The sequence below is a fragment of the Cupressus sempervirens genome, chromosome 5, assembly GCF_028749045.1.
Source record: "Cupressus sempervirens isolate cs-2001-9-10 chromosome 5, ASM2874904v1, whole genome shotgun sequence".
NCBI lineage: Eukaryota > Viridiplantae > Streptophyta > Pinopsida > Cupressales > Cupressaceae > Cupressus > Cupressus sempervirens.
In genome coordinates, this window is record NC_143122.1 from 900,108,850 (window position 1) to 900,180,938 (window position 72,089).

General features: G+C 32.4%; 1 pseudogene; it reads right to left on the bottom strand.

Moving 5' to 3' along the window:
* Positions 1-45,501: 45,501 nt before the first annotated feature.
* On the bottom strand, positions 45,502-59,192 carry LOC149558831 (alpha-dioxygenase PIOX-like; annotated as a pseudogene).
* Between the last annotated feature and the right edge of the window lie 12,897 nt (positions 59,193-72,089).

The window sequence follows — 72,089 nt, forward strand, 5'->3', positions numbered from 1 at the left end:
AAAAGACTTCTTCTTAAAATAAGTTCCTCATCACCTCCCTTATTACATAAGGTTCTTCTCACTATCAAATTTTCTCTAGCGTCAGGTCCAGTTGGTGAACCCTCATCATCTTCTTGAATCACAACATTTTGTTACCTTGCCTAATTTTAGAGGATCTACATTCAAAAGAGCTATGTCCCTCTTTACCACATCTAAAACAATTACCATGAAATCCACCTATAGAATAGGAATTACCTCTTCCTTGATAAGAACTAGTGCTTCCTCAGTAAGAATTACCACTTTTCCATTTAGTCTTGCCTTTGTCATCATTCTTCCATTCAGATTCGCCTTTATCTTGCACAAAACTTTCAGATCGGCCACCTCCACCATAAGCTCTACCTTGACCTCTTTGGAATCTACCACCTCTACCTCTTTGTCTTTGTTCATGCTTCTTTATCAAGATCTCCTTAGACTTCAAGGCATACTGGTATGCTTCTTCCATAATTTCCAACTTCCCAAAACTTATCTCATCTTGTGTTCCAGATCTCAATCCATTAATGTACCTTTCAATTTTCTCAACATCATCATCCACATGTCTAGATTTGATGTCCAATCTATAGAATTCCTCGGTATACTCTTTCATAGTCATGTCTTTTTGCTTCAAATTTTGCATCTTTCTCAACAAGCTAACTTGGTAATCAGTGGGAAGGAATTTGTTCTTTACCTTGTTCACCATCTTTTGCCAAGTTCTGATCTTCTCCTTTCCTCTCCTTTGTCTATTAGTTTGCAAGTGCTCATACTGAAAGAACTTCTCCATATCAGAGATCTAATCCAACATAGCATTGGTGTCCAATTTTCCATCATAAGGAACAACTTCTACAAAAAGCTTTGAATATCTTTGGACAATATTTACAAAAATCTTTCCTCATCTTGATCTTCTTCAGGTTTCGGATTATGGTTTGGTGCTACTACTTCATCATCACTTACATCATCAAGATGTGGTCCTCTCCTTTGGGCTATCTCCAAAACATCTCATCTAGCTACAATTTGTCTCAACTAATCCAATATAACATTATCAATATTATTTCCTCTACCATGAACCTTCTTTACAAATTAGGTTCCTGCAAGGTCATAACCCTCTGCAAGTTATAGGTCAAATTCACAAATTTGGCACCCTAAAACCAAATCAAAATTAGGGTTCTACATGATCCAATATCCACAATGACAAACTTCAAGCTCTAATACCAAATGACATAGGCATAGGTGTGAATAGCTAGGGCCAAAGGCTCAACCAACTATCCAAACCACCCTACAAGAGTTAACACAATAGAAGCAAACACAAAGAACAACAACCAAGGAAGGAAGAAGAGTGAAACACTTTTTTTAATTCATCAAAATATCCTCAATTACATATACATTCACATTCAAAGATCCAACTACAAATCCCCACTTTCAATTCTGCTCTCTGATCTCCTTCTCAAAAAAACATACCTAACTCTGAGCCTAAACACTCGACATATACTTGCCAAAATGGCTCATAGATTATTCTAAAACATTACATAAGAAGAAGGCCAACCCAAAAATGGTCTGGACACATCCCAATAAAATATCTTAACATAAATGTCGTGAACAAAGTAAATCCCGTCAGTTAGCTCATAGAAATCATCTCCAAATGTTGACGCTCTGTGAACACTAAGTAACTCAATGAATGAAGAGTCACTTGGCATACATTGGGTAACTTGATTAATGAAGAGTCACTTGGCATACATTGGGTAACTCAGTTAATGAAGACTCACATGACATACACTGGGTAGCTTGGTTAACGAAGAGTCACTTGGCGAACACTGGATAACTAGGTTAATGAAGAGTCACTTGGCATACACTAGGTAACTCGGCTAATGAAGAGTCACTTGGTGAACATTGGGTAACTAGCTTAATGAAGAGACACTTGGCATACACTGGGTAACTCAGTTAATGAAGAGTCACTTGGCATACATTGGGTAACTTGGTTAATGAAGAGTCACTCGGTGAACACTAGGTAACTAGGTTAATGAAGAGTCACTTGGCACACACTGGGTAACTCAATTAATGAAGAGTCACTTGGCTTACACAGGGTAACTTGGTTAATGAAGAGTCACTTGGCAAACACTGGGTAACTAGGTTAATGAAGAGTCACTTGGCATACACTGGGTAACTCGATTAATGAAGAGTCACTTGGCGAACACTGGGTAACTAGGTTAATGAAGAGTCACTTGGCAAACATTGGGTAACTAGGTTAATGAAGAGTGAATAAAATGAGCAAAATAACAAGGCAACCTAGGATGCTCCTACATCATTTCAATCCATCTTTCATTATCCAAAGCATCTTTAATATTTCTAGGTTCAAATTAGGCAAGTAAACATGTACATTTAAATTTGTTTCTTGTCATTGGTCCATCTGATTTGTCTCTAATGATCTCCTTAGGTGCTTGATGCCTTCTAAAATATCTTTCCAGCACATGTACTTTGGATTGAAAGTTTGTTTCATTGATTTCTTCATCATCTTCTATGATAGGTTTGGGTCCCACTCTCTATGACTCGGGTCCATCAGACTCGGTTTGCTCTAGTAGTGGCTTGGTAGCTTTTGATTGTGACTTGGCTCCTACAGACTATGACTTGGGTTGCATTGATTGCAACTCTATAGTTTTTAAAGATTTTGGGGACTCGGGATGTAAGGCCTCCTTTCTTCTAGATAGATTTGGCAAGGTATTAGTTTCATAGTAAACAAATCTTTTGTAATCCTTAGGCTCTTTGTTGCATTCATCTTCACTATTTTCTATGAACTCATCAATTATAACATGTGCACTTTCTATGATTTTAAGAGTAGATAGATTCAAACATTTGTATGCTTTACTTCTATAGGAGTATCATAGGAATATGCCTTCATCACCTTTAACATCAAATTAAGCTTTCCTAGATTCTTTCAAGATATAACGTTTGCTACCAAATACTTTCAACTAACTTACATTAGGTTTGTAGCCATACCATAGTTTATAAGGAGCTTGATTCGAGTCTTTCTTCAAATGTACTTTGTTCAAAGTATGCACTACAATATGGATTGCTTCCTTCTAGTATTTGATTGCAACATTCTTTTTTATCATCAATGCTCTTGAACAATCCATGATGGATCTGTTCTTTTCTCAGTTATACCATTCTGTTGAGGTGTACCATGAGATGATACCTATCTCTTAATTCCTTTTTCAATGAATAATTCATTGAATGAATTCACCATCTCTGTCTAATCTCAAACATTTCAGATTCTTTCTAGTTTCTTTTTCTACTCTTGGTAGATACCACTTGAATTTTTTAAAAGCTTCAAATTTTTCTTTTAGATACATTATAGTCACCATTCTAGAATAGTCATCAATAACAAGAATGAAAAAATTATCTCCACTATAACTTTCTATTCCAATAGGTCCACATAAGTCTGTATGAACAAGCTTTAAGACTTCTTCAGAATGATAGTTCTTTTGTTTTAAACTAGTTATCCCACCTTACCAATTTGACAATTTTTTCATTGACCCATATTAGGTTTCCTAAAGCTAGGAATACTTCTTACTCTTCTATTTTTTCTTATGTTAACTAGGTTATCAAAGTTCACATGACATAATTTTTTGTACCATAACCAACTTTTCTCTACTTGAGCAATAAAACATGAACTTTCATTGAGCTCTAGATAGAATAGATTTCCTTTTGTTTGCTTGCAAAATTTAACCATATTTCCCTTTCCATCCAGCAGTTCAGCCTTCCCATTCATAAGTTCTACCTTGAATCTATTGTTATTTAATCGTGCCACATTCAATAGATTATGTTTTTTTCCTTCAACCCAATAAGAATTGTCACACATAAGTTTATTGGTTAATGAGATACATCCCTATCCCTTTATTCAACAAGGTTTATTGTTTCCAAATCTCACACTAGCACCATCATAATGTTCCATGTGCTCAAACTTTGTTTTTTCTCTAGTCATATAATGTGTGCAACCACTATCAATAATCCATGTGTGCTTTTTTCTAATATGAGAGATAAGTTTCATTTTATCTCCTTCGTCATCAGATTCATTTTTTATAGCTATATATACCATTTCATCTTCACTGTTATCAAAATTATTAGCCATAAAACAAGATTTCTTACCTCTTCCTTTATAGTGTTTGTATTTTTTCAATTCTTTTTTTCCTTTGTACTTATTTCTTTTGTTTTCATCCTTTTCTTCTTTGTTTGGGTATTGTGTATCAATGTGAGCAACCTCTTCAAAAGAAAAATAGATTAGAGGAATCTTACCTTTATAACTTCCCCTACCTTTGGAATATTTAATTGCAAGCAGGGCTTCAACAACTTCAAGATCACTTCTAAACTTTTTTCTTCATCATCATTTTTATATTGACTAGCCTTTGATTTCTTAACCCTTTTCTTTAGTGAAATCTTAGCTTGAAATGCATACTCAATACCTTTAGAACTAGGGACATACTTATCATAGTCATCCAAGTCAAAAGCTATTAATCTTCTAAATAGAGCATCCAAAGCTATTTTTCTATTTGGATCATGTCATCTCTTGAATAGTAGACACTCTAAGTTCATAGATAGGAAGAAAGGTTCTTATTACCTTGCTTACAACCATTTTATCACCAATTTCTCCTCTAGATGCTCTAATTGTGCTCACACTTACTTTAATTCTCTCAATATATTTTGCAAGATTTTCATCTTCTCTCATCTTTGTCTAATCAAATTTCCCTTTCAGACTTTTATCTTAAGCTCTTCTTACATTATCATCTCCTTTGTAGATATCTTTTAGTTTGATCCACATATCATAAGCTATAGTACAAATTTTTACTTCATCAAATTTAGCATAATTAAGAGTAGAAGCAATGCCAATCATCATGATGTTATGATTTTTCTTTTCATCAATGTCTTCAACTATTTAATGTACTAGTAGAAGTCTTGTATTCATTATCAACATACTTACAGCTTGAACCATTGATAATTTCTAGATGTAACCTCATAAGTCGTTGCCATGATGCAAAATTTTCTTGTTTCAATTTGGAAATATCTCTTTTGTATGATATCTTGATCTCTAGCTTTGGTCTTTAATAGCTTCTCTTCAAGCACCAAACGTTGTAATGCCAATTGTTGGAAATATAAGAGGAGTAACTAAGAGGGGAGGGGTGAATTAGTTACCACTAAAATAAATCCTAGATCACTTAGATGTGAGTACAAAACAAACTCTATGAAAACTCAACTCTGGTGAAGCTTGGTAAATAGAAAAAATGTTGTAACTGTGTAAATACTATTCTATAGCTCGGTACATGCTTAACATGAATATTTTAAGATAGTACCTATGATTAATATTACTTTAACTTATTTGCATACACATAAGAGGAATAGCACAAACACAGTTGACACCAAGATTTAATTTGGAAACCCAATTTGGGAAAAACCACCAATTGCAACTAGTTACTAATTTTCACTCTTTGAAAGTGAGCCCTATCAGGAGCTAACCCTATTAAAGGATACAAAACACATTGTTAGGTTTGAATCTATTAGAGGATTTAATCAACCTGATAGGAGTGGCCTTGTTAAAGGTCTTAAGACAATTCAATAGAAATGCCACCTTGTTAGATGATTTACAAATAGTTTTTAAGCCAACTCTGTTAGAGAGATTTAGATCATTGTTGTAATGGCTAGAGAGTAACAATGAGATGACCTAATTCCTGATGCAACTAAATTGATGATTATAGATCTCAATTCTGGCTTGTATACTTGATCCTTCTTGATCGAATGTATCTTTTCATCTCAATAAGGATATTCTTCTTATCCTTCTAATTCACTTCCTCTTAGTAACATCATATCTTCATTTTATGTTTCACAGTTACACACTTTCTATTCCTCAACTTGAGCTTATATTTATATCTTTCATATTGTTAAGTCAGCTTGAATATAAATTAGAATAATTAATATTCATCTTCTCAGTTGACTAGAACCAACAAAAAACAAGAAAATCCTTCATTATCCAACCCTACTTGGTAGACACTAAATTAGAAATGATTTTCCTATATTAATCAAGTGAACTTGGTTAATAGTGCATGTTCATAAATTTCCTTTGGTAACTGAGTGAGCTTGGTTAACACTAGTTCCATCCAACATTTCTTTCATTAACCAAGTGAGATCTCTCAATTAACACTCAACTTTCACAAAATTTTCTTTAACACCTGAGTGAACTCGATAGACACTATCTTCTAAACTTGACAAACTCTGGAATGCTCAACAAACACAAGAAACTGCTTTTAATTCCTGAGTGAGCTTGACATACTAACTGGAAATGATATGACATTTTGCATAACATTAAAGACAATACATAATTAATCAATTGTATTTAACATTATTTGTATCATAGAATGCACATATTGAGTTTCATTGTCTTCATTCCCTTCTAGAACACTAGCTGCAACTATAGTTGTTTTATCCGAGTTAGCATAGGATGCTTCTTCTTCTACAAACCTATTACCACGAATTATTATTAGCTAATTTGTGATGGGATTGTATACCATAGATTCGTTAGTTTTTTTATTATATCCCACAAATATACATTTCTCTCTTCTATCATCTAGTTTTTGTCTCAATTCTTGAGGTACTAATGAATATGTCACACAACCAAATATTCTTAAGTGTCTCTATTATCCTTTTTTTTCTCCAAGATTCTTCTAGTGTTTTACTTATTATATCTTTTATTGGACGTCTATTTAGTATGTGTGCTAAACATGAAACCACTTCAGCCCAATATTCATTTGGTAAATATTTATCCTTTAACATAGTTCTTATCCTTTCCATAATTGTTTCATATACTTCATTTTTTTGTGGAGTGTATCTTTCTATAAATTATTTTATTATGTCATTTTCTTTTCAAAAATTTAGAAAAAAACATTTGATATGTATTCTCTACCTTGATGGATTCTTAATGTTTTCATGTAGTATCTGCTTTCTTTCTCAACATTTTCCTTGAATTATTTGAAAACAACAAATAATTTTGATTTATATTTCATGGCATAGACCTCAACTTTTCTACTAAAACCATCAATACCCGCCAAGAAATAAATTTTTTCCACTTAATGATGGTGTTTTCATTTGCCCACAAAGATTTGAATACACTATCTCAAGTGGATGTTTTGATCTATAAGACTTTCTAAATGGAAGTTTTTCCTACATTACTTTTCCAAAATGCAACCCTCACATGTTTTCTTAAGTGGGTCTATTGATGGAAACCTATTAACCATTCCTTTATTATATAAAATTGCCTTCGTTTAAAGCTTAAATGCCCAAATGATAAATTCTATACTGAAGATTCATTTTTGTATGAATATTTGAAAGATGATTTTGTTGGATACAATTGTTCAATTGTGTGTTGTCGTTGATGTTACACAAATGTCATATCAGTTATTAGTCAAAGTCTACCAAGCTTAGTTGGTCAACAACAAAAAGGATAGAGTCTACTGAGCTTAGAAGGTTAGCAAAGTGAATTAAAGAGTCTACTGAGCATTTCTAGAGGTTACACTGTGAAGACAATTTCTACCAAGCTAACTCGGGTGCTGAAGGCTTCTATAGTAGATATCTATTTCTACCAAGCTAGCAAGGTCAGAAAAGGAAAGTTAGTTCTTACCGAGTTCACTTGGTCTCCAAAGGATTTTGCAAAGTTTGTAGTGTTTACCAAGCTTCTCTTGGTTAACATTGGAAATCATTTTTTTGAGTAGTGTTTATTGAGCAGGGTTGGCCAATGAAGGATTTCATTGTTTTGAGATATTTTTAGTCGAATGATGTATGGTTTATTGGTAAATGTGACTTGTAAATGAGCCAACTTGATAGTTTGTAATGTATAAATAAAATGTCAAGTTTTTTTTTTAAATTATGGATGGATGTACGAATGAACGAGTATGCAAGTGAGTGGATTGTGAAGAAGAAGTGTGAGAAAATTATGAAGAAAGATCAGATATCCTTGAGGAGCAGCATAGTTGTATTCGATCAGTGATGATCTATTGAAGTAGAGAAGAGATCTATATCAGCAAAGTTCAGTTGCATCTCATACAAGTCACTAATTGTTACTTTCTCACCATTGTAGTAGTAATTTCTAAATCTCTTAACGAAGTTGGTCTAATAGCCATTTTGTAAATCCTCTAACAAAGTGGACAGTTCTACTAAATTCTTGTAAAGGCCTCAAACAAGGCCACTCCTAACAAGGTGATTAAATCCTCTAGCCAGGTCACACCTAACAGTGTGTTTTGTAACTTTTAATAGGGTTGGCTCCTAACAGGGCTCACTTGAGAAGAGTGAAAATTTGTAGCTAGTTACTTGGTGGTTTGTTCCATATTGGATTTCCACATTAAATCTAGTGTCTCTTGTGTTCATGTTATTTAATTTTGCATGCATATTAATAATTGTGAATGCTTAGAGTTTAGTAACAAGTTAGTCTACCAAGTTACAAAATTTCTCTATGCGGCTACTGAGTGACATCAATAACTAGTTATTTAAGACATCTAAGGGATCTATAAATTATTTTTGTGGTAATTGATTCACCCCCACCCCCCCATGCCCCCTCAGTTACTCGATCTATAATTCCAACAATTGGTATCATAGCTTTTGGTGCTTTTGGGAAGGATTTCAAGGATCTAATCTAAAGATCAAGATATCTTACAAGAGCAAAATTCCAAGGCTTAACAAGGATAAATTTTTAGCATGGCAAGGTCTCATGAGACTCCATCTAGCTTCCATTGGAGATACAGGACTAAAATATCTAGATGAAGCATATGTAACTCCTATTGGTACATTATCTACAAATGGCATTACTGAGAAGAAGACTCATAACATCATGATGATAGACATTGTATCTACCTTAAACAATGAAGAATTGGATGATGTCAAAGACTGTGAAACTGCCTTTGAAATGTGGAAAAATCTGAAGGAAATCTATGGAGGTGATGATAATGTGAGAAGAGCAAAGAAGAAAGTTTGAGAGGTCAATTTGAAGAGATGAGGATGAGAGAAGATGAAAATATTGAAAAATATATTGAAAGAGTCAAAGCAAGTGTTAGTGCAATCAAAGCTTCTGGAGGAGATATCAAGGAGGAAAAAGTTATAAGTAAAGTTAGTAGCACATCACTTCCCATTGATGTGATCATAGTTTCTACAGTTCAAGAAAGAAGATGTGAAGCAAATCATAAGATAAATCTAGAGGCCATAGGTGGAAGATTGACTACATTTCAGCTAGATGACTATGATAACTATGTTCCAGCTACCAAAACCATTGAATCAGCATTTGAAGCCAAGCTTTCACTCAAAGAGTAAGGTAAGAAGATAAAAGATTCTCAATAAAAAAGTGAAGAAGGATCAAAATAGAGTTCTAACGTTGATCTTTGGGTAGTTGAAGCTCTACTAGCAAGGAAATACTCAAGAGGCAAAGGAAAATACAAAGGTAAGGTTCCTCTAATTTTTTTTTCTTGTGAAGAAATTGGACATATTGCTGCTCGGTGCCCAAATAAGCAAAACAAGGATGAGAAGAAAGGTCACAAGTGCAATGGCAAGAAAGACTTCAAATAATTCAAGGAAAAAGGTAAGAAAACATGTTTTATGGGTATGAATTCTAATGATTCTGATGATGAACAAGACGATGAAATTGTTTAGATTACTGTAAAAGATGAGTCTGATAATGATGAGAAAATGGTAGTTATTTCTCATGTGAGAAAAAATGATACATGGATTATAGATAGTGGTTGCTCTCATCATATGACTAGAGATAAAACTAAATTTGAACATTTTGAAGACTATAATGGTGGTAGTGTCTGGTTTGGTAATAATGAACCTTGTTGTATAAAAGGAAGAGGAAGAATCTCACTAACCAAAGAGCTTGTATGCGACAAAGCATATTGGGTACAAGGACTAAAACATAATCTATTGAGTGTGGCATAACTACTTCATAATGGATTCAAAGTGGAATTCATGCATTGAAAAGGAAGACTGCTAGATAACAAAGGAAAGCTGATTGGATCAGGCACCCAAACAAAAGGTAACTTTTTTTATCTTGAACTTGGTGAATGTTCATGCTTTATTGCTCAAGTTGAAGAAAGTTGGTTATGGCATAGAAGCTTGTTTCATGTGAACTTTGATAACTTGGTGAAAATAAGTAAATTTAGGAAAGTAAGAAGAATTCCTAACATAAAGAAACCTGAGGTTGGTCTATGCAAGAATTGTCAAATTGGCAAGATGGGAAAGACTAGCTTTAAAAGTAAGAACTATTAGTCTAAAGAAGTTTTAGAAATTGTGCATACTAAATTGTGTGGACCTATTGGAATTGAAAGTTATACTGGTGAAATTTTTTTCATTCTTTTTGTTCATGATTACTCAAGAATGATGACTGTCATGTACTTGAGAGAGAAATTAGAAGCATTTGAGAAGTTCAAATGCTTTTTGGCCAGAGTTGAGAAGGAAATAGGAAAAATACTGAAATTTTTGAGATCAAATAGAGGTGGTGAATTCATCTCCCATGAATTCAATAAATTTTGCATTGAAAAGGAATCAAAAGAAAAGTATCAGCCCCTAGAACTTCCCAAAAAAATGGAATAGCTGAAAGAAGAAGAAGATCTATCATGGACTGTGCAAGAACCCTAATGATTGAAAAGAGCATTGCTATCAAATACTGGAAGGAAGCTATCAACATTGCAGTTCATACCTTAAAAAAAGTACAACTAAAGAAAGACTCATTCAAAATCTCCTATGAGTTATGGTATGGCTAAAAACCCAATGTAAGTTACCTAAAAGTATTTGGAAGAAAATGTTACATTTTGAAAGAATTTAGAAAAGGTAAATTTGATGTGAAGGGTGATGAAGGAATATTTTTGGATTATTCTTGCAAAAGTAAAGCATATAGATGTTTGAACTTGTCTACTCACAAAGTCATAGAAAGTACACATGTGAAAGTTGATGAGTTTGCAGAAAGAACTCAAGAAGAAAGAAAAAGGGAACCAGAAGATTATAGGAGATTTATTTTCATTGAACCTGATACAATGCCAGATACACATGTCAATCATAAATCTTCTACTCCCGAGTCTTCAGTAACCAAGTTGCAAGAAGTTCAAAACAAGTTGCAAGAACCTAAGTCACATTCTGATGCTACAAAGCCAATGCTTACTAAGTCTAAAGGACCCAAGTAGCAAAAAGATCAATCAGAACCTAAAGTTGATATACAAGAGGATGAGAATGCAAAGCATTCAAAAGGCAAGGAACCTATATTAGCTAAGTATGTCAAGAGACATCATGCACTAGATCAGATCATTGGAGACAAATTTGAATGTACTACGAGAAGAAGTAAGTTGAAAGGTACTTGTTTCCTTGCTAATTTTGAACCTAGAAGTGTCAAAGATGCATTAGAAAATGAAATTTGGATTGAGGCTATGAATGAAAAGATAGAGCAGATAGAGAAAAACAAAACATGGACTATTGTGCCTAGGCCTATAGATAAAAATTTGATTGGAACTAAGTGGGTATTCATAAATAATTTTAATGATGATGGTAAGTTATCAAGGAACAAAGCTAGACTAGTATGCAAAGGATACTGTCAAGAAGAAGGAATCGACTATGCAGAGACTTTTGCTCCTATTGCAAGATTGGAAGGTGTTAGGACCCTACTTGCATATATTTCATATAAATGATTTAAGGTTTATCAGATGGATGTCAAGTCAGCATTTCTAAATGGTATACTGGATGAAGAAGTTTACATTGGGTAGCCTAAAGTTTTTTTTGCTCCAAACAAGAAGGAAATGGTCTGCAAATTACATAAAGCATTGTATGGTCTGAAATAAGCCCCTAGAGCATGGTATGAAAGATTGCATAGCTATCTTTTACAAATTAGTTTTCAAAGAACTAATAATAACAATATCTTGTATATCAAGGAAGGACTAGATAGTAAGATTATTTTGGCATAAATATTTGTGGATGATACTTTTTTCACAAGAAATGATGATCTTTGCAAAGAACTTTTAGAGAAAATGAACAAGAAATTTGAAATGTCAATGTTTGGTGAGATCAAATTCTTTGTTGGTTTTCAAATTTAATAGAATAAAAATGACATCTACATCACTCAATCTATATACATCAAGGACATACTAAAAAAGTTTGTTATGGAAGAGTGCAAACTAGTTGGGACTCTTATGTATACTAGATTAAAACTTAACAAGGATGATGAATCAAAGGAGGTAGATTAGACATTGTATAGATCTATTATTGGAATTTTAAAATATGTAGTCCATACAAGACTAGATATTGCCCTTGTAGTTGGTATTGTAGCAAGATTTTCAGCAAAAGCAAGAGAAAATTACATGATGGCAATCAAAAGAATCATGAGATATTTGAAAGGCACTGAAGATTATGGATTATGGTATAAATTTGGAGGTAATTTAGATTTGAAAGTGTTTACTAATGCAAATTGGGTAGGAAACATTGATGACCAAAAAAGTATAAGGAGGAGCTTTCTTTCTTGGAAAGAGGTTGGTTTCTTGGACAAGTAAAAAGAAAAATTGCACATCCCAATCCATAGTAGAAGCAGAGTATGTTGTAGTAGTAGTAAACTATTCTAATATTGTTTGGTTTAAATAGTTATTAGAAGGTATGAAGGAAGAAATCAAAGAACTTGTTGTTATGTTTTGTGACAATACAAGTGTAATTAACATATCCAAAAATCTAGTGATGCATTCAAAAGCCAAACACATTGCAATAAAGTATCACTTTGTTAGAGAATTGGTGTAGGACAAGGAGATCAGATTGGAATATGTCCATAAAAAGGAATAAATTGCTGACATATTCACAAATCCTTTACCTAAGGATGCATTTTTGTATCTAAGAGATAAGTTAAGGGTCATTCCCCTATCTGAAGCACACTAAGATGAAGTCCTAGTGATGCGTCAATAGGTATCAAGTTGAAGATCTTTTTAGTTGATGCAGAATAGACATGAAAATACTACATATGAATCAGTACATAGGGTACATTGCTATTCATTTGGTTTGTGTTGTCTTTGGCATGTTTTGTTAAAGAGGGAGAGTATATTGTCATATCTTTCTGAAATTTGAATCTATTTGTGAAGAGTTTGATGTTTGTATTGAAGCCATGTAATTCCTTCAAAGAGTGAGATTATTGTATGTAAGAAATTTTTGGAATGAAATGTAAGAGGAAGAAGCATTCTATTAGAGAAAGACTTGTTTTCAAATTTTATTATGCTATGACATGTTGTGTTGCCATCAATGCCAATGAGGGAGATTTTTGGATACAATTGTTCAATTGTGTGTTGTCTTTGATGTTACATAAATGTCATATCAATTATTAGTCAGATTCTACTGATCTCAATTCATCAAAAATGCAAAAGATAGAGTCTATCGAGCTTTTTTGGAGGTTACACTATGAAGATAGTTTCTACCAAGCTAACTTGGGCTCTAAAGGCTTCTATAGTAGAAATCTATTTCTATTGAGCTAGCAAGGTCAGCAAAGGAAAGTTAGTTCTTACTGAGTTCACTCAGTCTCCAAAGGACTTTTTAGAGTTTACAGTGTTTACCAAGCTTTACTTGGTTAACACTAGAAATCATTTTCTAGAGAAGTGTTTATCGAGCAGGGTTAGCCAATGAAGTATTTCATTGTTTTGAGATATTTGTAATTGACTGATGTATGGTTTATTGGTAAATGTAACTTGTAAATGAGCCAATCTGACAATCTATAATGTATAAATAAAAGGTCAAGTTGTGTTTTCAAATGTATGGATGGATGTATGAATGAATGAGTATGCAAGTGAGTGGATTGTGAAGAAGTGTGAGGAAATTTTGAAGAAGGATAAGATATCCTTTAGGAGCACTAGATTTGTATTCAATCAGTGAGGATCTATTGAAGTAGAGAAGAGATTTGTATCAGCAAAGTTTAGTTGCATCTCATATAGGTCACTTATTGTTACTTTCTCACCATTGTAGTAGTAATTCTTAAATCTCTTAATAGAGTTGGTCTAACAGCCATTTTGTAAATCCTCTAACAAGGTGGACATTTCTAGTGAATTGTTCTAAAGACCTCTAGCAAGGCCACTCCTAATAGTGTGATTAAATCCTCTTACTAGGTCACACCTAATAGTGTGTTTTGTAACCTTTAATAGGGTTGGCTCCTAATAGGGCTCAGTTCAGAAGAGTGAAAATTGGTAGCTAGTTACTTGGTGATTTTTCCCATATTGGGTTTCAAGGTTAAATTTGGTGTCTCTTGTGTTCATGTTATTTAATTTTGCATGCATATTAATAATTGTGAATACTTAAAGTTTAGTAAAAAATTAGTCTACTGAGTTACAACATTTCTCTGTGTGGCTACTAAGTGACAACAATAACTAGTTATTTAAGACATCTAAGGGATCTGTAAATTATTTTTGTGGTAATTGATTCACCCCCCCCCCCCTCTCTCAGTTACTCCATCTATAATTCCAATAGATTTAGCTACCCTTTGTGATTCTTTTGGCTCTAACAATATTTCACTTTGAATTTTAAGTGGAAACATTCCATTTTGGGTCATTTCAACTTTTTCAATCAGCCTCTTGCTTAGGTTCTTATCTAGAATTACTAATTCACTATTTAAAAAAAATATCCTATATCCCTTTTTTACTAGGTTCCCAATGCCTGTGAGATTGTCTTACAATCCAAAATCATAACATACATCAAGAATATGATTTTCTTCTCCTTTCTTAGTTCTTATGCTAATTGACCTTTTTCCAATGGTTAATATTTTGTGATAATTCCTCAACTTAACCTCTGATTTTATCGATTCATCTATTGTTGAAAATACAACCTTGATACCACTCATATAGTTACTACAACCATTATATTTAAGAAAAAAACTTCTTTAGAACTCTCTTGTGCAACATTAGATGTTATCAAGATGGTATGTTTCTCACTAGTATCAAGCTTGTTTTCATTTGTAAAATGTGCCTTTTTTAATTCATGTCATATTGTTTTTTTTTCTACATTTAAATGAAAAATACCCAAATTTATTATAATAATTGAATTGGATGTTATATTTATCATACCTTTATCCTTGATGATGACTGTGAAGATGGTTGCTTCCCCTTCCTCTTATTAATGTGAAACAGGTTTGTGAGCTTGATGTCCATTTTCTACTCTCAAATTATGGATTTCAGCTTCCTCATCTTGGTGTAAAATATCCTCTGTGTGTGTGTGTGTGTGTGTGTGTGTGTGTGTGTGTGTATTATAATCTTCTTTTTCTCTTGTTCTTACAAATAAAAGTTGACTCTTGAATGCATTCTCCAATGGTGATGATCCTAAATGATCAACAAATTTTCATGCAATTAGAGTGATCCCATTAACTCATCTATTGATAACCGAGAGAGATCCTTGGATTTCTTTGCTGCAACTCTTGAATCAAACTTCTAAGTTTTTTCTCTACAAATTTTTCATCCCCAAGGGTTTCTCCATCAGATCTAATTTAATTTACTATTCTCATTTCTTGAGTGAAAAATGATTCGATTAAATCTAAATCTTTCATTTGTAATTTTTCAAAATCTCTTCTCAGATTTTATAATTTTGAAGTTTTTACTTTGCAAGTACCTTAGTATGTTGACTTCAAATCATCCCATGCATGCTTTGATCTTGTGACAACAACTAACTTTGGAATTATTGATTATTCCATTTCTTGTTGAATAAAAAATAATGCCTTAGCATCCATTTTCTTATTTTCCCTCAAAAAATCCTTTTTATCTTGTGAAAGAGCTTGGCACTTAGGGAACCAATTTTAAACTAAATCTCAAACATGGTAAGAATAAAAAAGGGTTTTCATTTTGATACTTCAATAATCATAGGATTTCCATTAAAAGTGTGAATTTGAGGTGGTGAAATACTTCCACTAGTTCTTGCTATGATTTTAACACTAAATATATCTCTTTTCTCACACAATAGCTATGATCTCCTCCTCAGATCTTCAACCTTTATCTCATTTTCCTTTCACCAAAATGATATCGAGTCTTTAAAAAAATTATAATGCCCAGATCTATCTACTCTTACACTAGTTTGTTGGAGCAAAGAGTAGAAATTATAAAGAAACATAAAGATTTGAGAAGAAAACACACAGACAATAATAGATAATATATATCAACAAAGTGTAGATTCATAATTTTATTTTTAAAATTAGGGCTATGAGCATCACTTAGAAACATTCTTTCTTTCAAAGATGCTTCATTTTTCTATTTCTTCTTATAAAAATAGGGCATTTTTATTTTAAAATGACAAGAAATCAAATTAGTTTTGGTAGGTAGAGTACATAAACAAGAGGTAGAGGAGATTAAATAGCACCTAGCTGGAGGCTATGTCATCAACCAAAACTCTTAGACACTAAACTAACATAATAAATAAATAAATTTTGAAACCTATTTAATCTTTGATCTTTCTTGCAAAATTAATTCTTAAATGATGAGGGTATAAATTTGGGTCAAATGCATTGCATGTGGGTGGAATAGGGTTAAGTAATCATAAAAAACCCAAGGCTTCTAGAATGGAGAACTGAAATTAAAAAAATGGTTGGAAAAAATTATAGCTTATTTCTTCTATTCATTTCTCCATACTTTTGAAGGTTTTGAGTAGAACATATTTGTTTCTAGGCTAAGAAAGTTAGCAATGGAGTAAATTTGAATTTCTATGCACTCTTAATGAAAATTTTCACTTTCTAAAATTGTCTTTAGGTTGAAATTGTCATGATAATGATGCAATGATTAGTTCAACCACAAATCCAATGCTTAAGAGGTTTCAAACTTCTCTAGCTTCATTAAACTATAATATCGCTAATTTTCTAATAATTATAAATCATAATCTTGCAAATGATAATTTTTTTTGTCCTAGATAATGACATTTTGTGGCGACAATTATAGCATATGATTATAACATATTTTGGCTTCTTTTGGATATTTCTTAAACTGTTACTTAGTTTAATATAACTTATTGTCCTTTTAAGGACCATTAATAATTTTTCTAAGCTTTTTAACCCCTATTTGCATGCTTCACCATACATCTTCCTATTAATTTTAGGATCTCTAATGGACTGTAAACTATTATATTAGAATAAAACAATTGCAAATTTACTTGATATCTTATATTTTAGAAGGGATGAAGCAAACTTGTGAATTTGTATATCAGATAATGTAATCTTTAGATTTGATTCTTGTCCAGTAGTCTTTAGAATTGATCAGCAATGGAGTATATACAATGTTAGTTCAATATACTACAGAGAGAAGAAGTAGATTGCGGACACTTGTATGCCTTGTATTGATATTCAACCTAAGAATCTTTTCTATTGTATATATATTAGATAAAATAATCATGTATCTCCATAGAGACATGACTTTGCGTGACCTTGTAATCATCAGCATGTATGGAGGTTATTAGATAATTGGTGGCGAATACAAAGCCCCAACAACCTTCAAAATATAAAGCCAATACACATGTGATATACCTTGTGAATAATTAAAGACATATATATATATATATATATATATATATATATATATATATATATACATACATACATACATACATACATTCATACATACACACACACATATAAACACATATGTACATGTATAGGTGTATATATATATATATATATATATACATACATACATACATACATACATACATACATACATACATTCATACATATACACACACATATAAACACATATGTACATGTATAGGTGTATATATATATATATATATATATATATATATATATATATATATATATATATATATATATATATATATATATATATATATATATATATATATATATATATATATATATATAAACTCATATGTATATGTATAATTATATATACATGTATATATTTTCTCACAACTCATTACATCATAATTTCAAGTATGCAATATTTTTTCACCTAATGTTGTACATGAACACTTCCCTCCCGCACTCTAGATTTAAATAAAACGAAATTTCTTGAAGTGTCTAGGGATCCCTCACCCTACTTAGTCTTGAAAAAAGAGGATAGTACTATATATTTGGATTGACTTACCCTACATTCAATAGAGATGACCTCTTGTTACAATAGGTTAAAATTGGTGGCTCTTTTTCTAGATGAAAGATCAATAGGCTAGAAGCCATTTTAGAGGCTAAGAAAATATAGGTGTACTAAACACTGCAAGGATGAAGAGTGGTGTAATGTTGACATGAAGCAGGATAACAAGCTTTAGAGATGAGAGAACGTGGAGGAGTAAGTGGAGGACATCAAGAAGAAAGTTCTTTTGGATTAAGAGATAGATGAAATGCTATTGGCTCTATTGTCCAAAATGAAAACTCAAGACCAGGCTTTGGGAAAAAATTAATAATTTGGCATCCTAGAATAATCTGGCTAAGGCTAAATTGGAGAAGGAAATTAGAAGTTTGAATGCCTAGCTAGAGGAAAATTTTATGAGCAGGAAGTACAAGAGGAAACTCCAAAAAAGGTGGAAGATGTTCCTGAGGCCTCTTAAGGGCTCGATAGCACACCTTTTCCATTCCCAAAAGTTCTCCTTACTAGATTATCTCAAGAAGCTAAAAAGGTTATGGGTTGGGCCATCCTTTATTGCCTCCCAGTGGTGTGTTTTAGTTGTTGGTTTAGTTTCATGCAGTCATTTTGATTTTGGTTACTAGTTGGCTACAACAAGTGTATACTATATTTTAGTTTTTAGTTTTTTCGTGCAGAGGCTTGGTCCAATTGTTGGACCTTTTTGGTTGGTGGCCAGTTTTTTATTTGATCCCATTAGTCCCATCTGTTTAGTTTTTTTTTTTTTTTTTTTTTTTTTCTTTAAAATTTTTTTTTCTTGGTTGTAGCTTTTAGTTCTAATTCAAATTATGTTTGGTAGATGTCACATTGTGGGATCTTATTTATGTTATCTATAGACTTAATGTTATTTTGTATATTTACTAAATCAAAACATATTCTCATTTTATTAAAAAAAAATTATATTATTTAATTTGAATCAATTTACATTAATATTATTTTAAGTTATCTTTGTAAATAGTGATTAACTAGATATTCTATAAATAATATGATTTCTCAAAAGAAATATCAAGAAATATATTTTCTATCAAAAATATTACTTCCATCTCATGCCTTCATGTATGATAGCTCTTGTATATTTTATATCATTTCATAATATTAAATAAATAGTAGTGTAAGCTATCTAGGCTAGACTTTATTTCATCATATATTTTTATAAATAATGTGTAAACCTCATAAGTTTTTCAAGTTGATTCTTTTAATCAAGCATCCTAGGATAATAAATTTTTTTGGAATCCTTCTTTCAAGACTTGAGAAATTGGATCAATTAGAGATAAGAATTAAAATATATGTTAGTATAAAAATGTTTCCACAATACAAAGGATTGAATAAGTTTACTTGCTCTTTGATATGATTAGTTCATTTGGATATAATATATTATTCTCAATGAATTTCAAACAAACATTGACCTTATATAGGCTAGTGGCCAATTAACTAACCTTAACATTCTTAGCATGCCACCATAAAATAGTTTTAAGTTTGTAATTGAACTAACTCACTAGAGTCTTAAGTTAGGAATCAATGAGGTCGAGATCAAAATAAATAAATAAACTAATTTTTTTGATATTTTAGAAATATCTATAGGTCATTGTGTGACAATTTTAAAGTAAAATATGCATAACATCTAATAGCTCAATAAATTAGGTGACAAAAATAAATAATGATATTTCAATATTAAGGCATGTATCTAAGAAAAATAGATGTTAATCCAATATAAAAATATGTCAAAAATTATAGTTATAAGAATGTATGTATAGAAGACAGAAATGGGAAGGAGGTTAAAAATACACACATCATAAACTCGTATATTAAAATATGTCAAGATATATATTTACTTTTAACACCTTAGGGATAACACCTCCCTCGTCCAGTCAATGTGATATATATCAAGATGTTATATTCTTAATTCTCATGTTTCTCAAAGATTTTTATATAATTTATGATCATGAGAAAATCAAAATATATTGAAAAATCACAATCAATATAAAAAGTTTTAAAATATAATTTAAAGAAAAATTGAAAACTATTCCATGTGATGAAAACCTATAAATGGATGCTACATGAGTCTTATATACCTATATCTATTAGATCATGAATTTGACACTTCACCAGTTAAATCCTTCTTACTTGTCTCCTCATTTGGTATTGGAATTTGTCTAGGTATAGGAGCCATGAATTGTATCATCTCTTGGGTCTCTAGTGTGTGGTAGAGTTCAAAAACTTCACTAGGAAAACAATGTTTCTCAACACTCCTCTTAAAACTTAGTGTCTTTGATCTTGCATCTTGTTTTTAGTCTTCAATAATGGTATTTATTGCATTCATAACTGTTAATGGAATGGATAAATAAGTTAATCTTATTGAATATCCATCTCAAACTTAGAATTTATATCTACCCAAACCTTAATCTTCACTTCCTATCACCTTTTATCAAATTAAGATAATTAACGCATCTAGCAGTCCTCTTTACTGTGGAAAACCCATTGGGAAAGTAGAACACTTAGAGGGAGGGTGCATAAGGATCTAAAAGAAATATTAACTTCTTGAAAAAAATATGACATAAAATGTGTTCATCGTTTAACCAAACTCATGTCTAAATCACACCATTAACATTTATGTTGAAATCAATCTAACTATGCACCACATTCATAAACATGAAAGAAAAGGTAATCACATAACATAGGAGATTTGGATATCCAAAAACCCTTCAATGTGAAGGTAAAAGTAGGATGGCAATGAAACCCACAAATCTTCACTATTGTATTAATAAAGTGTGCATGTTAAGGCTACAATGTTTGATCACTTAAGATGATATACCCTATGAGGAGTCTGCCCTACTAAGAGATTACAAGACTTATCTAGTCTACCTTGATTAAAGGATTTAAAACTTAGAAATAAGTAACCACTCTATTAGGATATTTTAATATGTCTATTAGGACCATTCTATTAAGATATTTACCTTGATTCACTAGCTAGAATGTATTAGTACTTGATCCATCGATTAGCACTATGATGCTAGATTATATATCTCCTTATCAAATATACTTTGTTATGTCATTCACTTATTTTCTTGGCTTCTTCATCTAGTATCTTTTCTTTTAACAAAAAAACATAGCCTCCTTCTCTATCACTTTGCCTGTCTTTGCATAACATATGATCTAGGGTTTGGGCCCTACTTAAATAACCAATAAATGAACCTTCTAGATCAAGATCAATGATCAAGATTAATGTACTTTCCCACCTAGTCCTTCCATTTTTAATGATTTTTTGATTGACTACTCACCTAGCATAAGGATCAACAATCTTTGACGAAATGTGTAATTAACTCCTTTAATTACTCCTTGATCATCTAAACATGTGTATAAGTTAGCCAAAATGAGTTACCTTGTTGTTTGTGTCATTTTAAGAATATATAAAAAAAATTGGTTCCCTTGACATTTATATACCCTTATTCTTTGTCATGACTAGAATGTATGATTTCCCTCAACTTTTGGATACTTGACACATACTATATATCTTGGCATGAACTATCTTTCTTGAGCTCAATGTCCACTGACTTATATCTTGCTTGGTTCATTTTGTCACTTCGTTTACACTAGAATACTTGACAACTAAAGACCTTCTTAGCACAATGTAAAATGTGAACAAGTCTACTATACATGACTTAGTCTTTACTGTATGGCTTGGTCATAGTGATTATTGAGAAACACTACCTAGGAAATAACTAAGTGTTTGACACTAATAGGAAACATTTCTTAGAGATCAACAACCTCCACCTTTGACATTTGTGTTAAAAACACTTTTTCATGACTCAACACTTCATTCAAAAGTACAAAATAAGTACTGCCCCTATGACTATGACTTGGATTTTGTAAAGACTTAAATTTATATAGTATATGTACACAAAAACATATATACAATATTGTATCAAAATTTTGATTTCATACCCTTATTTGGATGTCTTCTTTATGATTTCATCAATTCTAACTTTAATCAATTTCCCTATTCATTAATCTATGATTTCTCCATGATATTTCCCCCTTTGTTTTTGGCAGTTATGTTTATTAGGGTCAAATTATACTTATCCAAAAATGGTTTATGAATCTATAGGATCATAGTTAGAGCATTATCCAAAATAGATCTGACATGCTCCAAAACATTCATTTTTATTTTTATTTTCATAGATAAAGCAATTAGATTATCTACAATGGAGAGATGAGGATCTCTCTATACTAAATATTTTGTAGTCTATAGTTCCCTTTTGTTCATCTCCACATGAGTTTATGGGAATTGATATAATATAGATCAATTTGTCTCTTATGTGACCATCTTTATCCATAATTTTTGCTAAATTCCCTTGGGGTGTAAGTAAATCTTTTAAAATGAGTAGAGGTGGAATCTGCTTCCTTACTCAATCAATGTCCTAATAACTTCAAGTTTTCTTGAAGTTTCTCAATCAATTGTTGATTGTCTTATGTAAAGAATTCTACATCACATATGTCCTTGTATATAAAAAAAGATATTTTGTAATAATTTGTCCAATTTCTTTACAAGAATAGAAAATTTCAACCTATTTTATTGCTATCCTTTTTGAAACTTTCTCCAAAAGTTTTCTTTCAAACTTCTTTTCAGATCATTTCATCGTTTTTTGATTGGCCTCTATATTGTCACTACTGACTTTTTCAAAAATATGAACTAATTTTTTATTGCTACACGCTCTTGAATATCTTGAATATCAAACGCATGAGTGAAAATATAATAAATTTCATGTATTTCTTGCCTTTATTGATGTTCCTTTCTCATCTCTTCTTTCTTTGACTTCCTTTTCAATAGCTCTTGCAAGATTTGTATTTTCTGGAAAATAATGCTTTTAGGATCATATTTAGGAAGCACTATCACTTCATCCAGTCTAGCAAGTTTATTGGATTATTTTTCCTTCTTCTTCAATGGAATGTTCTTAGGATTGTCACAACTCGACAATGCTAGTTTTAGTGTTGAGACATCAGTGCTTGATATTTTTCCACCTTAAATGTTGTTAGTGTCAATATTTACTAAAACTGTCTCAAATTGGGTAACAATTACCTACCATTTATGTGTATCATCATGTTTGTCTCCAAGATGTACAAGTTGATCTACACTTGGAAATTGCACTAATGTTTGAATGACCTCTTATTCTTTAAGATCATTTATCTCCTTGGTCCTTGTTTCCTCAACCTTCTTTGTTTTGTCATCATGAGGTCCTAAGGTAATCAAAGAAGATTTATATTATTTCACTTGCATGTTATCTTCTCGCCTTTCTTCATCAATAACTATTGTATCCTTAGCAAGAGGATTCTAAATAATAATCATTGGAGTTCCTTCCTTTGACTTTATTTCAATTGTGAAAGTAGGTATTGTGGAACTATCTAATATAGTACTCATAGTTCACATACTCCCTTCCTTTGGATAATCTTGAATTTTAATGAGAAAAAGATGGGTGCATGGGAGAGGTCAGATAGAAGTTAACTCTACAAGTGCTTCACTTTTCAACTCTTCTTCTGTAAAAAAATTGTCATTTTTTTATTATCTTCTGGAATGTCCTCAAGGGTGGTTGAATCTTATTGTTTAGTCTCCTTAACTTTCTTTTTTATTATCTCTTCCAAGGTTTTAGGCTTATCCATATCTGTTGTGTAATGAAGATCAATGTGGCCTAATGTCCCTTCATCTTTTATGTGTCTTTATCTAGTAATAATCCCAAAATCCATTTCCAAATCAAAGAGATATGTTGAACAATTTCTTCAATTTTAGTTTTCAATATAGAAGGTTCTCTATATTTGGGAGCAAATCTATTCCTATGTTATTCTATGAACTTAGCCTTTTTATCTAGAGTTAGTTCAAGCGTCACTTGGGCTATAGTCCCTTGTCTTATTCTCCTTTTCATAGTTATTGTAGATTGCCAATATTCATTGACTTTATTATATAGTTCCTTAGTACATTCCAATTTCTATTGGGGTAATCTTGAAAGTTCCCATTATTTCTAATATAGCTTCTTCTATTTGTGCTCAATCATTTTTAGTCAATTTCTCATACTTATTATATTCGAACCCTTACAAACCTACACTACTTTTGATTTCCTATAAACTTCCATCCACATTAGTTGGATCCATGTGTACAACCACCTTGAGTTAGTTGACACCATTAGAATTAGTCTTATCTTCATCTTCTTCTTCCTACAAGACTAGGCTCGGTCCTTTCTCGTATATGCTTTCTTTATCCAGAGTTGTCCCCATTTTCTTGTTCCTTCTTCTATGTTGTCTTGGACAAATCTTTAGTCATTGTATTCCTTGTCCTTGGTCTAGTGTGAGGACGAGTATGCTAGTTCAAGCTCTCCTTCATAGCTGGCTCAACAATAGAGATATGACTTTGTTTCTTTTCCTTTTTCTTGGCCACTACAATCTCTTTGCCCTTCTTTTCTCCAACTTCTTCTTCATTCTCATTTTCTTCATTATCACTAGATTAATCCTCACCTTGACCTAAGGTCTTCTCAATATTCATCATAATTTTCTTCTTTTTCCTTTTTAAGGTGGTGGTTTTCAAACCAATGGTAATCTTTGTTTTGGCTTCTTCATAGATGTCAATTTTTTTTTCTTTCTCATCTCCCTCTTCTACCATTAATGTTGTAATAGCTACATATGTTTCATAATTATTTACTTCATAAGGGAATAGCCATAATAATTCTACCCTTGCTATTATAGCCTACAGATAGGTAAAATCACTGTCAAAAAGAAAAAAACCTAATTCATAATATTTATCAACTAGAGATATAGGAATTATGCTTGTCTTTGTCATCTTTTTATTGAATTCATGAATGTAACTACTCATTACATTGTCAAAATTTTCTCCTACTTGTTGAACAAAATATCCTATATATTGTCTCACAGGTCAATCTTGACTCTAGACAACATCTCCAAAAGTAGGAAAAGTTAAATTTTTACATAGAAGAATATATGTATGAGAAATGACCCAAACTTATATGAAGTGTTCTTGGCCTTCTTAATTGCTCTAGGATTATTAGCTAGTTGTGTTAGTTCTAACTCAAAAAGGTCAAAGTTGTGATCTTTCTTCACAATCTTATATCCCAAGTCCACTGCTAAGAAGAACACACTATTCAATCAACTCATCTAGTAGAATTTGTGAGGAATGACATGAAATACAAATTTAATTTTAGGCTTGGTGAATTGATCAATAGAAATTTCCCATCTATTCTACTTAGACTTTGTTTAATCTTTAATAGTGTTTTAGGCTTGGCATTGCATGGTCTTCACCTGATTTAGGGTAGGATACCCTATGAGTTGATGGATAATCTCCTTGGTAATATTTACTAGTCCATTTTGTAACCATACTTGCATATCATGAATTTGGATAAAAACTATTCTTATCCATTCAATTTTGAAATCACAAGGAAAATCTATGGCACAAACTAACTCTTTGTTAGCAACAATTTTGTGCTCATCCTTCAATAATCAATTTTTACACAACTTTTTGTAAGATTCACTCTACTCATAATCTCCAATTTAACTAATTTTGTATGTAAAATATAATCTTACATCATTAATCATAATTACCTTTAGTCGAGTAAATGATAAGGTACCTAAGGGATCTCCCTTCAATGCAATCTCTAGTATAGATTAGAATTTTGGGGGAGGACATGCTTTGTTACTCAACAATTGAATACTATTTATCTCTTTGTGTTCCTTGTTCATCTTAATGGATGTTATCTCTTCCACGTCTTGATGCTAGGATTAGAAAAATGAATTGTACACATCTCGGAAACAAAAAAATGTTTGATATTTTATTGAATTAGCCGAGGGCACATTAGTTGATCTTTACACTTCTTTGCACAAATCACTCCTATTAATCACTTGAATTAGCTGTAAGTTCTCCGATTGCTTGGTAAATTAAAATGATCTTCAAAATTAAATATATACCTTCAAATCGTCAAATTAGCTTTGCAATAAATTCTTTGAACTTTGGTCGGTGGAATACAAGAATCTCGACCTTCACATAAAATTGTATTCACAATACCTTGTTTTCATCACTCAATCATTACCACTATTTAGTCTCCATTAACATTTTCATGCTTGGCTTGGTCAACATATCAACTTGGTTTGTGTAGGATCTTAGCTCATATAGTGATACTCAATCACTATAGTCATCATTACTAATGCTCGAAATCTATTATGCATATGATCTCTTTACTTGGTTCTTTGCCTCAAAGTTGTCCTAGTGCATCCTAATTAATGTAGATATGGGCCTTAATACATCTTATATTAGGAATTAGTGTATGATATAGCATTCAAATATACATTTCCTTATATACCTTCTTAACATAGTTTGAGGTACTATGATTACATTATCCATTGGATTGGGTAACCTCAACATCATCAGTTCTACTATTTCCATCTTCTACCCTCTTTCTCTAGGTTTGGTTCATTTCATTCCTCATCTTCTATATGTCAACTTTGTCTTTTCCTTTTTTGTGTTCATTACTTGGTGCTAGTTCTTGGGTCTTGTAGTTATTGGTCACATGTATAATCTTTTGACAACTATAGAAAACAAAGCTTCCATTCATCCAAATTTTATATTTGCCTCTAAAATGTGTCCATATTCTCCAAAATAATGACAACTATAAAATGTGTTATGATCCCAATTATGAGAATTACCTTGTTTGGATGCATTAGCTCATCTCTTGGTTGAACAATTAGGCTTTTAATAGGATCTACATTCTTTAACTCTATGTCCATACTTTTGAAAATTATAGAAATGGCCTTCAAATCTAGGTGCAACAAGTGTGTTTCTTTCCTTTGGCCTGCACTGATGTGTTTGGTAGCTTTGTCTCTTGAAATTAAAACAATATCTATTGAATTTTGGTTTACGATTTTTCTTATGAATATTGCTTTTGAAAATTTTTATTGTGTGTCCCAGGTTCCCACAATGATATCATGTAGGTTTTTAATTTGTCCTAGCATTTCTCTTCTCTCCTCTCTTTGATGACTCTTCTTCTTAAGTTGGTGAAGAGTGTTTGGTATATCCTAGTGCAGAGGTATCAATAGGTATTCTTGGTGATATAATCATTTCTTCAAATTACATTGGGCTTGGTCATCCTTTCAGTAAGTTCCTTTTCAGATCTTAACACATTCCTTAGTTGATAATTTTGTGATCTCAAAATTACAATTTCAATGTCCTTCCCATTTAGTTCTTGATTTTCAAGTAGAAGTTTATTCATCATGTCTAGTTGATTATTTTTGAGATTATGTACATCACTTGTCCTCTCATCAAGTCTAGTAGCCTTTTTTCTTTTATCTTCTTCAACTTTCTTTTGTTTTTTAGTTAATGCACATAGTCATACTAATTTGATTGCATGTTCTCTTTCCAATCATATGACTTGTTCACTCAAAATTTCATTCTTCTCCAATAGGTCTGTAATGGTCGCACTACTTTCACTAGAATTTTCATTGTCTAGTAGTCCTTCTGTGTCCTCTTCATATAAAGTGTCATTATATTAGATATCCAAGTCATTTCTTCTCTTTAAGGATTTATTCAACTATTGGTCAAAAGAATAGTCTTGACAATTGAGTGTCAACACACATAACCATTTTCATTATATATGCTAAGTACACAATATATGTCAAGTGATCCAAGAACATTCATGTGCTGAGCAATAAAAGATATAATAGGTGCCAAGCAAACTAGAAATGTAGCAGATGTCAAGAAATCTAGAAATAGTATGTGCCGAGCATCAAGAATACAATATGTGCCGAGTAACTCAGGATCAACATAAGAGATTGTGCCATCAAAAAGTAAGATGTAAAATAGTTTTTGCATGACTTGCAAAAGGATAAGAAGATAAGATTAAATCCTTGCAATTACCTATGAAATCAACTTGCAACCAATCAAAAAATTAGAGACAACATGCAACCAATAGGTGAAAATAAAAGATTTGAGTGAATGCATAGAAAACCCTAGGTCCACAATATCTTTATAAGGAGACCATGAAACCATATTGAAGTTTTTGAGATTTCTAAGACAAGAATTCCAAAGGTTATTGATGGAGTTATCAAACTATAGAACAGAGCAATCAGCAAAGGTGTTAAGGACTTAGTGAAATGGACCGCAAATATACATCTAGTTAATCAGAACAAAGAAGGGGATACATTAAGAGATTAGATCAAGCAAGGATCCAAATGAGAAGAGCAGATCTAGTACCTGAATCTAGCAATTTGAGACTGCATTCAATCAGGTCAAATGTTCTAATACTCTCTCACAATTGTATTAGAGGTTGAAATCTTATGTTGATAGGTTAGCTTAACAGCTAGGTAGGAGAACCTTTGGAGAAGGTCATGAAAGTCATATTAAATTAGGTGGATTTAACAACCTATTGTAAATCCTTTAACAAGGTGGAACTTCATGTAATTGGTTGTAAATCCTCTAACTAGGTCACTATTGACATAGTGTAAAGCCTTTAATAGGGCAGGCCTTTCATAGGGGAAACCATCAGAAGTGGTTGAACATTGAGTGTTGTAGTGATTTTTGTGGGTATCATCCCCTCCCCAGTTTTACCTTCTTATTCATGGAGGGTTTCTAGGTTATCAATTTTGGTGTTATGTCTTATCGCATGTGATTGATCTTATGTTATATTATATGTGTACATGCATACAATTTGTTTTTTTAGTTATATTTTTAAAGGATACAAAAAGAGGTTAAAAAGATGTGGTCCTTCTAATTCAACCACCGCCCCCCTTCAAAAGTACTCTTCTCATTTGAATATTCCAACATCAACTTCTCTCTATTGGAAATATAAGGTAAGCTAGGTTACTAAGAGGGGAGGGGTGAAATGGGAACCAATAAAACTTTAACTCACTTCATCAATTAATCCTTCATGTATTATTCTAAAATAATTGTATGTATGAAAGAATGAATGCAATAAAACATTTATAAAACTTTGACAATAGATATGGTGACCCATAAGCGTCCCAATTAGAAAGTAAAACTAAGGTGGGGATGATACGCAAAAGATTTAGTAATGTAGTATAAAGTTGGCCTCTTAATGCTTACAATTGACCATTTCTCATGATCTTCCCTATTAGGAACAATAAGGATTGTTAGGTCCACCTTGTTATAGTATTTACAAACATATAATGAAGTGTGCACTCTATTAGGAGATTTAGCAAAAGACTATTAAGTACACCTTGTTATAGGGTTTAACTAATGCATCTATTAAAATGAATTGGTGGTTGAACTTTAACCGATAGCAATAATTTTTAGAATGAGATTCCTTGAATTGAAATGATCAATTGACTCTGATAGATATGTCTTTGATGTACCACATGCAACTTGTAGCCTCTTCAATTTGCACACATCTTCTCTTACTTCCTCACATACTCATACTCAATTATATTTGGATATGATACAATAAATTACACATATATAAATCTAGTTAACTACTTACTAGAGTCAGCTACAATACATAATTCATCATAACTCATAAAGTCATCCCGCTATTGCAACTCAGGTTCAGAAGAAAAACTCGATAATATTTTTCAACTTAGTAAACACTATCAATGCTTGGAAAACTCTGGCACTCAATTGAAGTTGAATCTTAGTCCATACTTGGTCAACTCTATATGAATTAGTGAGAATTGAGAAACTTGGTAGATATTGAATCACTCGGTTGACATAGGATGAATTGATCAACACTACATTCACTTTGTTAACACTATGATCTTAGTAGACATTGTAGAACTTGGTTAGCACTACAAAGGTTGGTTAACACTAAGATCTTAATCACTTCTACTAAATAACTTAGTAGACTCTACTACTCTTGAGCTATATTATAAACTTTCTCAAATGTATGGTAGACATTATGAGGCTCATCATGAACTATACTCTTACTACTTATCTTGGTAGAAACTATAGAGCTTGGTAGAGATGTAGCCAAATTAGTGTTAAGTCACTAATAGAAAAATTGATCTTAATATTAACAATCTCCCTTTGGCATTACTGACAAAAAAAGAACTTATCATACTAAAATCTGAATTCTCAAAATTACAAGTCAAAACTTCCTTTCATGAACATTCTATGTCTTGAACTCCATTTTGACTTACTACTATTGTAGCTCAAATTATTCTATTTTCTAATTTTTCAAAATTGCTTTTGTAAACATTTTCGTACTTATTTTTATATTACTACTCTCCGATAGATATATGTCTCCTCTATACATATATCTAGAGCATTATAATCTTCTTTATACACATAACCTTCTTCTCTCCCTTTATCAATAATACTCTCCTCCTTATTATTAATAAACATATCTTCTCCCTCTTTTTAACATAAATGTGAAAGGTATAATATCTACAAGTTAATACAAAAATGTAACAAGAAATCACTATGTACCTTCAAAATAATTGACATAGTCTTGTCCCAATTCTCTTGCAATACCTTACATTATTGGAAGGCTATCTATACCCATACTAATAGTTCCATCATGTGGTTGGCTATGGAGAAGTTGTTGTCATGGATGAGTGTCTTTGCATGTTCAATGTGCTTTTGCAGTGCATCCATGTTTGGAAGAATTATGCCCTAAATTTTTGCAAGTGTGGCCCTAGTTCTGGCTTCTTCCATCAATAATTCTTGTTGTAAATATGTTAATTATCTTATCTTTGTAAAGTTTGGAGAGCTACAACAAGGATCAAGTGATAGCTAGTGTGCACTTGCTTTAAAATCCTCATCTATCTTTGACAATTTATCCTTAATCTCCCTTGTAAAGGTAGATGTGTCACTTAACAAATAATGAAATAACATTATTGACATATGTTTCTAGTGAAGAAATAATAGTAGAAAACTCTACTTGATCAATAGAAATCTTCTATGCTACCTGGTCCAAAAAATTATTTTAAAATTTTCTCTTAGCTCTTTGCAACATTTTTTCTTGTACATTCAATTCTTCTTTTAATGTGTGTACAATTTCAGCTAACTGATCTAGAATAGGTTGTTTCCCATCAACCTAAATATTTAGAGCATCAACAAATATGCTCTTTATGTCATGAAGGATTTGATTAATCTTTTTCCTCTCTCCTCTAAGCCTCTTTTACTTAGCCATTTTCTTTCAAGTTCTCCATTGTTATCCATATCTCCTAGAGTGAGCTTAGAGGTATCCCAATTTGGAATAACAATGTCCTCATCCAGATCAATTTATTTGTCTTCTTTACCCTTAATCAAAACTTTAGTGCTCAGTTGAGACTGGGTCTCAACTTTCATTGTACTAGCCATGGTGGAAATAATAGTTAAAAAAGTAGGAATAGAACCAAAAGTTATAATAGTAGAAATAATATTAACAACTAAAATACTTTGCTATTAGGAATAGAACCAAAAGTACTAATAGTAGAAATAACATTAACAATAGGAATACCTTGCTATTTCTCAGTCAAGCTTGATGCTAGAAAGACTTGTTTCTTAGTAGATGAAATGTTAGGCACTTTAGTCATTGAAATAATCAGCAGAGAAATTCTGAGATTGGTTTTGTTCTTGGTGTTGTAGATTTTACCTCAATGAACTCGGTAGAAGTTTTCTTTGAGCCTAATTACACTAAAGCTTTTCTAGAGAGTGAGGAAAGGAAGTCATAACTTTTACTACACTATTTTTTGTATCTATTTTCTCAATACTATGTATTTCTGGAAGACTTCCTCTAGTGGCTTCTTACTCTTCTTCCTCATCATGAAGATCAATATTGTATATCTCATCATCTCTAATATCTACTTCTTCTTCTGCATCATCATCTTCACCATGTTTGTCATCAACATGCATAAAGAAGTCACTAGCCTTATGCAACTCATAGATGTTTTTCCATGTGGTAGTAGTAGACTTCACCCTAGATTCACTGTATTTTAACAATATTAGACATGTATTCAATCTGGGTGTGAGCTTCTTCTCATTTTCTTTCAATTCTTCCTTTAACTCTTTCTCATTGAGACTCAGTGTAAGTAGTCTCAAGCTCTAGTCACTTATGTCTTTTGTATCTTTCATTGGATTATCCCATTGAGGTTTGACTACTTTCAAAAGTAAATCAGGAAGTTGATGTATTATCTCATGAGATGGATACTTCCACTTACCCAATTTTGTCGCAAGGGTATTATCAATTTTCTTTTTTTCCTCTTCGCTCCTAGTCTCATACTTAATATACTTAAAACATGTCATACTTGTTCCTTGTTCCATTTTTTCAATCTTTTTTAAATGGTAGGTGTAGACCTCTAAAAGATAATCTATTCAACTTCATCCTCTACACCCAACTTCAAATTCCTCTTGGATTTAGTAGATCTTCTTATGAACACAATAGGGGAAGATTTGGTAGGTTTTGGTTATTATAACCTTCCCTTTCTTCTTTGGAGGTTCCTCTTCCTTAGGTTCTTCTTCCTCTACATCCTCATCTTCATTTTTATATACTATATAATATCCTTTACCCTCAATAAGAATGAGAGGAGAGCTTCATTGCATATTATTTTTCATTATTTTCTCAATCCTTTTCCTTCCTCTACTCTCTTCTTCGGGTAACTTTATCTCAAGCTCAATTCTAGAATTAGGCTATTCATAACTGCCAAAATATGTCTCCTTAAGATCCACAAGATCATTCAATAGATCCTCAATTATATATTTAATATCATCATTGTTAACCTTATATTCTAGAGATTTAACCCATTCCACTCTAGGCCTAGTTGCTTGAATATAAACCTTGTGATGTTGAAGTCAACCATAAAATAGATATCCTACTCATAATCCTCTACCAGTTCCCTAGGTATCTTAAATATACTTTTCATCTTCTCCTTGAATGTCTCAAAATAATTATCAGTGATACTATCAAAGTTTTCACCCATCTCTGCTATAAATTCATTGATTTGGTATAATACTACAATATCTTTCTTCCATACTATAGTTCCTTTATAAGGGAAAAGATTTTGTACATATAAAAATAAACATGTCAAGAGAGAACCAAACTTACATAGATTATTCTTTGATACTCAGATGTTTTCCATGTTCTTGCTTAATTGAATTAGCGACAGCTCAGCAAGGTCAAAGAATAAGATTTTTACCATCTTATACACTAGGTCAACTACTTTACACAACATGGTTTTCAATTATCTTGAGTTGCAGATTTTTTGGACAATCACATGGATGCCAAACTTCAATTTTATGTCAATTACACCACTATGTTTCATGCCTCTTTTGTCCCATTCAGCAAGAGTCTTTTTCACCAATTCAACCTAACCTAGGGTTTTTATAGTCTTAGCTTTATTCAACATGGGTAATCTAGTAATCCTATATATAATCTTCTTGGTTATAAACATAGAATGATCCATCCATAATTTCATGTTATGAACATGGCTCAAGATTATTCTAATCCACTTCATTTGAATGTCCCTCTACATATGTAAAATATGTGTCAAACCCTTTGTCTCCAAATGCTTGTACTTAGGTTTTGGAATGGCATCGCCACATAGTTCACTATATGCCTCATTCCTCTATAAGGTTTGAAGCTCCTAAATAAAAAATTGATAAAATAATCAGACCTCATGAACAATAAATACCTTAGGTGGAATTTGGGATTATGCTTCGGCACGGTCAAGTGCCTTTGTAATTTCTAGACTCAATTTGAATGTGGGAGCCTTGCAATCAACTCAATGAATCAAAATTTTAGAACCTTTCTTAGCCTTTCTCCTAGAAGATGCCATTTCTCAATAGGGTTCTAAACATGGGAGAATCTTCAACAACAATTGCTTAAATCACTTGGAGGCTCTAAATTCACTCTTTTCTCTATGTTCTAAAAATTCACAGTGAAATAATACATTTGATTTCCTCCTTTTAATGAATTTTAGTTTCTATAACCATCATTAATGCTTCATACTCATATTTTCTTGATGATAGATTTTCCTCTACTTAGTTTTGTCTGTAATGATTGAAAGACACCATCAACCTAGTAAGGTCTCCTAACTCAGTAGGAACTACCAACTCAACATCTGCATCTTGGAAAGATATGCAACCCGACCTTTCTTGGTAAGGTCTTAACACCCAACCTTGCATGGTAAGATACTAAAAAGATGTTGGAGTTTTGTAAAAACAAAGCATTTCTTTTCCTCATGTGTTGTTTTACACAATTTTCTCGAATGTGCCCAAACTAACCAAAGTAGTGACATCTACACCATGTGTTGTAATCCCAACCAAATATTGCTTTCACAATTTTCTCTACTAGGTTCCACTTCTTGGTCTTATACTCTAAAGATTTATGTCCTCATTTGTTGGAATTGTGACACTTTCCTTCAAATTTATGTTTCTCTATGCATTCTCTTTCTCTATGACCATGCTTATTGCAATTGTAACACTTTCCATTGAACTTTTCTTTTCCATTTCTTTAGCACTTATTTGATGTATGACCCAACTTACCACAATGATTGCTAGTAGGTATTTTGTTCTTTTCATCTCCTTGATAAGATTATTCACCTTCATTTGTATATCATAGTCCATCTATGCCTTTGTGTCTATATTGAGTTTCCTCATTCAATTGATTCATGCCTTCTCAATATTTCATCATTATTTCATTGGTTTTCTTTTCAATACTAAGATCATTTTGTAGTCTTTCATTCTCTATTCTTAGATTGATAAGCTCTTGATTTTCATCATTGATTTAATCAATAAAGTTTGTCTGTTTAAGGGATAGTTCTTAAATTTCATTATACTTTTCTTCTATCTCTTCTTTGGATTTGTCTTTTTCTTCCATGACTTCTCATAATCTCACTAATCGGACTTCTTGCTCTCTTTTTAGTTTTCTGACTTCTTCTTGAAAATTGGAATTCTTCTCAAGTAGATCTTTGATTGCTATATTAGCTTCATCTAAATTTCTTTTTGGGCAAAAGTCTTCAGTTCTTTATTCAATGTAGAGATTGTCATCTGTTTGTAATGCAAGATCTTTCTTTCTTCACAATGATTGAGAGAGTTTCTCCTTTACTTTCTCGAGTTGACGAATAGCTAATTCAAGATCCATCTTTTCATTCTCAATAGCCATTTCTAGCTCGTATACTTCCATTTCTAGCTCGTATACTTCCATTTCATCTTATCTTATATCAAACTATTAACTTCTAATGTGCAAACTAGTTTCTCTAATACCAATTGTTGGAAATATAAAGTATCCTTAGTTATTAAGAGGGGAGGGGTGAATCAAGAACTGATAAAAATTTAACTAATTTCACCAATTAATCCTTCATATATTATTCTAATCTAATTGCATGTCAAAAAAGAATGAAAGAAATAAGACATTTACAAAATTTTGACACATGGTATGGTAACATTAAAACCTTTCAATTAGAAAGTAAAATTGGGGTGGGGATGATACCTACAAGCTTTAGTACTGTAGTATAAATATGCATGTTAATGCTTACAATTGACCACTTCTAGTGATTTTCCCTATTAGGAGCAATAAAGATTGTTAGGTCCACCTTGTTAAAGGATTTACAAACATACAATGAAGTATGCACTCTATTAGGAGACTTAGAACAAGACTATTAGGTCCACTCAGTTAAAGGATTTAATCGATCCACCTATTAGAATGAATTAGTAGATAATCTCTGTTATGTGATCAATAACTCTCTATTGTAGCATATATTGCCTGCAGCCTTCTTCAATTCACACACATCTTCTCTTACTTCTTCGAATACTCATAGTGAAATATATTTGGATATGATACATTACATTATGTGTGTGTGTGTGTGTGTGTGTGTCCAATTAACAACTTACTAGAGTTGGCTACAATATCAAATTCATCATAACTCAAAAAGTTGGCCCATTGTTTCAACTCAAGTTCAAAAGAAAAACTTGGTGATGTTTTGGCACTAGGAAAACACTATCAATTCTTGGCAAACTCTAGCACTCGGTTGAACTTGAAGCTTAGTCGATACCAATCACTTCGAGTAGCATGAACTCGATCAGCTTAGTATAGCTCAATGAACATTGAGAAACTTCATAGGTACTGAATTATTTGAATTACACTATATGACTTGGTCAACATTGCATTTACATTGTTAACACTACAAGCTTGGTAGATAGTCTAGAACTTGGTTAATACTACATAGCTCCACTAACACTAAGATCTTCATCACTTCTATTGGATAGCTTAGTAGACTCTACTACACATAGGTTATACTATAAATAGTCTCAAAAACATAGTAGACACTGTAAAACTTGCCCTGAACTACACTCTAACTACTTAGCTTAGTAGAAACTAAAATACTTGGTTAACAATACTAGATGAATGATAAATTCAGTAGCAACTATAGAGCTTGGTAGAAATGTAACCAACTGACTAAGTGTTAAGTCACTAATAGACAAATTGGCCTTAGTGCCAATACTCTTTTATTGTTTCAAGCTATCATAGTATGATTTGGATATCAAACTTCTAATTCTAAATGATCTTTCCCAACTTATAAGACTCCATCTCCAAGATCTCAAAACTCAAGATGTTAGACTTTTTCTAAGATAAAACATTTCTAATACCATTTTTTGGAAGTCTATTGGGAAAGCAAGACACTAAGAGGGTAGGGGTGAATAAGGATCTACAAAAAAAAATAAAAATCTTTAAATATATATCATATCAAATTTATTCACCTTTTAACCCATCTCATTTCTAAGTCACACCATAAATTACTATGCTGAAATTTAGAAGTGCTCGAGTAACCCAATGAGGACCAAGTGTTAGAACACAATGCTAGCCAAAGGATAACATTTTTATATTTTGTAAGAAATATTAATTTCCATTTGATATAGTTAATTTCTTAGAATATGGAATGTGTTTTGAATATTAGGATGTATCATCTAGAACATTTAAATCAATGGAAACCATGTCTATAGGTTTTTATGGAAGGATTCATGAATAATTTTAGAGAAGTTTATAGAAAAGAAGAGAGTGAACAAGAAGGTCGACTGATTCATTATATGCATTGAATCTTTTTGAAACCCTAAGAGCTCTGTTGTTGTATAAAAAGTGAAAGATCAAATTACCCATTTGAGGAGGTACAAGGGCTAATATTTATGAGGCTTTGAAGGTTGAAAAATTTGTCGATGCTACCGATTGGCGAACTTATGTAGAAGTTTGAGAAGAGTTGAGAAGAGAAGTGCAATTCCCTAAAGAATTTCAAAGAGAATAAAAAATAGAGATGAAAATGAATGCCTATGAGTGGATCAAATTTTAAACTAAACTAAAATCTTTATTTTCAAAGTAAGTTATATCTATCAAATCAAAATATATTGTTACTTTCTACCCATTGTATCAGTTTGAAAATCCTTTTATCATGGTTGACCTAAAAATCATATTTAATTCCTAGAATCAAGGTGACATTCTAATTTAATGTTATAAAGTCCTCTAACAAGGCCACTCCTAACTAGGTGATTGAATCCTTTAATGATGTGTTTTGTAACCTTTAACAACATTGGTTCCTAATAGAGAATACTTCAGAAGAGTGAAAGATTGGTGACATGTTACTTGTGGTTTTTCCCAAACTGAGTTTCCATGATAAATACTAGTATCAAACTTGTTTGGATATTATTTATGGTCATTTTTTTTTAACGTTTTCATTATGAAAGTTTGTTATGTTTAGTAAAGTGGATTGCTAGTTTATGTTACTAAAATTTTACTATAGAGACTGAGCTATTCAATGTTAAGATTTGAATTTATTTTAGTGTTTGTTTGTTCAATTTGTACATCTAGACCTTGGATAATTGATTCACCTTCCCCCTCCCTCTCAGTTATTCTAGACATTATATGATTTGGTATCAGAGATTTGGTGCTTGTAAACAAAATTTTTAAGTTACTTGAAGCTAAAGATGAAGATGTACATAATTTAGGCTCCAAGGTTGAAGAAAGAAATCTTCCTTGCATGGAAAATTTTGATGAGGCTACATCTACTAGTAATTGGAGAGGATGAAATACATTTTTTGAATAATGTATATGTGGAAATAAAAACTCTTCCTCTGATAGCTCAGCAACTGAAAGAGAAGCAAGAACAGAACCAAGCTATGTTGGGGATTGCATCAACCCTAAGTTATGCCAAGTTTGATGACATTAAAACCTACAAGAATGCTAAAGAAATGTGGTATACACTACATACCATATATGAAGGAGACAATAATTTAATAAGAATAAAATCAAAGATCTTGAGAGGTAAATTTGATGAAATGAGAATGATGGAAGGTGAGAATATAGTCAAGTATTGTGGAAGAATCAAAGAGGTTGTAAATTCTTTAAGAGGATCTAACAGAAATATTGATGATGAAATTTTATTAAGGTATTGAAAAATATTCTTCCTATATATGATATTAGGGTTTATACAATACAAGAACATAGATGTACTCCACATAATGGCCTGACTTTGAAAGTTATGCTTGATAGGTTTGCTACTTCTGAGCTATCAAATTTTGATAATTTCATTGCTACCTCTATTGAATCTTCTTTTAAACCACAATTGGTTCTACTTTGGATAATTGATAGTGGTTGTGCAAATAACATGATTGGTAATAAAAGTAAATTTAGGAACCTTGGACCCTATAAGGTTGGCTATGTTACATTTTTTAATGATGTAACATATCTTGTGAAAGGTAAAGAATCAATACAACTCACTGATAAGATCAAATGTGACAATGTTTATTAGGTCAAAGAACTTCATTATAATTGGTTGAATGTTTCATACTTTAATGAATCAAGATACAAATTAGAGTTCCATTATAGGAAGTCAAAAATATTTGATGTTGATTATGAACTAATTGGAAGTTGTGACCAAAGAAGAGGTAACTCATTCTATCTGAGTTTATCTAATGAGACATGTTTTTTTGCACAATATGCAGATATTTGGTTATGGCACAAGAGATTATGTCATGTAAATTTTGACAATTTGGTTAGCATTAGTAAGATGAAAAGAGTAAGAGGTTTTCCCAAACTAAAGAAACGTGATAATGTTATGTGTAAACAATGTCAATTGGGAAAAATGACAAATTCTAATTTTAAGAGCAAGACATTTTCATTTATTAATATTTTGGAATTGGTTCATAATGACCTATGTAGACCTATTGGTGTTCAAAGCTATTGTGGAGACAAATATTTCATTGTATTTGTTGATGAATACTCCAGAATGATGACTATGATGTTTATAAAGAAAAATATAATGGTTTTTAGTTATTTAAGTAGAATTTGGCCAGAGTTGAATAGGCGATACGAAAGAGTCTAAAGTGCTTGAGATCTTATAGAGGTGGAGAATTGATTTCCAATGAATTTAACATATTTTGCAATGATAGAGGAATCATAAGGAAGATGTCAATACCAAGGATCACTCCTCAAAATGGAATAGCTGAAAGGAGAAAATGATCAATCATGGATTGTGCTAGAGCATTGATGATGGAGAAAATGGTGTCATAGAAATATTTGAGAGAAGTTGTAAGTACATTAATTTATACTTTAAATAGAGTGTAAGTCAAGAAAAGGTACAAATGTTTTACCTTTGGAATTATGGTATGGATAGGAACCAAATGGTAAGTATTTTAAAGCTTTTGGAAACAAATATTATATACTTAAGAATAATAGAAATGTAAAAATCGATACTAAAAGTGATGAAGGCATATTCCTAGGTTATTCCACTAAGAGAAAAACTTATACGTGTTTGAACTCTAACAATAACAAAGTTTGTTGATAGTGAAAATGTGAAAGTTGATGGATATGTAGAAAAGAATGAAGTTGACTACAAGATAGAAACATAAGACTACAAGGCATTCATATATATGGATGATGGTTCTTTTAGGACCTTCCTTGAACAAGAGAGAAAATTTACAAATCAATAACAAAACATTATTGAGCAACAAACTATGGGTGTCGAGTAATACATAGAGGGAGCTAAACCTTACGATCAGAGAGATAATGAGCTTGAAATTGTTTTTCAAGGTGAACCTATAGAAGAGGAGAGAAGGAAGGAACCTATATTAGAAAAATATGAAAGAAGACATCATGCACTTGAGAAAATAATTAAAGATAAAGAATTTGGTGTTATGACAAGGAAGAGACTTAGAAGTAAAACATGTTTACTCAGTTTGAGCATAAATATGTAAAAAATACTTTGGAGAATAAGGACTAGGCATAAGAAATTAATGAAGGAATTGAGCAGAAAAAAAAGAAAAAAAATGGACATTGGTACATAGACCTAAAGACAAAAGAAATTATTGGACCAAAGTGGGTATACAGGAGCAAGATAAATAAAAAAGGTGAAGTCCCAAGGAATAAGGATAGAGTGGTATGCAAAAGGATATGCACAAGAAGAAGAAATTGGCTATGGGGAAATGTTTTCCCCTGTAGCAATACTAGAAGGTGTTAAAACACTACTTGTATATACTTCTTATAAAGGATTTAAGGTATAAAAAATGGATTTGAAATTTGTATTTCTAAATGGAATACTCGAAGAAGAAGTGTGCATAGAAAATACTAAAGGGTTTGTTAACACCAGCAAGAATAATATGGTGTGCAAGTTGTACAATGCTCTATTTTGTGTGAAACAAGTGTCTACAACATGTTATGAAAGACTGCATAATTATTTGGTGAAGATTGGATTTGTAGGAACTAATGATAACAACAATTTGTACTTGAAGACATGCAAGAACAATGAGGTATTATTATCTATAATATTTTTTGATGGTATCATGTTTAGAGGCAAGGAATAATTATGTAAATGATTTGTTGATGATATGAATAAGGAATTTAAAATATCTATGTTTGGTGAGATCAATTTCTCTGTTGGATTACAAGTATATCAAATGAGGCAAGGTATCTTCATTACTCAATCCAAATACATCAAGGAGATATTTAAAACATTTGGAATGAAAGATTCAAAAGAAATTAGTAACCCTATGGCCATTGGATATAATTTATCTAAGAATGGTGATTCTATTGATGAGAACTAGACATTGTTGTTAGAGTTATTAGATATTTCTTAATTAACTCTAGTTGCTTAAGCTAAACTTTAGGCATCTAATAATTAATTTCTTTTATTAATTATTTTGATGCAACCTAGGTTAGACCTTTTTTAGGGTTTTGATCTCCTTTATAAGGATGATCTCTTATTGTAAACTTAACTTGAGAATTCACTTTTGATTATAGCAATCTCTTTTTGCTCATCAAGAATGTCTCATCTATGGATTTGGCAATTCCTGCCTCCATAGCTTTTTGCCTCTCTCTTCTGTAACAGGTGTTTGCATGCAGGTGATTTTTGGGAGCTGTGGGGTTGATTGTTCCTCAACTTCAACATGGTATCAGAGCTATGTTCTGCCACCAATCACGAAGAAAAATTGCAAAAAAATTTTAAAAGCGGCTCCAAATACCATGAAGGATTTGATCAATACAAATCCTTTATGCATGCTTTACTCCCTTCTTAAGATTTTACTTTATGCACCTTTTGCATCTCTATTTAATAATTAATTATTAATTATTAAATAGCTTTTCCTTTTAGGTTACCCTTTTTAGGGTTTTGATCTCCTTTTATAAGGATTGATCTCCTTTGTATTTCATTATCTTTTTCATTGCTGAAAATACATTAGCACTTTTTTCAGAGAAAAACCCTTTGCCTTCTCTTGTCTTTTTCTTCTGTGATAGGTTTTTGCATGCAGGTATTCGAATGCTTTGTGGATTTGTATTGATCAAATCCTTAATGGTATCAGAGCATAAAGGAGACACAAAAAATTGCAAAAAAAAATTAAAAAGCGGCACTTTTTGCCACGGCGGTTAAAAAAAACCGCCTGCGGTCACCGGGACCGCTAGCGGTTAGCGGTAACCGCCGGCGATAAACCGTCGGCGGTCCGCTGATCGCAGCAGCTCCCGGCGACCGCTGTCGCTCTACAGCCTCTGCCGTCGGTGGCGCCGCCCACCTACCACCGTGGCCACTAGCAGCTCCGCCGCCTTCCTCAGCTCCGCCTCCACCCAGTGGCGGCATTTTTTAATGAAGTTTTTTTGTTTTTTAATTATTTTTTTATTAAAAAAAATAAATTTTCATGCATTTTCAGAGGCCCTGTTGGTTTTTTCTCCGTAACTTGAGCATACGGACGTATTTTTTCAATCCGAAAAATGCGCCGGAAAGCTAGTTTCAAGATGAAGATATTAGTGCAGGATTTTTTGAGTTTTGATGCAGTTTGATTTCCTATTTTGGTAGTCAAAGCCAGATGTTCTATTTTGCACTCCGGGAGGCGTATCTTGAGCATCCAATCTCCGATTTTGGACTTCTTTATATCGCTGGAAAGCTCTTTCTGTGCTCTTTCTAGTGATGCTGGTTGTTGTTCCAGATTCTATTCTAGGAACATCTTATTCAGTCTTTTGCATTTTAGCATTCTGGTGGATATCCTGTTTGTTTCAGGTCCGGGGATTGATTTTGTTGCTTCAGTTGCTTTGTTTTGGGCTCTACCTTCTGTTGTTTCAGCCTTATGTTTTTTCCGATCATTTTTGATATTCATTGTAAGCATCTTTATGCAACACAATCAGATAAAGTGCCACTCTTGCGTTTCGAGATCCTTTTCATCATTGTGATTCGTTGTACTCACACTATTTTATAAAGTGCCATGGGGGGGATAGTTGTTTGCTGCTTATAGGCCCTCTCTCTCTTTTGCCTCATGCAGTGTCGATGACACGTGCCTTTATTGGTGTCTGTACCTCACTCTCGATGTGTCTGGTTCCTGTGTTGTAGGAGAAACTTATTAATTAAATCACTTTGATTTAATTAATTAAGTTGCCTATTACTCTATTTTGCTTAAGCTATCTTGTAGGTGCATTATTAATTAATTATTAATTAATGATGTGCAACCTAGCTTTTTAGTTTAGGGTTTCTATCTCACCTTTATAAGGATGAGAATTGTACTTTTTTCGTTATCTCTTATGCATTTTTCATTTGAGAGCAACTTTTCTTCTATCTCCATTTTTTAGCAAACCCTTGCCTCTTCTTGTCTTTTTCTTCTGTGAAAGGTTTTTGCATTCAGGGATTCGAAGGCTTTGTGGATTTGATTAGCTTAATAATGAAAAAAGTACAATGCTCATCCTTATAAAGGTGAGATAGAAACCCTAAACTAAAAAGCTAGGTTGCACATTATTAATTAATAATTAATTAATAATGCACCTACAAGATAGCTTAAGAAAAATAGAGTAATAGGCAACTTAATTAATTAAATCAAAGTGATTTAATTAATAAGTGCAAACAAATAATTACTCTAACACCCCCCCTTAAGCGAAACTCAGGAGGTAAGCTAACCTAGCACAGCTATGAAAGCAGGAAAATTGGGTCCTGGCAACAAGGCCTGATCAGGTACCCAATCACAACATAATCTCTATAAAGAGGAGAAATAGAGAAAACCACATGGGAAAAACCCTACTCCAAAAAGAGATAGCAAAGAATGTTCCAGAAGAAGGAACAAAGAGATCAGAAGAGAATCACTGAAGCATGAAGAACCGCAAAACTCTATCAAAATGCTGATCTGTAGAACCTCCATGGAAATAGAAGGCATGAACCGAGCATGTCTATATGGTAGATGATCCATCTCACCAAAATGCATAGGTAGCTAGCCACTACAATAGCCTAGTATGTAGGATCAGGTACTAAATACGTAGCTCACACCAACAAACCATCAACCAAAGAAGCATAGAACAACAATATAACCTCCCCTTAAGGCAGGTGAGGTGACAGAGCTCTAGATCTTCATGCCCCAATTCTATTTGTGAGAGATTTGACATCGGATCTGACATCGATTTTCAGATCTAAGCTTTCAGCTTTTTTTATTGGATCTGGGGGGTCACTGATTTTCGAGGCACTTTGATCAAAAATGGACATCACCGTTGCGCTCAGAGCACTTGAAAACCCCCATTTCCATTTAAAATACATCCAGTTTGGATGGTGTTGAAATCTGAGGCAAATTTTTTTCGTACCCAGGCCGTTTTAACCTAGGCACACAAACCGAGGCGAGGTATTTTTTGATTTTTTGCATATTTCATTTTTTGCAGAAGTGCATGTGGAAGTGTTTGGATGGGCATCATTGCCGTGAGTATTGGCGGCTCTTTTTCCCTGCATCGCTGCCATCTTTATTGTGGGGCATATTTCGTTGGGGGTCTTTGTTTCATGCGTTGCGCGCTTTGCTTGTGTATCTACGCGTGGTTTCTTAGCACTTTGTTTTTGGCACCAACTTTGGAGTTTGCACCAGTTGTTTGGGGCATTAAATTCAATGATTCCTGGCAGCTTCAAAACATATCTTGATTGGTGGATTTAACCACTGATTGCTATTGGCGGCACTTTGGAGGTGAGGAGAAATATCTTGGGGCAGTTTGTGGAGAAGGAATGATTTGTTCCTTTCTATACTACATCTTCACAGTTAAGTCGGGATGCCTTTTTCATGGGACTATTGGTTGAATTGAATTTCTTCAATGTTTTTTTTTGGCATGACAAATGCCACATCACCAACATTAGCGCATTCAACTTTGGAATCCCGCATCACTGGTTTTGTGTCATGAATGGCAATTTTGTTTTTTTAGGGATGGTTTGAGATCGATCTTTGACATCTACTAATTTTGCGCCTGCCTACTCCCATTTGTGATTTCCAAAGCCACTTTTTTGGCAATGACTGGGTGTGGTGCACCTTGTTCTCGGTGTTGACTTCCTTGTCTTTTGGCGATAATTGTGCCTTGGGCCTTTGCCTTTTGTGTTGGGTGGCAAATTTGATGATTTTTAATCGGCTGTCTTGGGCCAGCATGGATTTGGATTTGGCCGTGATCGATGGTTTCTTGATGACTGCACCCATATGTTTGGGTGTCACCCGTTCTAGCCTTCACTCATATCGCTCTTGACCTGTTGTGCAAAACCTTTCTTTTGCCACGTTCGCTAGGCTTGGGTGGAGTAGCCTTTCATGAAGTCAGAGTTTTTTTTTAATGGTGGAATTTGGGCAGGTGTCTTAGAGTTACGTGCAATACTCTCTATTTTTTTCTTCGTGATTGGTGGCAGAACATAGCTCTCCATGCTCCATGGGTGGGCGACCCGTTATCAATGGATGTAATCCCTGCGTATCAGCAGTCACATGCGGTTTTGATATGTGACCCTTATTCTCTGGTCTCATGCGACTTTGTCTAGTAGTTTCCATCACTCAAATGAAAGCGGTTTCCGAATTATGAATGATTTCTTCAAACTGCAGTTTTTCCAAACTCATGCGCATGTTTTGGTCATCGGTTTTTAATTTGGCACCGGCCCTTTGTTCGGCTTTTGTTTCCGGTGGTTGAATTTTTTTCAATAGGGGTCATTTTATGGCATTTTTTGCCTTGACGGCCATTCGACCGTCAACTTTGGGCTCGTCACCTGCTGATATCAGCACTGCATCACTACTCTTGTCACCTCCTCGGCCTCTATTTGAACCTACATTTGCTTTTTTGCTCATATCTTGGGCAAACGGACTCTGTTTTTTGCAAACGAGATATTGCTGGAAAGCTGGTTCCGAGTCCATCATAGTGGTATAGTTAGTTTTCAGTTTCAATGCTGTTTTGAAAGCTTTTTCTGCTGTCAAAGTCAGCGGTATAGTTTTGCACTCTGGGAGGCATTTCTTCAGCATCCAATCTTCGATTTGAGAATTCTTTATATCATTGGAAAGGTCTTTCTGACCTCTTTTCAGTGATGCTAGTTGTTTTTCCAGTTTCTACTCTAGGCACATTCTATTCAGTCTTCTGCACTTTTTGCATTCTGATGGATAACTTGGTTGTTTCAGGTCTGAGGATCGATTTCTTTGCTTTAGATGATTCTTCATGACTTGTACTATCTATTGTATTGGTCTTATGTCTCTTCTAATCTATTTAGCCATCATTTGTATGCATTATTGCAAACGCACTGAGATAAAGTGCCATACTGCATCTGTATTTTCATTTTAGTTGTTTGCCTTTGTTTGCCTTCTGATTTGAGTAGTGTCATTTGAGGACACTCGTACAGATTATTGCATTCTTGGGATTCATTATGTCTTGTGCCTTATTGTACATGCACTACTTTGATAAAGTGCCATGGGGGGTTGATGTTTTTTCCTTTGTTTGCCATCTTCCTTTGTCTAGTGAGTGTCCCTTCCGTGACATTTGCCTCATGACGTGTCTGAGATTGATCACCTCAGTACACACACATGTACTATTTTGTGCATCTTGATCGTGGTTCCTTGACATGCAGTTCTTTTGGCCCACTTTTTCAGGTGCCTGTCACCTCACCCTTGTCTGCATTAGGGGGGGTTCTTCTGTTGTCTCTCATGCTTCCTTGGTTTGATTGATCAGCTCTTCAGGCTTTGGTGTTTCATGCCATCTATATCTTCGAGTTTAGTTGATTGCCTTTGTGTGGCTCCTGATTTGATGCAGATTATAGTCTTCTCTACCTAGTCAGGTTCTATTTCAGTGGAGGTCTTTCAGATCAGAAGTTACTTTTGACAGAGCTTTGCAACTTCTACATGCGTCAGTGGTGTTCTACATGATCATCTTTGTTCCTATCTTCTGGGACATTCCCTAGTTTGGAGGCTTCTTCAGTCCTTCACTAGTTTATTTCAGCATGTTTTCCATCTCTTTTTGGAGTAGGGTTTTTCCCATGTGGTTTTCTCTATTTCTCCTCTTTTCAGAGATTTGGTTGTGCTTGGGTACCTCATCAGGCTTTGTTTTTCGGGACCCATTTCTACTTTTAGCAGTAGTTTCTAGGTTTTTAGCTACTCCCTAAGTTTATCTTAAGGGGGGGTGTTAGAGTTATTAGATATTTCCTAATTAACTCTAGTTGCTTAAGCTAAACTTTAGGCATCTAATAATTAATTTCTTTTATTAATTATTTTGATGCAACCTAGGTTAGACCTTTTTTAGGGTTTTGATCTCCTTTATAAGGATGATCTCTTATTGTAAACTTAACTTGAGAATTCACTTTTGATTATAACAATCTCTTTTTTCTCATCAAGAATGTCTCATCTATGGATTTGGCAATTCCTGCCTCCATAGCTTTTTGCCTCTCTCTTCTGTAATAGGTGTTTGCATGCAGGTGATTTTTGGGAGCTGTGGGGTTGATTGTTCATCAACTTCAACAATTGTATAGATCAATGATTTGAAAGCTACAATTCATTGTTCAAACAAGACTTGATATTGCATTAGTAGTTGAGATAGTCACAATATTTTTTGAAATTCCTAAGGAGAATCACATGATGGTAGTAAAAAGGCTACTAAAGTATCTAAAAGGAACAAAAGACTAGATTATATTTCAAGAAGAATGATAAGTTTGAACTAAAAACATTTACTAATTCTGATTGGGAAGGAAATATTGATGACTAAAAAAGTACCAGTAGCAGAGCATTCTTTCTAGGAAAGAGACTATTTTCATGGACAAGAAAGAAGAAGAATTTCTTTTCTCAATCAATAGATGAAGCTGAATATGTGGCAAAAATAATAAATTATTCAAATATCATATGGATCAAGAAATTATTGAAAGGTGTGAAGGAAAAATTATTGATCTAGTTACTATCTATTTTCATAACACTAGTTCTATTAACATATCAAAGAATATGTTAATGCACACAAAGACTAAGCATATTGCTATCAAGTATCATTAATAGAGAGATCTAGTTCAAGAAAGAAGTGAAAATTGGAGTATGTGAATACTAAGGAGCTAATATCTGATATTTTCACTAAAGCTTTACGAAAAGATACTAATGAATAGCTAAGATGCCAAGTGAATCAGAGATAGGGATGACAATGAAAGCCTATAAGTTGATCATGTTTTAAGCTTAATTGAGATCTATTTGCAAAGTGGGTTGTATCTATTAGATCAAAAACCATTGTTACTTTCTAACCATTGTATCAATTTTAAAATTCTTTTACCAAGGTTGATCTAATAGTCATATATAAATATTTTAATCAATGTAGCATTTAACAATTTATTTTGTAACCTTTAACAGGGTTGGCTCCTAACAAACCTCACTTTAGAAGATTGAAAGATTGGTGAAATGTTACTAGTGGTTTCTCCCAACTTAGGTTTTCATGTTAAATCCTAGTGTCTAAATTGTGTGGATTTTACTCATTGTTATTTAATTTTAATGTTTACATTCTACAAGTCTTTTATGTTTAGGACACCGGATTGCTAGTTTATGTTACTAAAAGTTTACTATAGAGGCCAATATATTGAATGTTAATATTTGAAATTTTTTAAGTGTTTGTTTATTCAACTGGCACATCTAGACCTTGGATAACTAATCTACATCTCCCATCCCTCTCAATTATGCTAAACATTCTAACACCCCTTTTTCTCTTAGTCTTTAAATTGATCTAATTAGTTGATTACCTAGCATTGGGATCAATGATCTCTAGAAAAATGTGTAATTGACTCCTTAAATTACTCCTTGATCACCTAAACATGTGTAGAAGTCAGCCAAAATGGTTTACCTTGTTATTTGTTCCATTCCAAATATATATAACCAAACTAGTTCACTCGATATTAATATATGCTCATGTTCAATCATGAATACAATGTATTTTGTATCTTTTCTTTTGAATGCTTGACTCATGTTATGTGTCTCGACATAAACTACCTTTCTTGATCTTAGCATCCACTAACTTTTGTCTTGTTGGGTTTAGGCTGTCACTCAATTAATTGTGGAATATTTGACAACTGAAGACGTTCTTAGCTCAAAGTGAAATGTGAACAAGTCTATTATAAATCACTCAGCCTTTACTGTATGCCTTGGTCATAGTGATGATCGATGAAAACTTCCTAGGAAATGACTAAGAGTCTGACACTAATAGAAAACATGGTTTAGAGATCAACAGTAGCATTACTGCTAGAATTTTTTTGTATCCCTTTCTATGATGTTTTAAATTATCCTTCTTTTATGGTTAATGTTAGATCACTAAAGAACATCTTTAAAATAAAAAATAGCATAAAATTTTCTATGATACATTTGAAGGTTAGATTCAAGCCTATAGTAGTTTCCTTTATAATCCACAAGGTTGTATGTCTCTTCCAATGATTTTTTTAAAAAGAAATGGACACTACCTCTTTTTTTATCTATACTGCCAATTGATTTCAAGTTAGATTTCTATCCCATGCCTTTCTTTTGTGCAAGATGTCACTTCTCTCACTCATAGATGTTTTAAATTTCCTCAAAATAGAGATATCATAACTATTATTATTTCTCTTTATCAATATTCTCACCATCATGATTCTACCAAAGTGTACTTATTTTGGCCTTATTTACCTCAAAAGAAACCTTTGCATCCTCATCATCCTTATCAATCTTATTATAAATGTAAAATTTCAAAATATTTTTGAGCTTAGTGCACCTAAGATTAATTCTACTATAGCTATCCTATCTAATCTTCATATTCATCCTTTATATAATATTTTTCAACCCTTCATTTTTCCCTACTCAAAATCTATCTTTCTCGATTCTACTCCTTCAACTTTCTCAAAAAAAACAATTAATAATTAGCATTCCCATAATCATTGTAAAAATTATGAAGTTAATGATAAAATGTGCTCTCCTTCACAAATTGCATCATCTTCTCAACCCTTTATTTCCTTTGACCAACCCGTGATTGAGCCTATAGAGAAAGTAAATCATAATAATAGAATGAAAATAGTAAACATGATGATTCAATTCATATCTTAGACTTTATTGTGATTAATCTTGATTAGGAAGATACTATTGATGATTAGGATATTGATGCTAATGTCTATAGACATGTTAGTGGTGATAAATACAAGATTATTGAATTTTTTTACCATGGTATTCTTTGCATGTTTTTCAATTATACTATATTCACCCCATGATGTTTTTTTTGTTATGTATATTTTCTATATATCTTTAAGTTACCCTTGATGCTCCATTGTCACAAAGTGATGAATCAATTGACCACATTGAGAATAATTTTCTATATTTTCATCTCTCTTCTTCTACATATTATGACATGATGTCTTCTATATATTCCATTGCTTATAAATTTATCCTTGTGTAGTTCTCTTGGAGGCTTGCAACCTGGTAGCACCAATTCCTTTTGGTCTCTATGATATCATCCCAAAAAGACTCTTCTTTATATCTCTTATATTCTTTTCCTCAACCATTTTTTAGTTCTCATTCCTTTTTTGAATGATAACATTTTATATTTTATATACTATTATGTATATTATCATTTTACCATAGTGACCTAGAATTAGTAGATCCCTTATTTTCTCTTTGTTTTGTCTTGTCTTTATTTCCCTTGAAGCATTTTTTGTTGAGTAAATTTCATTATAAATACATTTCTAGTCTATGCATGTACTATTTTGTTAAATCCATTTATCTCCTTGAGGAACTTTCAATCACTTTAATATTATGCAATACATTGCTAACTAGTGCAGACACACATTTTTATGGTTTTCCTTCACAACCTTTTTTATCCCTCTATTGGATTACTAATAGTCTATAGAGTTTAATCTTTTTGGCTATTTTTGAATCACTCTATAAAATTACTAACATTTTGTGAGACCTAATCCTTACATAATATTTCTCCCCCTTTGGGTTACCTAATAGTGTAGGAAGCCCAATCTTGGATCTTGTAACTTTTGCTAGTTCCTTAAGGACATACACATCCTTATGCCTAGGTTGTTTTTCTTGATTTCCATTTTGGGATATTGATTTCCTTGAGGAATAATCATTTATGGATTCAATAGAATGCCACACACACTTGTTAGACCTTTCAATGCACTTTTTTGTTACAATGTTATTTCTTATTTGCTTCACAATATGGAACACAAACATTACTAGGTGAGTTGACATCTCTCTCTCTCTCTCTCTCTCTCTCTCTCTCTCTCTCTCTCTCTCTATATATATATATATATATATATATATATATATATATATATATATATATATATAAAGGGCTTGGTAGTTTCTATGTCTTTGCCATCATGACAAGATCTATTATTTACTTTAAAATACTTTACTATGAGTATGAAGTCTCATGCTCATGCTAAAGTGGTGGCTAAATATATTATATTAGAATAGAAGGGCTCATCAATTATGAACTTATACCTCTTGCCCTATAGTGAATTTATCATCCATGGATGAATTTTTCATTAAATGGACCTTTCTCCTACTCTTTCTCCCTTTTTCTAATTCCTTTAGTGTAGTTTGTGAGACCCTAAACAATGTTCAAAAGTAAAGCCAATGAAGATAACTGAGAGGGGTTTGGGGTCAACCAGTTATGAAATCAAAACGACTTTTTTATCCTTATTAATTTTGAAAAATTTAATAAGCAAGTGAAATAACCACAAGAAGATATCCATACATAATAACACCAGATTTATTAACTAGCAAAACACTTTATCAGAGGGAAAACCTCAATGGAGATAGTACCCACAAAAATGATGTACTAATATATAAGTTTCTTACAAGATGACAAACTATGTTAGGAGCCAATAAAATGATTCAGTACATATCAATCCTCATAAGGGGACTCCAATCCTTTTAGGAGTTGTGCCAAACATGTTAGAAGTTGTGCAACGAAGAAGGTTTGACTCTCCAAACAACATAAGGGGTAAAGCCATTGAACTCAATTGCCAATTGGGCTTTGTATTATTCCTTTCAGAATAATACCAAATGTTGACTTGTCCACAAGCACTCTCTACCAAATATGATCACTTTTCTCAATTGTTGTGCCTTTGCTACATCAGATACTTCTCAAATATCAATACTAGAATTGAAACTCAGATCACACAAATCCCTTAGATTTCTTAATCACATGTAATTCACACTAATAATTTCCTTTCTTTAATATATTTCAGTAAAATGAAAAAAAATTATTTATACAAAATATCTAAATTAATTTATTGATTTAGCCTTGTGATTTTCCAAATTTATAATATCAATATGACCTCATTAAGATAAAATAGTAAATGTTACATTACATATTTTCATAATTACATAACACTCTTTGCTCACAGTCTTCAAAAAATTTTGCACATGCAACCTTCGACTTTGGACACTTAACCATGTAATTAATGTGATGTCTTCTACCTCTATCTAACTAAACTAAACCAAATTCTATCCCTATTAGGAGATGTAATCCAACTACCAAAAATCACTTTTTGGGAACTCTATTTGTATACTATCTTTTATAAATGTTGAATAACTATCACTAGTCTTCAAATTTCTACATGCACTATTAACCAAAGAATTAGGAAACTCTATAGAGCATTTCCTAACCTATGTTTGACCTAAACTTCTATCCTTTAATCATGAGATCTCAATATTTTTCTTCTACTCTATCAATATTCACAAATTAACCAATATATTGACATCAATGAATAACACTACCATGAATGCAACATGTGATCATACTAACAATATCCCACATACTCTAACAATTCTAGAATACTTACCCATAGAAATATCATTAGCATTCATGCTAAAAAATTAGTTTTTTCCTTAAATTATCCTTGCATAGGTTGACTCAGTCAACCTATACAACTATGGGTTAGCTACCTTGACATGTTTTAATGTTAGGTCCATTTTTTCTCATGTGTTTAAATTGTTGAATGTTCTGACCCCATTGGCTTGCTTTTGTTTTTATTCAAAAAACTAGTATATGCAAAATATTGGATGCTTCATATTCACATCCAAGAACACAAAAGCACAAACAGGGGTAATACACAAATGTGAATATAGGAATTTTAACATCAAGCAATTGTATTCAAGGAAATTCTCAAGCTCTTCTCAAGATTCAAGGATCCATTGTGAGTATTTCCTCTTCAGGGTTTAAATTTTGTTGGTCATAAGGGTAGAAAATCTACATAGTAGAATTTATCTTTGTCTTCCTTTTTGCACATATACATCTATGGATGGATGAGTTGGTATTAAATAAGGATAAATTTCATCTCTGGAGATTCCCTACATTTGTATTGAAGACACAACAACAAAAACATCAACCATAGTAAAATACTTCCTTAAAAGGATTTCATCAAGTAAGATAAATCACCACATTTTCTTACTCCTTACATGCTTTTACATACTTATCGCTTTAAAGGCTACTTTCTATATGGTAGCTTGACTAAGGGAAGCCCATCCTCCACTCCTACCAAAAAAATTTTTTTTACGTGTGTTGAGGAAAAAATAAATAGAATTATTAATTCAAATATAAAAACTTATATTTAAAAGATTTGAGGTCAACTTTGTTTCTCCCTCCTTGAAACACAATGATGAGGTAGAAAATATATACCTGTATAGGTTGAGTACTACCTAATGATCTGCACAATCTAGGATTCTTTTAGGTTTTCTATCATGATTCCAAGTGTACACTCAATTTATTTGATGTAGTTTCTAGAGTCAGTCATATTCTAATCACAAAGGTGCCTTTGGTAACTTATATCTAGGTATTATCTCTTTCTCTCTCTTCCTCTTGTGTATTTGATGTTATTTATTTCTTTGATAGGAATTTACATATGATTTTTGTATTTGAATCATTCATCATTAGGAAAGTTATCCAATCTCACACATAATCAAACCAAATTGATCAGTATTCCAAATCTAATTTTAATAAAGATTTCATGAAACAAGAATTTGTTCTATACTTATTTGTTATAATTTTGGTTTAATCCTTTCATCTTATTTGAGTTTTGCTAATATAACTTGAGTCATATTGATTCATGTTAGAAGCCCATATAATGGAAATATATCCATATATACTGGAGTTTTCTTTGTGGCTAATTTATATTTGTTAGAAGATGAAAATGATATTTAATATTTTGGTAACTAAATATATGATATCCAACCTCTCTTTCCCCACCCCTTGACCCTATCCTTTAACCTTCTTTTGAAATTTATTTACATTTTCACTATTTGGACAAGATTTTCTTATATTCTTTGACAAGCTTGTGTAATTCTCATTTGGTGTTTGTTAATGTCTTAGAGAATTTTTCATAGTTGGATACTAATATCACTTTAGTTAGAAGGCTATTTAGGGGACTTTCCCAATGAAGGAAATCCTTTTAGTTTGGATTTCATTGTTATAGGACTTGTCCTTTAATTGTTCTTATGGCTTTTATTTGTACTCATATATTATGAACTTTTTATAACCTATTCCTATTAAAATAATCTCTTTCATTATGAAACCTTTAAAAAAATCTACTTTTAACTATACATTAAATAAAACTCTAGCATGTTGAATTAAAAAAAAAAAAATTCTAATACTAATTTATCTAATTTATTTTTAGAGATAGGGAGGCTCTTGCTTATGTGCTTGCGGATAAAATCAACAACACTATGAAAGAAAATTTTGTTATAAGGAAGGATGGAGATCTTGATGAAGGAGGTAAGAATAAGGAAAGGGAGAAGGATAGGAGATTGGAAAGACAAGAGGTGAAGTGGAAACTCCCTCCTAAAGGATGAATTAAAGCCAATTTTGATGGAGTGGCTAAAGGTAATCTTGGTACTCCAGGATGAAGGGGCATCACTAGAAATAGCCATGGTGTGGGTGTTGCTTCTCTTTCCTATTCCTTGGGAAACTAGATAAACCACTATGAAGAGGCCAGTGCTACTCTCAACACTAATAAATTGGCTTTGGAGGTTGGAGTCACAAACCTATGGCTGGACATGGACTCATACAATATCATGAGATACATAAAATGAGTTTTCCAGGCTTCCTAGACCATTGCAAACATAGTGGAAGAAATTTGCATAATACTTGGAAAATTTGAGAGTGTTCATGTCAGCCACGAATTTAGGGTTTCTAGCTCGGTGGCTAATTATTTGTCCAATGAGGTAGTCAAGAAAGAAATGATGATGATATGAAATATCAGAGGGAATATTTCATTAGTCACAAAAGGCCTAATTGATCAGGAGAGGATCTAGGGAGGTATAGGTGAAATCCTTAGTTAATTATGGAACTAATGCAAATATGTGTGAAAGCCAATGCATTTATGGAAAATATGGGAGGAATTGGAAGATGACACATTCAGTGTCTGATAGCTATGCTTTATGAGTTTCTTATTTTCTTTACCATCTTATTGGAATTGAAAGAAAATTCAATTTTTGATAGAAAAAATAGAGGACAGAGGATGGAGAGGAGAGGATTGTGATTATGTGAAAAAGTATCACTTAGTTTACTAGGATGGTGGGAGAATGGAGGAGAAGAAAACCAGTGAGAGAGAAAAAAAAATGGAAACAAAAAACCAAGGTCTGGGAGAAACTTGGAAAGGGTTGCATTGCAAACTACATCACCAAGCTTCATGAGTACGATTCAGCAATTACCAATCTCATGGCAGAGCCTTGGAAGGATGGGAGGGTTAATATTGATGGGAAGTTGCATCATGTAAATGTGGAGGTCATTGCCCATGTCATAGAAATACTTGATGAGTGCTTAAAGTTCTACAGAGACAAAAAAAAGTTTGTGAATGCAGTAAAGGATTTTGCTAAGAACATAGACGAGAAGAAGGAGCTGGTGAAGAGTGAGACTTACTATGATATGGACTTAATCAAGAAGCTCTCAAGGTATCTGCTAAGGGAAATCATCAATTTTATTTCTCTAGACATGAGTTTTGATAGGGTTAGAACCCATAATTTTATTTTGCTCAATCATTTCCATTATGGGGCTAATATTTGTTTTCCTCTTTACCTATATTCTTCCATGAACAAGAATATTTTAGTGTATAAGAGAAAACCTAGTGCTAACACTACCTTGCATGATGGTTTACTTATTTTCTCTATGAATGTTTTAAAGCTGAATATAGGAGCAAATCTCTAGCTCATGTCATGGTTTCTTTCGAGGAGATGGGGATCTCCAATTTCTCCTCAAACACAAAGGGAATCTAGAGTCTAAGTTCAGAGGAGGAGGAAGAATAGCATTTATTGGGGAAGAAAACTGAGGATATAGACAAGGATACTCCTACTCCAAGTAAAGTTTCCTGTAGGAAAATCCCTATGGGTCATGTGCAAAAAATAGTTGGTGAGGAGGAAGGAGACTATAATGAGGAAGGAGAAGATATGAACACAGGATTGAGAAAAAGGGGGAGGATGTAGATGTTAGAGAGGAACCAGTTGCTATCCCCAAAAAGAAGTATAAGAGAAATAGAGAAGAGGGCATGCCTCTATAGGGGAAAATGATAAGGGTCTAGAGATCTCTATGTGGCCTCACCTTCCCATTCCCCCATAGGAGCAAGAAAAGAAGAAAATGGAGAAGGGAAGTGTTGAGGTTGTTATAAAAGATAGGTGTATGGCTTGGAGTACTTTCAAGGCCAAAACCTCAAAAATGGGGATTATGAGAGAAGTTATGAATCCTCAAATCCTTGAACAAATAAAGGGTAAGACCCAAATGGAGGAACTGATAGAACTAGCACTAGTGGCCATCACAGGTAATGTGAGAAAGGTGGGTTTGAATTTACTCAATAATGTAAAAAAATAGCATGATTGATAACTTTTGATCTATTAAATGGCTTTTTCATGAGTTAGAGGAGGTAAAAGATAGAATGGGACAGATGGAAAGCTAGGGGAAGAGGAATGAGAAAGGGATCTCGATAGACCAGGGGGATTGAATAAGTTTAGCTGAAAAAGGATGCAAAATTTGGAGAATTACAACCATAACATGGTTAATCAAATGCTCACTATTCTAAATTCTCTTAATGAGAACATTGTTAGTCTTGGTAGTAAGATTAAAGCTAGGGGTTTTATTGTGGAGAAGGTTGAGAAGGAAAATGATGAGGATAGGATGGTAAAGGACACCATAATCGACATAACCCAAAGCCACTTGGATTGGACCTATGAAAAATCTAGGAGCTCATGGCTACGGAGAATCAGAGAGCCTATGAAGTGGCAGAGACTATCCAGGACCTCAAAAGGAAGGTGAGGAACTAAGTGAAGAATTTTCAAGTTCTGTCCTTGGTTTCTATAGTCTCAGTAGGTATTTGTCTTTTTGGCTTTTCTTCTATTTTTGTTCTAGCCTTTCTATTGGCTGTCATTCTATTTTTGGGCTTCATTTATTAATTTTTAGCCCTTTGTTATGTAAGAACTTTTCGATTGTAGGATCCCTATAAAACATATTTTTCTTAATAAAAAACTTATCTAATTTCTGAAGGATATATTTTATATTTGCAAGGATGTTACATTAGTTCATGTTTTTCATTTCAAAACTAAAATGAATTAATATGTAAAGTGAAGCATAACAACTTAGCTTTCTAGAATATAAATACAAGAATGCATTCTACATTTTCTTACAAACTCCATTTTAAAAAAAATAGGAAATGGAGAAACCATTTACCTAAATAGGTAATTTAATAACTAATAACATATAACATTTCAATTAAGATAAATAATTAGGAATCTTAGAAGAGTGTTATCCATATGAGACATGTCTATTTTGGGGAAGACAACAAATAGAGAGCCCTTTTATTTTTATATTATTAAATAACTAGAACTATCTAATGTTTGTAGCAAGGGAAAAAAATAAGGAGGCTTGTAGCTAGGATTTGTTGATTTTATGAAGGATTTTGAAGGTAAAGTGGCATATGGGTAGTGGTTTTTTTATTTTCAGTCCAAACGGAGAATGCACTAGATGAGTTAACCCATTTCTTCACCATTTTTGGGTAGTGACAATTCAAAACATCTTTCAAGCTTTTCGTATGGTTCACCCATTCTAACCCCTTTTCTGTATACACTTCCTCATTAAAATTGCTTGTGAAGAAATGGTTTGCTTCAAGTCTCTTGTATTAAATTCCTATAGTTAGTTCAACAAGCATAGTAATTCAACAAGTATAAAATAAGATCAATGACATTTCAATTTTCTTTTTTGAAAAAAATAATAATTTATCCTTATTTCACCTTGATGTCATTGGTAGAAAGATGAAAAAGGTAGTTTCACTAATTACGTAGGCTTTAATTTTTTTTCTACCATTAATCCAACCAACAAGTCTAGATTTTCAACATCATTACCATAATCCAACTTGAATTGCTTCTTTATCATCCATAAGCTCTTCCCACTTTGTAATAGGGATCATAAGTATGTTTCTTCTGAATTAATTATATCATGAAACACTCCTCTCTTGATCATGATAAACTATAATAGAAAATCATGTATACAAAGATAGTTAGAAGAAAATCTTTTCAAAGAAAAAAAATAATAATAGTGAAGAGAACTCTCTTACTTTCAAGGGAAGCCAAATTAATGTGATCAAGTCTATCCTTTCCATTAGGATCCTGAGCAATAAGGTCTCTCATCCATGTGGGATAGTTTCAAAGTGTTAGGGCTCCACTACCTTGATGCCCCATTGATACATTCATTTCCTAATTTCAAGTTTTAGACAACATTCATTCTACATTAATTCCTAACAATTTTCATAGATCCACTCTACCATTAAATAAATTCAGCTCTCATTACTCAAAATACATATAAAAAAATTATTGCATAAGTAGGTTCGTTGAAGATTAAAAAGTCAATGAATAACAAATTGTTAGATACATTAGATGATGGATTAGTGATAAGATATAAAATTGATACCTTAAACTACATAGTATCTAATGTATGTTACAAAACAATTATATTTTGTTATTCAGTAATAAAAAATTGGCTAAAAGCTGATTCAAAGTCCTTGGAAGAAAAAAAAATTCTATATAACTTATATAATAAATTTAATATAACCACGTTAAGAATACAATGAATTAGCCTCCTTTAGCTAAGACTATTTTAAAAATGGAAACTGATACTGATGTATTCTAACATAAAATAATCTTTCAGTAATTGAAATTCTTGTATAGACTCACTCTTGAAGAACATGAGGGGTTTTGTTCTTTTTAGAGGGGGCATTAATGTCTCTAACAATGAGGTTATTTGGCATCAAACTGTGCATTTAGTAAACATTTAAAAATTCCTCAGTAAGAGAATATGGAATTCCATGGTTGTCTAGGTTTTCCATTCCAACAAAATCACTTAGTAGAGAACTCCAAGTATGACCAAATTTGTCCTTCAACATTTTACCCTTTGTCTAGGTTGTTTTTGGTTATTTCCCTTTTGGGAAATTTAGCTCCTTGAGGAAGAACCATTGATGGATTCAATAGAATGCCACACTCGCTTGATAGACCTTTCAATGCATTTTTTTGTTACCATGTTATTTCTTGTTTGGTTCACAATATGGAACAAAAAAATTACTGGATGAATTGACCTCTCTCTCTCTCTCTCTCTCTCTCTCTCTCTCTATATATATATATATATATATATATATATATATATATATATATATATATATATATATATATATATATATATATATATATATATATATATATATATATATATATATATATATATATATATATAAAGGGCTTGGTAGATTCTTTGTCTCTATAGTCATGACAAGATCTACTATTTACTTTAAAATGCTTTACTATGAGTATGAAGTCTCATGCTCATGCTAAAGTGGTGGCTAAATATATTATATTAGAATAGAAGAACTCATCAATTAAGAACTTATAGCTCATCCTATAGTGAATTTATCATCCATGGATATTTTTTCATTAAATGGACCTTTCTCACACTTTTTCACCCTTTTTCTAATTCCATTACTGTTATTTTTTGAGACCCGAAAAATGTTAGAAATTAAAGACTATGAAGATAACTAAGACGGGTATGAGTTGAATCAGTTATGAAATCAAAAAAACTTTTTTTATCCTTATTAAACTTGAAACATTTAATTAGCAAGTGCAATTTCCAAAAGAAGATATCTATACATAATAACACCAAATTTGTTAACTAGAGAAACACTTTACCAAAGAAAAATCTGTGGTGGGGATGGTACCCACAAATATGATATAATAATATATAATTTCCTTACAAGATAAAGGACTTTGTTAGGAAATTCCAACCCTTTTAGTAGTTGTGCCAACCTATTAGGAGTTATGGAAGGAAGAAGGCCTAACTGTCCAACCAACTTTAGGGGCAAGACCACTACACTCACTTTCCAATTCGGCTTTTTAATATTCCTTTTAGAATAATACCGAATTTTCAATTATCCAGTAGCACTCTCTACCAAAGCTAGTAAATTTTCTCAATCACTATGCCTCTACTACACCAAATACTTCACAAATCTCAATACCAAATTCACAAACTCACATCACGCAAATCCCTTAGATCACTTAATCACATGTAATTCACACTTATAATTTTCTTTATTACTTTAATACATTTCATTAAAAGGAAAAAAAATTCCTTTATACAAAATCTTCAAATTAATTTATTCAGTCAGCCTTGAGGCTTTCCCAATTTATAATTACAATAGGACTTCATTAAGATAAAATAGTACATATTACCTTATGTCTTTTCATAATTACATAACACTCTTAGCTCACAATATTCACAAATATTTGCATGTGCAACCTTGGACTTTTCACACTTAACAACATCATTAATATCATATCTTATACCTCTGTCTAACTACACTAAACCAAATTCTGTCCCCGTGGCATATAACTTATAAAATATATTTATTAATAAACTAGTTTAAGGGTTTATCAAAGAAAGAACTAGCAAGAAAACTCTAAATCGTTGCGGAATTACAAAAATGTTAAAAGCTGATATGTCATACAAGGCATACCTACAACAAAATACAATTTCTGTGCACTAAGCAAGATTACCCAAAATATGATATATATCAATACTCAACAATGATCAGGGTCCAATTATGCCAATGAACCTCTCCTTCTGAAAGATTTAACTAAAATCAAGAGAGCTTTGAACCTCTTTTCTAATTGGAGCATTTGTGAACATGCATAAAGAATATGCAAACTAATAGTCATGTGTCAATCAATTATAGTACTAGTTTCTATTAAAATTCATTCATGTACTTTGTGTCTCAAATATGGCACTCTACTAAGCATGGCAATTTTAAAAAAATAACCTCTGAATGGCAAGATTCAAATATGGAGCCTTCACAACCAAGATTAGCTAGACAATCAGCTAGTTTATTGCCCTCCCTAAGAGTATGAAGAAAAAAGTAGCTTGAAAAGAATCAATTAAATCCCAACATTGTTGAAGGATATAGGCTAGTTTCCAAGTATGAGAAGATCGTGAGAGACAAGAGTTTATAATTACCTGAGAATTGCCTTCAATATGGATAGTGGAAACATTACATCTCTTTTCCAAAATTAGACTTGCCAATAGGGCTTGAGCTTTTGCAAGCTTGTTAGTATCAACTAGTAAAACATCTACTTTGATTGCAACTACTTCACCTTGCCAACTCCTAATACAAGCACCCAATCCTGATTTACCAAGATTCCCATGAGAGCAACCATCAAAATTTAACTTTAGAAAATTTCTAGAGGGGGGAGACCATTTTACATGAAGTTGATCAGATTGATTATTAGAATTCTAGTTTGTAGAGAATCCCGAAGGTAACTTAATTTGTTTCCATATTTTTAGAAGAAGATAATCCCAAGCAGATACAAAAATATTATTCATACAATTGAATATATTTTCATTTACTCTTTTTGAAATTGCATTCTCAATCCCATCTAGAATAGATTCTCGGTTTGTTTTTTCATTACAAAAAATGATCTTGTTATGTTCCCACCAAATGGCCCACACCACAGTAGCTAGGATGCACTTCCAAATACTAGCAAATAGAGATCTTGAGAATAGAACTGGCCAAGATTGAAATAGGTCACAAAGACTATTTGGAAAAGGTAAAGATATTTGAAACTTGTTCAATGGAAAAACCCAACACTGATAAGCAAAGGGACACTGAAGAAGGAGCTGATCTATAGATTCTAGCTCCTTGTTGCATAATTTGCAAATAAAAGATTCAGCAATACCTAGCCTGGACAACCGTTCACTAGTGAGTATTCTTTTTCTAAGGGCTAGCCAAGAAAAATATCCAACCTTGGTCAACACAGTGGAATTCTAACAAAAGGAAAGAGCTCTGCACTTCCTACTTGAATTATATGTTTGTCATCGATCATAATAACCTTCCTTGATTGAATAATCACCACCTTTGGTTGGGGTCCATATAACTAGATCTTCCCTATTAGAAAGAAAAACAATTCTTTTGGCAAGAGAGTTCCTCAAGGAAAGTAGACTTGGCTGACTAAGAAGATGTGTTGGAGGTTCTTTCTAGAGAACCCTTCTTGAATGAATTTCAATAGCCAAAACATAGTCCCAAAAAGAGGAGCCAAAACATAGTCCCAAAAATAGGAGCCCCACTCAGCTTTTAAGACTTGGCATGCTTCATCCAACTTTTCTTGTCTACATAGAGGGGGAAATCCATTCCATGAGTCTTCCCAAAACTTTACTTTCTCTCCATTGTGAATTTCCCAAGTAACATAATTACAAATAATATCCTTTGAAGACATCATAAAGTTCCATATGGCTGAACCTAAAGGAGGATTAGACACAATAAAAATTCTAGAAGGACTTGGAGAATCTAAGTATTTTTCTTGCATGATTGAACACCATTTTTCATGAGATTTTGTATACATTTTCCACACAAGCTTGCCCCCAAAAGCCTTGTTTCTAATAGCAATATCGTGCAAACCCACACCCCCAAATGCCTTATCATGAGACATTTAAAGCAAAGAAACAAGAGGAAGCCTCTTTTTATCTGAAAAATTTCCTTACCATATAAATTCTTAGATAATTTTTTGAATTTGCAATATTATAGAAGAGGGAGGATTAAGAATTGACAAGTAATAGTTTGGGATAGCTATTAGGAAAGGTTTAACTAGCAAAATATGGCTTGACAAAGATAACCATTTAGCTTTCCAAGTAGAGATTCTAGCCCTAATTCTATCAATGATAGGAAGCCAAAAATTTGTCTTGTTTGTTCCCATAAGAAAAGGGATTCCAAGATGAATGGGTGGGAAGTGATCCACCGGAAAACCCAAAGTTGAAGAAATCCTTTGAGCTATAAATGAAAATTTTGGATATTTTGGCATTGATTCTCTAACCAAAAACTTCTAAATATAGGTCTAAGGAATATTTAATATGATTAGCTTCCTTTACATTTGACGTACCAAAAAGAAGAGTATCATCAACAAATAGGGAATGGGTAACTATGATAGATGTACGAGGAATCAAAATTCCTTGCCATAAGCCCAATTGTGAAGATATATTGATGAATCTACTGAAAGCATTAGCCATAAGAATAAATAAAACTAGAGCTAGTAAATCACCTTGATGAATCCCTTGAGAAGAGGAGAAAAAACTAATTGACTCTCCATTAATAATGATTGAAAACCAGGCACCAGAAATAGAATTTTTGATCCATCTGCACTAGTTATTTGAAAAACCAAATTTGGAAATAACTTTAAAGAGGAAAGACCATCTTACCCTATCATAAGCCTTTATCATGTCAAACTTGATCACAAAACTAGACAACTAATGAGAATTGATAGAATGAAGAGTCTCATGTGCAACAACAGTGCCTTCCCATGTTTCTCTTCCTGGCACAAAACCACCTTGATCTAAAGAAATGATATGAGGAATAAATTGCAGCAACCTCATGTATATAGCTTTAGTAATCAATTTATAAATCATGTTGCATAAAGAGATAGGCCTAAAGTCAGAAAAAGAAGCTAGTTGCTTAACTTTTGGAATAATGGCAATGTTAGTTGAATTGAAGCTCTTGATCATCTTGGCATTCCTTCTCGACTCTTCAACCACTGCTAATAAATTAGAACCAATAAAATACTAGTATTTTTGATAAAAAAGAGCTATACATCCATCAAGGCCTAAGGCTTTGTTAGGTGGGAATGAAGATACCACCTTTTTAATTTCTTCCAATGTGAAAGGGGCAAGCAACATCCTATTATGATCTGCTGTAATAAGAGGGGGAATACAACTAATCAAATCATTAATAAAATTTTCATCAATAGGATCAAATGAAGGGGAGCCAAGAGATTTGAAAAAAAGAGAACACCAATACCATTTTCATCTTCTATAAGACGACCAAATTCTGAGTGCTTAATTGAAAAAATAGTGTTAACTACCCTTTTAACTCTAGCAGTTTCATGAAAAAAATTTGTGCTCTTATCACCATCTCTTAAACATAGTTCACAAGACTTTTTTCTCCAATAAATCTCCTCCCTATTGCAAAGCTCCTCTCATTCTTCTTTAAGAATTCTTGCTCAGGATATAAATCTGAACTAAGACCTTTATGAATGATGACTGAATTTACCTTTTCAATTTTTTCTAAGAAATCTTGTTTTTTCTTGAACACATTTTTAAAAACCTTCGCATTCCACTCCTTGATCATCCATTTCATGTAACGAAGCTTTTTAGAGAACTGAAGCATCTTAGGATCCCTAAAGGTTGGAACATTTATCCACCAATGTTAAAAAGGCATAATAAAATCAGGATGCTTGAACCACATGTGTTCAAACTTAAAAGAACAAGCTCGATTAAGATGTTGTGATATGTTGTTCTTTGATATCAATAACTAGACTAGAAAATGATCTAATACAGCAAAAGGTAAGATTTTAGATTTAAAACTAAAATTGAATAACTTCCATGATTGTGAAGATAAGAACCTATCCAGTCTCTCAACAATTTCTAAAAAACCAATACATTGATTAGTCCATGTGTATAAACCATTATTAGGAAAAATGTCACTTAAGTTATTTTCTTCTACAAATGAAGAAAAATCTTCGATAGTTCTAATGGGAAGACAAATTCCCCCTTTCTTTTTAGACATTGATAGTAATGCAGAAATCCCCACCAATATAAAATTCATTTCTCTTTCGTACTGAATAAAATTCATCAGTATAGCCCAAAGGTTCCTCTTATCATTTGTAGATGTGGGACCACATATGTTGAAGATAAGGAATTTCAAATCAAAGTGTTCAACTTTCAGCAATTTCCAATTGGAATCTTGCCCAATAAGAATACCATGAATACTTTTAGCATTCCATAAAATTGATAAACCCCTAGAGGCCCCATGCCCCTCTACATGAACTGAAAGCCAATTAGTCCGTTTAGCCAATGTCTTATCAAAAACTTGTTCTGATAATTTAGTTTCTTGAAGAAGAATAATATCTCCTTTTTTAGAATCTAGCAACTACTTGATCCTACCTCTTTTTTCAGAGTCATTGGTACCTCTGACATTCCATGTAATGATTTTCATTGCTGACAAGGAGAACCTCTAATTCTCCTTGTCAATCTTTTGACTAATGAAAACTTATCATCAAGAGTAGATTGAAGACCAACATCCGCTTCCAATAACATCTTTGCAGATTTTGGATTTCTACCTCTCTTTTTTGGAGTCTTCATCACTGCGGTGATAGCAGTAGGGGATTGATTTAATGACAAATGAGTTGAGAAGTCAAAATACCCTCTATCTATGTTAATTCCATTTTGTTGAGAACTTTTTTATTCTTGACCAGTCAGATTCATCACATCTGCATCATTTAATTCATTCAAAATGTGGCCTTCTTCAGATAGATTAGTCATCCTCATTTGAGATTTTACAAACTCATTGATCTAAAAATAATCTAAAGGAAGCTCCAATTTCTTTATATCATTCAAGTGATGGGCTACTTCAATATTAGTAGATGCTAACAATTTATGTTGGATGAGAGCATTCATCTGACAATTGTCGAATGATTTTGGATATAAGGAATCACTTGTTCCTTCTTGTACTTCATTGAGACCTAGGAGATTTTGCACATTCACCAGTTGAGTCCCATTTGGACAATTATATTTATTAATAGACATTTTTTCATCCAGGTGAATAATTTCTATTATAGAAACTCCTTCGTCAATTGTAATTTCATGGATCAAATCAGATGCAAAAGTTGTTGAGAGAGCTATGCCTATTTCAAAAAGTTGATGCTAGGGGATCTTCTTACCTATTAGATCATTGATAATGCATGAGAAATTAATAGGCTTGGTATGATAGGTTAGATCATGCACTATCATGTCCAGCAGTAGGTCAGGGATTTCATCAGGTTCTGAAACATCTGAACCCGTCAATAGTAATGCAAACTTAGAGCTCATGCTCATATTTATATCATTCCTCCAATAATGCGAGAAGAAGTACAATAATTCTAGGACTTGAATTAAGAAATGAAAATCATTAGTGGGAACAAAATCTTGTTGAGAAGGAACCACAGCTTGACTAAGAAGAACCTAATTGGAAGCCACTAGATTCTATGAATATGCTTGGAAGAGTTTTGCATTGGCCCATGCACATTTTAAGGGATCTATGGAGTGATGATAGCATAATATTGTCTTCTATAAATATTGAATAACTTTCACTTGCCTTCAAATTTCCACATGCACTCTTGACTAATGTATCAAGACACTCTATAAAGCATTTCCTCAACTATGCTTGCCCTCATCTTCTATCCTTTAGTCATGTGATCTCAATCTTTTTCTTCTACTCTATCAATCTTCACAAATTAACAAATATGTTGACATCAATGAAAAAAACTATGATGAATGCAACATGTGATCATACTAACAATCTACCACATACTCCAGCAATGCTAGAATACTCCCCCATAGAAATATCATTAGCATTCATGCTAAAAAATAATTTATCTTCTTGGGATAAGTCTTCCATAGGTTGACTAAGTCAACCTATACAACTATAGGTTAGCTAGGTTGATGAATACCTTGACATATTTTAATGTTACAGCCATTTTTGTCTCATGTGTTTAAATTGTTAAATATTGTGACCCCATTGTCTTACTTTATTTTTCATCCAAAAAACTGGTATATGCAAAATATTGGATGCTTCATATTCACATCAAAAAACACATAAGAACAAACAAGGGTAATGGATAAATGTTTCATAAACGAAGTTTAAAATCAAGCAATCATATTCAATGAAATTCTCAAGCTCTTTTCAAGATTCTAGGATCCATTGTGAGCATTTCCTCTTTAAGCTTTAGAATTTTGTTGGTCGCTAGGGAAGGACATTTACATAGTAGCATTTACCACCTTCTTATTTTTTGCACATATACATCCATGGATGCATGGTTTGGTATTATTTAAGGATTCATTTCATTTATGGAGGTTCCCTACATTTGTAGTCAAGATACAACATAAAAAAGTAAGGTAAATCACCACATTTTCTTACTCCTTTACATGGTTTTACATATTTATCTCTTTCAAGGCTACTTTATAAATGGTGGGCTGAACAAAGGAAGCCCATCCTGCCCTCCTACCAAAAAAAATTATATTTACTTGTGTTGAGGAACAAATTATTAGAAATGGGTAAAAGCACAAATATGTGTCACCCTTTTATTAAGGAAAAGAAAATTAGAACTTAAACTGTTCAAATTTAATGACAGAAAAGGGACATTTGTGTTTAAAATTTGAAGATGATGTAAATTAATGAAATGTGTAAGTAATTTTTTAATTTCTAATTGAGTAAAATTTTATCATTTTTAAAATTTTAAAGTCTATTTTTAATTTTTTTTTTTTAAATGCTAAAAATATAGAGTTTCATTCCCACCAAACAACTATATGCAAATGATCATATTTTGATCCGATTTTGAACTATGTTATAGTTCACATGTATACCTAGTGGAAAAAATAATGATTTTAGCCTTATATGTTTCAAGTTAGAAGTGTTCAAAGTTGAATTTATCAAAAATTAATCCTTTTTTTTTCCATCAAACTTTTTGTATTAAATCTAAATATTTTTTAAAACAAATTACATATTTTTAAAGATGATTCTCTCCTTTAGAGTTACACATAAAGCTTTTATTTTTTGAACATGATTTACTATCCTTTTTCTTTTTTTTGAATAGACATCTTGTTGAATCTTAAATCACATACTTGTAATATTTTATAAATATAACATATTTTAAATAATCAAAATACTACAAAATTTATATGACCATAATCTTGACTCCAAGATCTACAAAAGGGTATTTTTAGTTTTTGGAAAAGCTTCAATTTGGATGGAAAAAATAATATTCAAAGTGGAAAAAAAATTAGAAATTTCATCTTTTGCTTGTGTTGCTGCCACTTGGGATGCCACATAGGCAGTTATAGATGACAGGGTTTTGACCGTAACCCTTTCGATTGTAACACTTTTGGCCATAAACCCTTTTGGCCTAAAAAACTCCCAGTAGTCACATTGGTGGTTTCATATATAAAATAATTAGAATTTAATTTTACTTTATCATTTAAACAATGCACGGTGCATTGCAAAATTTAAAGGAGCATTTTCAAAAATAATTTTTTTTTGAAGTCATGTTTATCAATTGTTTCCTAGAGTCTAATGACAATTACAAAGGATCATCAATAAGGTAGTTTTTTTCACCTAGTTATTTTATGTACTCTATATTCAAGTATTGAAATATATTTCTAGTGGAATCTAAATTAAAATATTTTCCTATAGGTCAAAGTATTGAATGGGTAATTAAAATGCTAGATCAAGGAAATATGATGGAATGAGAGATGACAAAATGAAAGGTCATACAAAATGTAATCAAAACCAACATACTAAAGTTAATGAAGAAGATGAGATTCATGAAGAGGATGAGATTCATGAAGATAAAAAAATTGGTAGTTCTAATGATAGAAACATATTATTAGGTGTAGGAAATTTGATGGATTTGGACAAGAACCTGCTTTTTAGTCAAATTCCGTCTACAGAAATGGTAAAAGAGAACACTATTAAAAAGCATTCTCAAAACATGTGGGATGAATATTTCAAAAAAAAAAAGTTTATTTCGAAAGGCACAACTATCTATCAAGCTATTTAGGAGAAAAGATATGAGGACTGTTTTGGAGTTCTTGGGTGTTGATAATAAGAAAAACCATGCACATAATGTTAATAAAACAATAGTTGAAAAATTATAAACCTCTTATAAAAAAATTGACAACACAACTCAAGGAGTTGATTTGAGCACTGCACATAGAGTGTTGATGACTACTATATCTAGTGTTGACACATAGAAAACAAGTACATGCAATTTCTTATTTACTACATTTATCTAGAAGAACTATTCAAAGATACATTAGGAGGAGAAATATGCTAGATGAAAACATTGAGAATAATTAGGTGAATATTTGTAGAGTTCCTCAAAAAGATAGAATTTCGTAAGATGTAAAAAGAAAGGTTATTGAATTTTGGACCACATCATCTCATGCTTCTTCCAATAGATGTGATACTATACAACTTAAAGATCAAGAGACAAGGGCTAAATTTGAACATCCAAACATTTTATTGATATAACACAAGGTGAATTATTTCAAACATTCAAGCAACAATTTCTAAATGTGGAAATATGTCAACGAATATTTGAGAGTTTGTTTCCTTCCTTTGTATGCATAAATAAGATAGTGAATCTTCTTGTTGTTGAAACCATGTTGAATTTTTTCTACACTTGCAATCAAATAGAAAATTTATGGCAGTACTTGATCCAAATTTGGTAGTCCCTAGTAGTATGTCACAATTTATGCAGTCTATATTATGTGAAAAGTTAGAAGATTCAATTGAGTTCAAAGTACAAAGCATCATAAATCAACATCTAGATTGTGGAGATTTATCTAAATCTCCACTGCAAAATGAGAATATTGATGAATCGACACCAGTTTCATGGATGAGATATGAATATGAGAGATAACAAAATAAGACAGGAGCTGAATCCAAAAAAATTGTAATGAAGGAGAGTGAATTGCAATATGAAGAATTTATGAACTATAAGTTTCATCCATTGATATATCCACATATCCAACATTTTCATGGTGCACAATGGCAAGCTAAACAATTTCGTGATTCAAAAAATTGTTTTCCACTTGGTTGTATTCTTTTAGTTGTAGATTTTTCTAAGAACTATACATTTTCACCTCAAAAAAAGATTCAAGGGCAATATTTTCATTCTGAACAAGTTGCAATATTTGTGCAAGTGACTTATAGACATGCACAATTTGAGGTGGATGAGATAGAAATTTCAAAGGAAAATGAACGCATTATCATCAAGGCGGTTCATTTCTATATTAGTGATGATAGAGTTCATGATAGGAGCTATGTCACTCATTGTTTTGCAATGTTCTCTAAAGATCTTAGAAATCATGGAATAAATGTTTCAGAGCAATGGATTTGGTTTGATGGTTGTGCAAGTCAGTGTATGTATACATGTATAGTTTTTATTTAACTTTAAATGTAAAAATTATATTGATTTTTAAACGTATTTCAATTTCATTTATATAATTATTTTTTAATTTCATTTCATGAACTCACAAGACAATTTAAATCTACAAAAGCATTTAATTGGTTAGCCATGCAACATGATAGAAGCAATGTTAGGTTTTTGTGAAACTTCTTTGATTGTGGACATGGAAAAGAGGAGCATGATGGAGCAGGACCATGTATAAAGCACACACTTTGACAACACGAACTTATAGATATACATTTAGTGTGTTCTTGATCTACTTATAACATATATACATGTATAGATTCTCTCTAGAGATCTACACACACACACACACACACACAAGTTTAATGTATTTTAAATTATATTTATGTACATGTGCAGGTTATTGAAGGTAATAGGATAAATAGTGCACGAGAAATTGTTGAATGGTGCAAAGATCATTTTGCTACTCAAGATACTGAATACAATAAGCGCTATTTTTGGGAAGTGAAATGTACAAGTATTAAATATATTTATTTATTTGATATAATACATGTATGTGTGTAAGTATTATTATAATTCAAGTTCTTAATTAAATTATCTATATTTGTAATAGATATAGATCAATCTAATCCTTACAATTTTCAAATAATTTTTGGTATTAGAAGTTCACATTAAGTGGTGTCTCAAGAATAAAGGCCCTTTATTTTAGTTCTATGCTTACCACCGGGGGCTGGGTATAGAATGAAAGGTGGTTTGGATTGGCTATAAGGTGGGGAAGTGGGAACTAAAACTAGGAATGGATTATTGTTCATTGAAAGGATGGATCTCATCAATATCAATAAGCTTCCTCCATTTCCAAGTGCCCCACACTATTATGAGTAGAGATTTCACCCACTAATATAGTTCCAGTGGATGGCCCTTAATTCATGAGAAATTGACTTACACTGCTAATTTAATTGATTAGTCACTGGCAAGCATCGATGTCAACTTCTCTTGGTGTTGGTAAACATGTATCCTCCTGTGTTCCATCCTGAACTAGGTTTGGCGAGATGCTCATTCTAGAAGGGTAATGTCTCCATGGGGTGCATTACTTCCTCATGTGCTAGACAATGCCTATTCCCCGTACCCTTAGTGGTGAAGGGTTATAGGTGGAGAATAGCTGGGCCTATTAACTGGGCAGTTGCAAATGTAATAATAAACAACGGATCTCCAATGACTATAGGGTGCCACAAACCCTCAGTGATTAAAGTACAAGAGAAATTATGTTTTTGTGATGTCTACATGGAGGACAATCCAATGAGTGTATGTGAAAATATTGCAAGTGGATATGTTTCACATTGGGGTTTGAAGGACATAGTCAGAAAGCTTCCTTTTGAAGATGTTGAAACTGACATTAACATTCATGATCCTATATATTTAGCTAATTATTAGTGTGTTTCTGATTCAATTATGGTAGGTTTGTGGCATGTGTACATATATATGACACACATGTATGTTCATTAAATTTTATACTTTATAAACATGTCTATCTTTATGTACATTGTAGGAGATATTTTTGTTTTCCAAGCCTTATCAAATAATGTAGAAAATGTAGACTATTATCTTTTAAGATGTACAAAAATAAACCACAAGTTGCTAGAAGGAACTATAGATGCTGACGAATAGTCATATCCAATTGGACTAGTTGTTATTGAAGGAAGATGTTATCAACAAATTAGGATAACTGATAGTGGTACTGAATTTATTGAATACATGCCTAGAGAAAAGGTTTTACAATACAGTAA